This window comes from Phyllobates terribilis, unplaced genomic scaffold (genome assembly GCF_046119375.1).
Source record: "Phyllobates terribilis strain yellow unplaced genomic scaffold, ASM4611937v1 Scaffold_99__1_contigs__length_5935540, whole genome shotgun sequence".
Lineage (NCBI taxonomy): Eukaryota > Metazoa > Chordata > Amphibia > Anura > Dendrobatidae > Phyllobates > Phyllobates terribilis.
The window spans coordinates 2757191-2829279 of NW_027362859.1; the positions used below are offsets into that span (position 1 = coordinate 2757191).

The 72089-nt window shown below is 44.9% G+C and overlaps 1 protein-coding gene across 3 annotated transcripts; it reads left to right on the forward strand.

Moving 5' to 3' along the window:
* Positions 1-4202: 4202 nt before the first annotated feature.
* On the forward strand, positions 4203-50647 carry LOC141198705 (uncharacterized). Of its 3 annotated transcripts, XM_073663121.1 has the most exons (7): positions 4203-4415; positions 4545-4724; positions 4799-4922; positions 5006-5103; positions 5301-5391; positions 8444-9493; positions 49368-50647. In XM_073663121.1, the coding sequence occupies exons 1-7, from the start codon at positions 4323-4325 to the stop codon at positions 50513-50515; spliced, it is 2784 nt and encodes a 927-aa protein (XP_073519222.1). In that variant the 5' UTR covers positions 4203-4322; the 3' UTR covers positions 50516-50647. The 3 variants fall into 3 exon arrangements, with proteins under 3 accessions (XP_073519222.1, XP_073519220.1, XP_073519221.1); XM_073663119.1 differs by lacking the exons at positions 4203-4415; positions 4545-4724; positions 4799-4922; ... (1 more) ...; positions 5301-5391; positions 8444-9493 and adding exons at positions 44515-44711; positions 44836-45015; positions 45099-45222; positions 45306-45403; positions 45604-45694 and having other exon boundaries at positions 48990-50647; XM_073663120.1 differs by lacking the exons at positions 4203-4415; positions 4545-4724; positions 4799-4922; ... (1 more) ...; positions 5301-5391; positions 8444-9493 and adding exons at positions 44547-44642; positions 44836-45015; positions 45099-45222; positions 45306-45403; positions 45604-45694 and having other exon boundaries at positions 48990-50647.
* The last annotated feature ends 21442 nt before the right edge of the window (positions 50648-72089 follow it).

Consider the following 72089-nt stretch of genomic DNA (forward strand, 5'->3'; position numbering starts at 1 on the left):
ATAGAACCTATGCACGATCCGTTCCTGCGTTTTTTCCACTTCCAGATGTCCCCCCAAGACATGTGAATGGGCCATGTCCAACACCTTCCATGTAAAGGGGCCCAGCACTATTAACTGCTCCACACTCTCCTCCCTCACTTTCTTGACCCAGTACAACAACTCCTTACTCATCATAAAATGGGGAAACCTTGTGTCAGCCCCCGACTCCTGTGCAACCCCATTTATAATAGCGACATTATTAAAGGCTTCCTTCAGAGTTAGGTCCCTATGTTGGGCAGACCCAAAATTCTCGCTGGTCACCCCTAACTCTGGAATGGCAGACTCAGGGGGCACTACCTCCTCATCCCCCACAAGGACACAAAAAGGAAACCTGTCTGACCTGGGTGTGGTGATACCTCCTTTAGGGTTAATTTTTTTTCTTATCTGAGCCAGCGAACCCAGAACCCTTCCCCCACAGATCCCAAAACAAACAAAAGCCCCAGCCTATAATAATAGGGTGCAACAAGTCCTGAACGACGCCGACCTCGTGGGACTCTGTACCGTGGGCCTTTTCAATGTCCACTCTGGCCCGTAGGGTAGTCTTTAGCATCACCATGAATGCACTGAACGCCGACTTTTTTCCCCAGGATCATTTGGAGAGGAAGGGTGGCCCTCATAAGGGTCACCAGGCTCCCGGAGTCTAGCAGTGCCGTTACCTCCCATCTGTTCACCTTCACGTGGCATGCTTGTGGCCCCTCGATGGGTGGACAGTTCACACTGCAGGCCGGATAAGCATAATATGAACAACGTTGTCCTATGCTGCAGTCCATCGGCTCAAGGGTCAGGGGACTACGGGCGGCTATATGGCCTGGGCCGTGGCACCTCCAACAAACAACATCACCTGTATTGACCTTGGGCACCACCTCCCTCGTCCATTTGGACCTTGGAAGTCCCACCACCTTTTGGGCCTCCACCCCCTGTTGGGAACTCCAGTATGTAGTGGGCTGCCTTCCCAAGGAACCTTCAACTCCCTGGTATCTCTCGATCAGTCCTACCAGTTCACCCACATACCAGGGATCACCCTGGGCAACCCACGGCTGTATGGGCCTCGGCAGGGAGTGCACAAACCGGTCCATCACCACCCACTCTACCATCTGCGCAGACATTGAGGACTCTGGCTCAGCCACTTCTGGACCAGGTGCAGCAGGTCAAACATTTGGGACGGAGGTGGTTTGTTCCAGTGATACAAACCCGCTGTGCCCTGATAGTCATTGTCAACCCCAAGCGTGCGAGAATCTCAGTTTTTAGCTTGCCATACTCTTTGGCATCCTGCAAATCTAAATCATAGTATGCCTTTTGGGCGTACTATGCAAAGCTAAATAGGGCGTACTATGCAAAGCTAAATCATAGTACGCCTACTACGCGTACTTCTGGGGCTCTCCAAGTCAAGTATTGCGACAGTACCTCTGCCCACTGCTCTTGTGGAAATTTCTCCCTCTCGGTGACCCTTTGAAACACCATCAGGAAAGTCTCATCCCCCAGGGTCATTTTCTGCAAAGCTCGTCATGCTGCCTTCCGGACATGGGAGTCATCAGTCGGACCTGGGGTTGGAGCGCTCATCCTGTCCTGGATGGCGGTTGCCAGAAGCTGCATCTGCTGACGTTGTTTCTGCTAGTGCTGCTGAATCTGCTGTAACTACAGCCTGTTGGTCTCCTGTTCATGCTGCTGCGACTGGACCAGGTGTTTAAGCAGGTCCTCCATTTTGTCTTGCGATACTTGCTGGCTTGCGACAAACTTCACCCAGGGCATGCAGTCCATCCTGTAGCACTCATACGTCTCTGCTGGGAACTCTGCCCGCAAGTCTAAGGGTATGTGCACACGATGCAGAAATGAAGCAGAAAATTTCTGCATCATTTCTGCATCTCCCTGGCAGAAAAAACGCATGCAGATTGTGCATGCGTTTTTCCTGCAGAATACATGCGGATCCACATGCGGATTCACATGCGTTTCCGCATGCAGATTGACAAGCGCTTTCCAGGCGATTTTAGCATCACCTGGAAAGTGCTTGACAACTAGGTCACACTATATAAATCCATGCAAACAGCATGGATTTATATAGTGTGACCCGAGAGAGTGTATATACTTACCTCCGATGGCCCCCGGTGTCCTGCTCACTCCGTTCTCCCGGCTGCAGGCAACTTTGAATTGAAAGACCTGCCGACGTCAGCGTCACGTGACCCGGGAAGCAAGGAGGAGCGCAGCGCGGGCCGACAGATGGTAAGTATATATATATTTTTTATTTTATTCTTGTTTTACAGCTTTTTTAATGGTACCTGGGTGTGGAGGAGAGTCTCATCTTCTCCACACTTGGGTACCATCCGCACATTAGAACGCACCAATTACGCAAGTACAGATGCAGTCTTGCGGAATTGGCGCGTTCTAATGCAAGTCAATGGCGGCGAAAACGCTGCGTTTACGCAAGATTAAATGACATGCTGCAGATTTTTGAGCGCAGCGTTTACGCTGCGGAAAAATCCGCATCATGGGCACAGCACATGCGGATTTCCATTGGGGAACATTGCTTCCCTTCTACCATGCGTTTTTCATGCGTTTCCACGGCGTTTCCGCAACTGCAAAAATGCCGCGGAAACGCATGAAATACGCATCGTGTGAACTCAGCCCAACACTACTTGTGGAGGTTTTACTCACTTGGGTGTGACAGGAGGAAAACAGAAGGCATGTTCCTTTAAAAGTTCATGTGGGTTTATTGCTTCATAAACCCAGAAGCCAAACAGAAAAGAAAATAGCCTTTAGATCAGGCAAACAAAGTAAATGTCCTTAGCAGGTCTCTGCTCAGCTAGGCTTGTGCGGCACACAAGCTGTGGTAGCGTCTAGTGTCCTGGCTTGGTCTGAAGACAAACATACACAGGAGGCCTTCTCCCTCCAAATACACAGACCATGTGCCAAACTACAGCCTCCATTTTATAGGCTGTTAACCACACCGAGAGGTGAGGTATGTGGGTAGCTGGACTCACCCATTCTCTCCTAGCTACCCGTAACCCGGCTCCCAGGTGCACCAAACGATCCTCTTAGTGCTTATCTGCTCTAGAGAAACACTCCGGGTTACATCACAGAGACCAGCCACCTCCGTGACACATACCTCCCATCGACTACGCAACCATTAACCACCTTAGAATACCTTGATACATATCTGGTTTTATGATTACCCCATGGCTGATGAAAGGGAATCTGTCACCCCCTGGGACTTATCTGACCTCTAATATTGGCATACAAGCGATAGAAATGTGAATCTATACATACCTGTATGCCTCATATTAGAGGTCTGTTTGCTGAGAAATGGCTTTTTATTCAGTGAAGATTCTGATGCTTGCTGGCCGTGGGGAGTGGATTCCCTTTAATAAATACTCACTTAGCCCCATTCTTCGTGCAGATACTAATAAATACCGGACCTATGAGATTTTTACCATATGATAGTTGGATAGTTAGGGGTGTATCATCCATAGCAGCAGCCCACAGGGCCACTATGGTGCCGGTGAAAAAACACAGAATTTGAGCTTGGTTTAAGTCGGTATCCATGCAGCACATAAATGCATGTTTACTATGGCCATAAATCAGAAAAAAACTATAAGAAAAAAAATGATCATAAACCCTGCTGTAAATAAATAAATAAAAGCCAAAAGTGCATTTAAATAAAATAGGGTTCTTAGTAACACTGTTTTTGATCAAAAATAGCATCAAAGCTATCCCACCATGGTAAAATGAACCCATTCAGGATAGTCCTACTCTGTTTAATATTAAAAACTTTACCATGTATCAAAGCCTCAAACTTCTGTGTGTGAATCAGGCATGAGATCTAACGTGATAGAAGATTACAGTCCGGGGAAGACGGGAAACATTCATATAGACGGCCGGTGGAGATGTAGTCAGTGAAGAACTCTGGCTAAATATGTTTGTAGAATCGTAGTTGAAGATGAAGATGTCGTCATCCTCCTCATGAAGTAGTTATTTCTCATGTCACGTGTAATGAATATCTCCTGCAGTATTGCTAATGCCGATTGCAGTGTCGGTAAATGAGACGAGAATTAGCTTTATGGAAGATGAGTCTTTGAGAAACGTGTTCAGCTACAGACTCCAAGGAAGAAACTGCTTGTTGTATGTGGCCTAAAATATATAGGTATTATTACTAGATGTAAAGCAGAAAACTAAATACTGTAAAATAATAAATCTCCTCATATGTTTCCCCTTATTATCTCCAGTAATTGTATTATTACACAATATCAGATCCTCTCAGTGAAGATCTTCTATTTAAGAGAATTTTCCTTATGGACCCATCAAAGACTGATATGGATAGAGACAAGATGGCGGAGAGGATATTACACCTCACCCTAGAGATCCTCTTCCATCTTACTGGAGAGGTGAGAGATTCTGATGACGTCACATTACATCATTCTTATCTATGGGAATAACAGATGAACAGAACTGGAGAGGTGAGGACTCTGGAAATGTCTGTAGTGAGATTTATTAATGTGTCTCTCCATAACCAGGATTACACAGTAGTGAAGAAGACCTCTAGTGAGCGCTGTCAGGACCCTGTGTCTGAGGGATGGGGAAGACCCCTGAGCCCAATCACAGGACCTCCATCTCACCCCTTCATACTTGAGGACATCAATGACCAGAAGATTCTAGAACTCGCCTACAAGATGATTGAGCTGCTGACTGGAGAGGTGACACTGCTGGGACATTATACTGTAACGCTATGAAAGGATCGGGGGGATGACTGTATCATTGTGTTTGTCAGGTTCCTATAAGATGTCAGGATGTCGCTGTCTATATCTCCATGGAGGAGTGGGAGTATTTAGAAGGACACAAAGATTTGTACAAAGACGTCATGATGGAGGTTCCCCAGCCCCTCACATCACCAGGTAATAGACAGGGCTAAAACCACACGGCCTATAATTATCTGTATGTAAAGAATGAATTCAGTCCCTGTATGTGTTTCCTCCAGATGTATCCAGTAAGAGGACAACACCAGAGAGATGTCCCCGTCCTTTTCTTCCACAGAACTGTAAACAAGAAGATCCCAATGTTCCTCAGGATCATCAGGTAGATGGAGAGAAGGTGTCATGAGATCTCCCCTATGATGTGTAGACGACTGTGAAGGTCTTGTGTTCAGTCTTGTTTTATCCACCAGTTTTATATGTTTTATATTTGTGTATTGAGAACGGTGGAGATGGCAGGATTAGAGCTGATCATAGATGTGACTTCTCATCTGCTTGTGACTTTTACAATATTTGTTTCAGGGTGAAGATCTCAACCATATTAATACTATAGAGGCATATGTAAGGGGTGATGAGTGGTGTAAAGAGGAGATTCCTACATATGACTACCCAGGTGAGTAGTAACCACTAAATGCAGAGAAGTCACAGATTCTTCTCAGTCACTGGCTGTGGCTGCTTTATCGGTGGTGTAGTCCGGCTGTATCACAATCGTGTGATCACCATTTTGCCTCTAGACCACAACATTCTCTTCCACCCAAAACTGTTCAAATGATTTTGGGCATTGAAACCCTTTTCCATAGAACTTACAACCTGGAGGATCCACCTACCCCCTGGGATTAGAAGACGCTGACCGTTACCTGCCCAGATCTGTAAACTACAAAGCCAGAAAATCACTTGAAAAAAATATTTTGATGGGCCTGTAAGAGAAAGCGGAGGATAATGATGCTGTTCGCTTCCTAGATCCCTGATATCTTATTGGATGAATCTACCTTCTCTCCCTTCTGTGCTGCTGAATGTCCTCATATGGTTCATACAAGACCAGGTCCAGTCTTTCTGGCCAAACTTTACTTTTATGATCTACAACATTAAATGTGCAGTGAGGGCCAAGTGTGAATTTTTGTACAATAACAACAGAGTTTCCCTTTATCCTGACTTTTCAATTTCTTTTAAAACTGACTAACTTCAAACAGGATTGTGATAAACGAAACAATAAAAACATTACACCTGCGCCATGATATATCTCTAAGCTAAATTTAAGACGCCTCAGCTCTGCACTATTATAAAAAGTTCTCTTTGAACGTCTAATATTTCTTCTTGAAATTCATCTGACAGAAAATATTGTCCCTTACGATAGTTTAGATTGCCAAGAGCCACCGAGCCCCATACTCTACCCCAGAGAGGTTTCACCACTAGTTACTCACTACTTACTGATGAAGACTGTTGAGTTTGATCATTTCAGTAGATGTGTTATGGTCTATACTCAGTTTTGACTATAGTAGTTAGTGACCAAAATACTCTGATTTAACCCCTTCTTGCAGCCAGTTTTGTGTTCCTATCTGAGCCCATTTTTCAAATCTGACTTGTGTCACTTTATGTGGTGATAACTTTGGAATTCTTCACAAAGGATAATTGGAAACAAATGGACCTTACAAACTTCCAACTTCTCTTGAATCTGACAATACCCTATATACAGCTGTACACTACTGTCTGGGCACATGGCACGTTAAAAAGGGAAGGAGCGCCATTTAGCTATTTGAATGCAGATTTTGCTGGGATAGTGTGCAGACACAATGTATTGGGGACACTGTTCATTGTCACCTGGCAGCTCAAAAGATGGCTACCACAAACAGGCTTGGCACTATCTACTCCATTTTCCAGATCCCAGGTTTGCCTTGCTCATCATCCTTTAACCCCTCTACATGGATTTGGACTTAGGCAGAGACCCCTAAGCTTGGGCCACAGTGTTACCTAATGTTCTGTGGTGTGAGATGGCAAGAAGAATAGTCAGATAGCCGGGTCAGAACCAGGAGGTCAGAGAAAATATAAAATCACACAAGAGTAGTCCGTAAACGGGCCGAGGTCACAACAGGAAACAAATACACAAGCCGAGAGCTGAGCACAGAGGACTGAACCAGAGGAGAACAAGGCTGGATCTGGCAGCTTCCGGCAATATGCTTCCAGCTTTAGTAGGGTGCGGTGCTTTCTAATTGGCTGAAGTAGGGATCAGATTACTCCAGCTGGACAGCACACACACCCATACTGCCAGACTGGATGGTACTACTGGTCCCAGGAACCCTAATCTTAGTGGCTGGACAGAGCCTGCGCCGCCCAGAGCTTCTGATTCTGACGTCTCCTCCATCACCAGCGCCGCCTGCAGGATGAATAAGGCGGCTCCTGGTGACAGAAACAGACGTCGCAGGAGCAGATCCCAGAGGAGATGGGACCCACCATTTGCAGAAGCACTAATATGATAAAATATCAGAAAACCAGAGCAGTAGAAATCCCCATAAAGTGACTCAATTTTGGATATTATAACCCTCAGTGAAATAATCTATAGGAGTAGTGACTATTTTGTCTACACAGGCACTTTCCGGAAATTAGCACGCAGTGGGTGTTGGAGAGTGAAAATTACAAATATATAATTTCAGTACAAAACACATAGTGCCCAGATTGTGCTCCAGGAGACACACACCGTAAATTAAGTGGGTTCTTCTCACTATAGTAATGCCAAATACATGGAGGCTGAGTGTGGTTTGGGCACACTGCAAGGCTCAGAAGTGAGGGGGAGATTAGACTTTGGGAGAGTGGATATTGCTGGATTGGTTTATGGAAACCATGTTACTTTTCAAGAGCCCTTGAGCCACTAATAATGTGGAAACCTCAGTTTTTCTATTGACAGATGATGGACCTGAGTGGGGACTTGTTTTTTGTGAGATGAGTAGAAGTTATTATTGATATTATTTTCGCCTACATAACATTGGTGGCTTTTTATTCCATATTTGGGAGGCAGAATTAACAAACAGTTGAACACTACGATCCACTGGTTCATCCTATGAGGTTTTCTATTAGACTGTGAACTGTTATTGTCTTGGTGAATAATGACGGCTAACATAGGGCAAAATGAAAAAAAAAAATCACAGAAAAAGATACAGCCTTACTAACACCAAATCATATAACAAATGCACTAGCAGGATGCCACAGACACCCATGATAAAGGGGGGGGGCAGCGCAGGTGCAAAATACTGGTGGAGCAACCACTCATAGTCATACCAATTCATGGAGAGGGTGGTTGCCTAGTATTAAAGATGCACACAGATGAAGCTTGCATAGGACGCCAGTCACACAGGTAGGTGTGATGCACAGTGTCTGGCTTAGGATAGTGATGATGCCCATACTATTACATCAGGAAGGCTGCCCAGCACTATATAAGTGCACCCCACATGGACAGACACCACAGTACACCCAGCCAACACTAAAATGCTAATGCATTTGTTATCTGATTTGGTGTTGGTAAGGCTGATTTTTTTTTGTGATATGTTTTCTTGGTAAATAATGATACTTTTACATAAAGTACATTTTTACGGAGAGTTTAAGTAGAAATATTCAACAATATAAATTTTAAGGATATGTTATTCATAACTAATAATTGGTTTTATTCTTGGCAGATGACTGTACCAGGAGATCAGAGGGACAGCTGTCATCTTCAATTTTTAAATCAGATGATCTTGAGATCCCCCAAGATACAACTGAAATGAATGCCATTACTCCAGATATACCATCATCCCTTCACAGCAAAGATCTGTCATCTGATCATTTGAAACAGGTCCTGTCTTCTGATTCATTACCGACCACTAAGGAAAATCAAAGTCACAAAATAAGCATTAAAAAACGAAGTGCTCCTCAAGCAAAGAAGCCATTTTCATGTTCAGAATATGGAAATAGTTTTTCCCTCGAAAAGTCTTTTCTTAAACATCAAAGCATTCACACAGCGGAGAATAGATTTTTTTGTTTCAACGGTGGGAAATTTTTTAACCAAAAATCAAATCTTGTTAATCACCAGAGAAGTCACACAGAGGAGAAGCTATTTTCTTGTTTAGAAAGTGGAAAATGTTTTACAGAGAAATCAAGTTTTATCAGACATGAGAGAACTCACACAGGGGAGAAGCCTTTTTGCTGTTCAGAATGTGGGAAATGTTTGAGCCGGAAATCAGATTTGGTTATACACCAGAGAACTCACACAGGGGAGAAGCCTTTTTCCTGTTCAGAATGTGGGAAATGTTTTATCCAGAAATCAGTTTTGGTTAAGCACAACAGAACACATACAGGGGAAAAGCCTTTTTCCTGTTCAGAATGTGGGAAATGTTTTATCCAGAAATCAGATTTGGTTAGGCACAAGAGAAATCACACAGGGGAGAAGCCTTTTTCCTGTTCAGAATGTGGGAAATGTTTTATCCAGAAATCAGATTTGGTTATACACCAGAGAAGTCACACAGGGGAGAAACCTTTTTCCTGTTCAGAATGTGGGAAATGTTTTATCCATAAATCAGGTTTGGTTAAGCACAAGAGAAATCACACAGGGGAAAAGCCTTTTTGCTGTTCAGAATGTGGGAAATGTTTTAGCCAGAAATCAGATTTGGATATACACCAGAGAAGTCACACAGGGGAGAAACCTTTTTCCTGTTCAGAATGTGGGAAATGTTTTATCCATAAATCAGGTTTGGTTAAACACAAGAGAAATCACACAGGGGAGAAGCCTTTTTCCTGTTCAGAATGTGGGAAATGTTTTAAAGATAAATCAGATTTGGTTAAGCACCAGAGAACTCACACAGGGGAGAAACCTTTTTCCTGTTCAGAATGTGGGAAATGTTTTGTGAAGAAATCATCACTTCTTAGTCACCAGAGAACTCACACAGATGAGAAGCCATTTTCATGTTCTTAATGCGGGAAATGTTTTACACAGAAATCAACCCTTAACAAACTTCAGAGAAGTCACACATTGTAGAAGCCTTTTTCATTTTTAACCAAAAATTGTATCTTCATAAAGTGGTTGTCCACTACTAGGACAATTCCTTCTCATTCCTCATGTTTGGCCTTGTTAAAATAAAAACACACATACGCACTTCCTATTCTGGCGCCGTTTCCATAAGGTTGTTACATCACACAAGGTTGTTACATCACACAATCCTGCTCTCAATCAACGCCACCTTTAGACGTATTGTACATCTCCAGAAAGGACATGGCCTGGACATAGCACCAAGAGAACGCACACACTTAGAGCACTCTCTTCAGACCGTGCTCCTGGGGGAATTATAAGCTATTTACAGCCTCCAACATGCTGTCTGATATGGGAAAGAAAGAAGAGGAGATCAGAGGTTCATCTGAGGTCCTCCACCTCTGTCAGCATGTCTGGTATGCAGTGTTTCTTATGGAAGGTCTTATCTTCCTGCTCCGGAGCCATTACTGCCTCACCTCAGGGTGGAAAAAGAAGCAGTCTTAACCCTCATGATGCCAGACAGCTCCAGACTGTAAGTCCTGCACCAACTTCTCTTAATGTAGGCCTCACAAGAAAACCGCTCCATAAATCTCCCTGTACTCTCACCAAAGCCCACATACTGAGCAGTGCTTGCTTCACAGGGACATTTACCCCCCAGCCACAGGTTATTCTGATATGGGGAACAACATAACTTATTTGTATATCAGATTGCGTCTATCCCTACTAAAGAAGATATGGAGCAATATATTCAGAGGCTGGAGACCACATACGATACTGAAATACGTCCCCTCACGTCTGTCCTGTCACAGCTTACTGACAAGGTACAGAGATTAGAGGATAATGTCGTCCAAGTTAGAGGCCATCATAATGCTCAGAAACTAACACTGGATCTTCACAGCCAGTAAATAAACCACCTGTTTAATATGGTTGATGATCAAGAAAATCACAATAATATCTGGATAAGGGGTATACCTGAAAGCATCAATGCACAAGTGATTATGCCAACACTGCGATCATTATTCAATAATATCCTTGGTGATCCTATTGATAAGGAGGTGGAGATTTAAAAGGCGCACCGTACAATAAGCAATCATGGCCCAGATCCTGAGTGTCCAAGGGACATTATCTGTCGCATACATTTTTTCAATGTAAAAGAGGCCATTGTGAGGAAAGCAGAGGAGTTGGGTCCTGGTGATTTAAATGGAAAACGCATATAATTGCTCACATAACTATCCTGAATGACACTTGCTAAAAGAAGGGTATTGAAACCACTACTTGATGCCATCCGGGGAAATGGCCTGATGTACTCCTGGGGGTACCCATTCCAGCTGTATATTTTCAAAGATTCAAGCAACATGAGACCTTTCTGTGATGCCCTGGACATTCCATATATCTGACTGGCCACCTGCTCCACCATTGCCACAGAGAGTTCCAGCACGTCACAGAAGTCGTTCAATGGATCAGGAACTTGATGGTGATGCAGCCAGATGGGAAAGGAACCTGCCAATCATATGAGCTCCTCAAATGAATCTGGTCTTCTCTGATGAGAGACAGTTTGCAGATGCTTACTTATTTCTTTAAGCATATAATTAGATATATCTAAATAGAGCATTAGGTGCCACTCTTCCACTATATAGAATGTCTAAGTTCATATAAGATCTTAGACCGGCATATAAGTTGAGTTCACATGATACTACTGTAATATCAGGCTGTATTACATTACTTGCTTTATATTCCATGGTTCCCCCTAATAGGAATCCTAGAACTGAAAGTTTGACTTACGCCTGTAGAGACAACCCCCAGTTAGGGACTTGCATTGGGATCTGCTTGTTTCACAATTTCCTACTGTTTTGATATATTCATAATCTATACTTATTAAACACTGAGAGGTAGACGTTACTATCTACCGTCTATACTTCCTCTTTTCTCTTAATCTTTCTCTCTTCCATTCCTCCTTTTTTTCATATAATATGGCACAACTCAAACCTTGCGCATTGAATGTCAGAGGACTTAATGTTCCAGAGAAAGGAGCTCAAGTGTTTTATCGTAGGCATAAACAGCACGTACATTTTCTCTTTCTTCAGGAGTCACACTTTAGAGGCGATCATATACTGTACCTCAGTTTACTAATAGATATTATTCATCTTGGCGTCCCAGAAAAATGCAGTTTTGAAGTCTAAGGTGCTGAGTATAGGCCGCCACAGATCACTGCTGCATACTATTGTAGAAACACTGTCTGACACGGAGAGGAGGTACGTGTTTGTTAAGATCTCCATCTACTCCAAAATTTTGACTTTTGAAAACTTTTATCTCCCTAATTGTGACCAAATTAAGACATGTCGTCATTACTTAAACTAAAATATTTTGCGGAGGACCTTATGATCTTGTAGGTGACTTTAATTTTGTCTTGGATCCTTCTTTAGACGCGTCCCGGGGCTGGAGTCACCAATCTAAAACACAAACAAAAGCTTTGCTAATTGTGCTTTGGTCTCAACCGGGCGATGTATGGAGAATACTACGGTACATCCAGACATAAAGGATTATACCTATTATACTCCTTTACACAATATGCATAGCCATATAGTCCTTTTCTTAATTAGCCGTCACTTGCCTACATGGCAACCTACATCTCAGGTAGGAACTGCTGTATGGTCAGATCATGCTCCTGTATATTGTAACTAGCTATTGAACCCGTTCTATGCCCGGGTGGCGAGCATTTTTATTGGTATATAGTCTCCCATGCGGGTATGTGCTGCCCCCCTCCTGGTATTTCTGCTGCCCCCACCATCCTATCCCGGTATGCATGGCACCCCTCATCCCCATCCTAGTATGCATGGCACCCCTCATCCCCATCCTGGTATGCATGACACCCCTCATTCCCAATCCTGTTATGCATAGCACCCCTCATTCCCAATCCTGTTATGCATAGCACCCCTCACCCCCAATCCTGGTATGCATGGCACCCCTCATCCCCAATCCTGGTATGCATGGCACCTCTCATCCCCAATCTTGGTATGCATGGCACCTCTCATTCCAAATCTGGTGTACATTGCACCCCTCATCCCAATCCTGATATGTATGGTACCAAATCCCTCATCCTGGTATGCATGGCACCACTCATCCCCCAATCCTGGTATGCATGGCACCCCATCACTCATCCTGGTATGCATGGTACCCCTCATCCTGGTATGAATGGTACCCCTCATCCCTATCCTGGTATGTATGGCACCCCTCATCCCCCAATCCTGGTATGTATGGCCTCCTCATCCCCCAATCCTGGTATGCATGGCACCCCTCATTCCAAATCTGGTATACATTGCACCCCTCATCCCAATCCTGGTATGTATGTTACCAAATCCCTCATCCTGGTATGCATGGCACCACTCATCCCCCAATCCTGGTATGCATGTCACCCCATCCCTCTTCCTGGTATGCATGGCACCCCATCCCTCTTCCTGGTATGCATGGTGCCCCTCATTCCTATCCTGGTATGCATGGTACCCCTCATCCCTATCCTGGTATGTATGGTACCACTCGTCCTGGTATGCATGGCACCCCATCCCTCATTCTGGTATACATGGCACCCCTCATCCCAATTATGGTATGTATGGCCTCCTCATCTCAGAAACCGGGTATGCATGGCACCCAATCGCTCATCCTGCTATGCAATGCATGCCTCATCCCCAATACTGGTATATATGGCACCCAATCCCCTATCCTAGTGCGTATGGCACCCCTCATCCCTATACTGGTATGCATGGTACCCCTCATCCCTATCCTGGTATGCATGGTACCCCGCATTCCTATCCTGGTATGTAGGGTACCCCTCATCCCTATCCTGGTATGCATGACACCCCATCCCTCATCCTGGTATACATGGCACCCCTCATCCCAATTCTGGTATGTATGGCCTCCTCATCCCAGAAACCTGGTATGCATGGCACCCAATTCCTCATCCTGGTATGCAGGGCACGCCTCATCCCCAATCATGGTATATATGGCTCCCTCATCCCTATCCTGGTATGCATGGCGCCCTATCCCCTATCCTGGTATGTATGACACCCCTCATCCCCATACTGGTATGCATGGTACCCCTCATCCTTATTCTGGTATGCATGGTACCCTTCATCCTGGTATGCATGGTACCCCACATTTCTATCCTGGTATGCATGGTATCCCGCATTCCTATCCTGGTATGTAGGGTACCCCTCGTCCCTATCCTGGTATGCATGGTACCCCATCCCTATCCTGGTATGTATGGTACCCCTCATCCCTATTCTGGTATGCATGGCACCCCTCACCCACCAATCCTTGTATGCATGGCACTCCTCATCCCTATACTGGTATGTATGGCACCCCTCACCCCTCCAATCCTGGTATGTGTGGTACCCCTCATCCTGGTATGCATGGTACCCCTCATCCCCCAATCCTGGTATGCTTGGTACCCCTCATCCCCCAATCCTGATATGTGTGGCCCCATCACCCCCCAATCCTGGTATGTATGCCACCCCTCATCCCTTTCACGCTGCACACATACAAAAAAATAAACACTTAATCTTACCTTTCTTCCCCGTGCTCCAGCGCTGAAGTGTTCTGTTCTGCTGGAGGCTGGGGAAGGAGTGCGGCTCCGGAGTACGCACATGCCCATACCGCGCTGTCCGGCGCCATTTTGCTGAAGACACACTGCAAATGTGTCTTCAGTAAAATGGCGCCGGATAGCGCTACGTGCATGTGCTGATTCCGACACCTTCACTCCTGCCCCAGTCTCCGGCGAAGAGAGGCGATGCGGCAATGCTCCTTCCAGTCAGGTAAGTATGGCGCCGGGAGATCGCAGTATGCGTTCAGTGTCTACGCATACGGTGATCTCTGGCGCCATACACACTCCTCTTACCTGTAACGGCACAGTCTATAAAGGCTTCAGACAGAGACATGCATCTCCCGTTATATTATAGATCTGACTATGCCGGACTCCACCAAGGCTTCAGATGTTGGAACCTAAATGATAATCTGCTGAAAGACTCACTCTGTGTCTCAGACCTTCATGAGACTATAGACTCCTTCAAATATATGAGCATGATGAAACTGCCTTACCATTTAAATGGGAAGCACTCACATGCGTCCTCAGAGGGATAATAATAAAACATAGATAAAGGCTAAAAAAAGGAGAGAACAGCTAAAGTCTCCCATTTGCTTGAGCGGATTGATCTACTTGACAAACAACATAAACGATGTGCTTCCCTCCAGGTATATGTAGACCTGCTTAACGCTAGAAGGGAGCTAAAGTAGTTTCATGGATGGGATAAATATTGTGGTATTTCAGGGCACCTACTTATGGAAGGAACCAAGTGGAAGCTTCCATTCTCGGTACTAGATATGGGGCTTCCTCGAGAAAATAACTTAAAATGTCGTACACTAAAGTTAATATATAAAGTGTGGGATAGGAGTAAAAATATTCTGGGGATTGGAAAGTACACAAATTATACTCCTTTATGGCACAACTATAACTTACCAGAGCTACAGAAACTAAAAAATGTTAGTGAGTGGGAGGATAGGGGTACTAGACTAAACGCCATACTGATTGATAGACATCACCCAATAGATACCATTGCTAAAGCAGTGGATACAAAAGGTCTATTAACCTTTATTTATAGGCAGTTACTGGCCCTACATTTGGATAATATTGATAGTTAAGACAAAATGGGAGGAGGATGTGGGTCCATTATCTGAGGAGCAATGGGGGAAATACTGGATTTGACACCGACACTTTCATTGTCAGAGTCACAAAGATTGTCCCGAATTCTTCTCATTCATAGGGTATATAGATCCCCAAGTATTTTATTTAAAATTGAAATACAAACGGATTACACATGTCCTAGATGTGGTCAAAATGACGCCCACCTGATGCATACGATGTGGGAATATTGGCGACTACTGGAAGGGGGTGATCGTTCTTGTACTATCTGTATTTGGGATACTACTTCAGTTGGAACCTAAAATCTGTATCCTAGGACTCCTGGGAGAGGACGTAGACCCAGACTCCCATATGGCAGTAGCTAGCTCAAGAATATTATTCCAAGCCAGAAAGTTGTTGGCACTACATTGGATAGACAATTCTCCCCCAACGATAACAGAACTAAAATCCAGGATAAATAACACTCTATGCTTGGAAAGGGGATCTTATATAAAAAGGAACGCTCTCAAGAAATCCATACACATATGGGAGCAATGGTTAATTACCCCAGGTATTGCTTCAAAGAACCTTCTCAGAAATACTATACTGGATCGTTTGTCCATTTCCTTACAGTAAACCAGGAATTTATATCCTTATACCCAAGGTGTCAGCAAATAATTGTCTCAGTCCACACTATTGCCCCTTCTTAGATATATTCTTTTTCTTTTGATGTCTCAATAGGAAAAAAATAAGCCGTCAGGAAGTATTCAGATATTTATGCACAAATTACTGTTCCAAAACTTTGTACTATAGAGCGATATTGGGATTTATATCATTGTAAACCGGTTCTTGTATTGTTACTGGTTTTTCTTTTTCTTTTTTTTTGTCACAAAGTTTATTTAAAAAAAAGAAAATGTTGGTTTTTCTTTGTTTTGTAAAATAAAAATGATCTGATTGAAAAAAAGAAAGGAGGGAAGGTCTTTACTAGATCAAACGTATACAAAATGACAAGATCACATGTGAAGATACTCCTACGAAGTCGCAAATAAATGTGGTTGCTCATTGACAAGGTTACATCCACACGTGTAAAGGACATACGTATCCAAAATAAAAGGGGCACCCGGGCCAGAAATTCATAACCCCATTGACATAGCGGAAGAATTTAGTTTCTTTTATAGTTCACTATATAATATTCATGGACAATACCACGACATGCCACCTAATATTCTTGAAACTAAAAATGACAAATATATTATGGACACTGCCGTTCCTTCCTTACAGACCCCTGAGCAGGAGATACTAGACAAAGCTTTCACTGAACAAGAGATAGGAGAGGCCAATAAATCATTCCCTATCGGGAAGAGCCTTGGGCCAGATGGATTTAGTAATAGATTTTATGAGATGTTTTCCCCCCAATTATTACCATTTTTAGCCAAAGTGTTCGATAATATCTCAGAAGACTCCCCCTTTTGCCCCCCAATTACTTAAGGCTCATATAATGGTTTTATCAAAGTCTGGAAAAGGACCAAATACCTGCCCTAATATTCATCCAATATCATTAAATAATGTAGACGTCAAAATATTCTCTAAAGTGATTACAACAAGGCTCTCCCACTATCTACCCTCAATTGTCAGGAACGATCAGGTTGGCTTCATTAAGGGCAGAGAAGCTCGTGATAATAAAAATAAAACGTTAATTTCACATGCAAAAAACAGGGGCTCCCAATGTGCCTTGTTTCTGCCTACGCTAAAAAAGCGTTCGACACAGTGCATTGGACTTTCTTGAAGAGCACCCTACCACAAATTAGGTTGGACTCTTTCTTGTTATCTAAATTTCTATCCTTCTACACTGACCCTAAAGCGATAGGGTAAACGGCCTACTATCTGACACATTTTCTATTAAAAAGGGGACGAGACAAGGGTGTCCCTTATCACCTCTCCTATACACATTGGTGATGGAACATTTTGCGGTAGCATTACAAAAAAATCCAGATATTAGTGGAGTTACTATAGGCTCCCATCACTATAAACTAGCTCTATACGCAGATGACTTGTTGCTCTATTTTCAAACCCAATGATCTCATTTCCCTCTATAATAAAGGAATTCGAATAACTCGGCTATGTAAGCAATTTTAAAGTCAACTACTCTAAAACAGAAGCCATGAACATAACTTTTAACCCTGAACTGACACAATAATTTCTAACTTCCCCTTTAAGTGTCAGAAAGACACAATTAAGTACCTGAGTATACAAATTCTGGGGAACTTGGATGATCTGTATCTTTTAAATTATATCCCCCATCCTTGAACAAATGGTTAAAAATCGAATGAATTATAACTTGAAACCCTTGTCCTAGTTTGGTTGTATTAGTCCGATCAAAATGGACATTTTACCAGATCTTCTTTATATATTTCAGACCGTTCCGGTCTGCGTTCCTCAGACCTTTTTCTCCCGTCTCAACAATTCTAACAGCAAGTTTGTATGGGGAACATCGAGGCCTAGGATACGTGTTACAATATTGTGAAGAAACAGGAGGGAGGGTTAGGGAGCTACAACGCTGAATCCAAACAGAGTGAAGATAGTCCACTGAAGGGTGCCGGTCCCGCTGGTGAGCACAGACATATGAAGAAAACGAAAAGGAGAAAATCAGCACTCCAACAGGTAAAATATGAGAAAAATGTATTGGATCATTTAAAAAAAAACAAAAAATGTAAAATTCTTACGCGTTTCTGGCGCTAGGGTTGCGCCCTTAGTTATAGCAGATGAGAAAAGGACAATGGAGTCACATATATATATATATATATATATATATATATATATATATATATATATATATATATATATATATATACAAGCACAATGGAGTCACATGACACGAAATGAGAAATCAATTAGACATGCAAAAGGTGTGAAGAAAATCCCGGACACAGTTCACATTGAAGGCAACGAGATCAAATACAGACAAGGTGATCATTGCAAGCATCACACAACAAGCCAGAAATGCAAAACACCATGATGGTGAAAAATAAGATAGAATTAGACCTCATGCTCTTATTGATGCATATCCGTATCCCCCTCTGTATATAAACTGTTTATTGCAGGACATTTGTGTGAAGACCACCGGTGTTAGCTGCCAGGGGATTATCCCATATAGGAACACAACACCGGGATTAAGTGTACAGGTGTGAGATCACAGGGTCCGAACATCGCAAATGCCATCAACTATAGCAACGGAAGGTGGGAGGATATACTGATTATAGAGGGACAGGAACATGTATGCATGAGATGGATGATAGATTCAGTATAGAGCATCGCAATAACAATGTCCAATAAACAGATAAAAAGCATCAATGTCTAAATTGTGAATAGAAATATTGTTCTTATCGATCTGACACACGTAAAAATATAATATAAAATAATATGCACAATAACCAATATGGAGAAACTATAAACCTATAACAATGAACATATAAAGGGGAAAAAAAATATGCAAATCAAAATTGATTATATAGTAGAAGATTTACAAGGAAATCCACCTGCATCTGATCTGGTGCAAAGTATAATATCCTGGCAAAGGATCATAGAGCCGCAGATATACCGAGCATTATCAGTCATATCAACGGGAGGCAAATAGATGCATCATTGTAAAACAGACGAGAACAAGTACAGAACACTGGTGAGATTACTGTGGAGCATTGTAATGGCGAATCAGATTACTGTGGAGCATTGTAATGGCGAATCAGATTACTGTGGAGCATTGTAATGGCGAATCAGATTAGATGGAGCGTACAAATCCATGATATCCAAGTGCTGGATGTATAACAGATCAATGGCAATGGGAGACGTCTGCATAGAGTCTGATGGAGAACCTGATCATGAGGCTATAGATGGAGCAAGCATTTCTATCTGTATCAACGAAAAACAGGTAATTACATTATAATAAAACTGACAAAAACAAATATCTGATGCAGAACTGAATCGTGAAGCTGTGGATGTAGCGGGAATTTCTATCTATCAACGAAAAACAAATCATTGGATTATATTGCGAAAAAACTGACAAAAATAAATATATGAGAAATGGAAGATAAATAAGCTGCAGAACATTGCAATGGAAATACTCCGTCATTGCTGAAAAATCTATAAGATATTTGCATCATTTATGTGCGTTCTGCGAAGATGAATCAGCGATGATAGCGCAATATACAGAAAGGCAAATAAGTACACCGGCAAATAATAACCAGAAAAACACAAAATAAATTCAGAAAACCTGGAATGTCACCATATAGATGTCTGCTGGGAATAAACCAGTATGAATTTCATCAATAGATGTAAAACAGGTCATTGCGGAAATTCATTACCCGAAGGGTATTTAGTATTTACACGTCAGATCCAGAAGGCTTCACGCATATTAAGGTGTTTCTGTCTGTTTCCACCCCTTACCGGATAATTAACTTTTTCAAGACCAAAGAAAGAACAATGTGTGAGATCATTATTCTGTATGGACACAATGTTTTGATGTCCCGGAGTATGTGCTATTAGAACTGTTGATATATGAAATCTGCTCCGGTGCTCTCTATGAATCCTACCAATTTGTATAAAACAATGCTGTCCACTATTCTGGAGGAAGGCATTTATTTGTCGGGGTTTAATAACAAAATTCAGCGCTGGCAGTTACCCGATTATCCCATTTTTCATGGGCTCCCCAAAACACAAAAGGGTATCTCTCCCCCCCCTTCGCCCTATTATCTAGGGTATGGGTTCATTGAATGAGAATTTAACCAATGGCTGGTGAACATTTGTATCCTCTGGTTATTCAAACACCAGGCCATGTGAAAGATACTACGTCTGTCCTGAGGGTTTTTGACAGGTTCGTGTGGCAGAAAGAATATAGGTTTGTCACCAGCAATGTTGTCAACCTGTATTCCTCCAGCCCTCACGCATTGGCCATCATTGCCGTTCAACACCATTTAAATAAATATAGTGGATATTCTGTGAATTTAAAAAGGTTCATTATAACATAAAATATTTGTTGTCCCACAACAATTTTATGTTTGATTCTAAATATTATTTACAAGTACTTAGAGTCCCCATGGGCTCCAAATTCTCATCATCTTTGGCTATGCTGTACATGTCGTGGTGGGAAGAAATTTACATTTTTTCTGATGATAATCCATTTTTTGAGCACATTTTTTGGTTTGGTAGATATGTTGATGATGTACTTTTGGTATGGTGAGGTGACCCCCAGTTAAGTGTATTTGAATTCTTATTCCTTAAATTTAAAATCCACTGTCAGCGAACCTTTGATTTCCACTCCATTTCTGGATATTTTCCTGACAGGGATAGTAACATCTTATAAAGTGGACACCACACTCTATAGAAAACCTTTGTCAGGCAACACATTACTGTTGTCTTCCAATTCTCAACTTACTCTATACAGCTCGCAGGGACGACTCAGTATAGTTGGAGAGAAGCACTCCGATCCTGTTCAGCGAATGTGACCCGTGCTACACAAAATATGTAACTTCCAACATAAGTGCTGATCTATACTCCGTGGATTCTTTTATGCCTAATGGGAGACCTGCCCACATACCCCCTGTGATGACATCACGGGGGCTAGTCTCTAGCCTTTATATTTTTATTAGATATCTTTTTTTTTGCGATAACTTATCGTGGGTTGATCGCAGAGGCCCAAAAGTGACTCCATATGTTCTGTTGTGATTTTACCTTTCTCCAGAGACCACACACGGTATAGCTGCCGTCTGCTATTTTGTTACTTTTGCGGCACAGCTCCCCAGAGAGGCTTACAGAGACGGGAAAATATCCATATTATTCCTTAGCTGACCCTGCCATCCAAAATATAGGCCCCATTATTATCGGACATATGGAACTTTAGTTATTTCATATTGGCTTGGGCCGTCTGCAGGGCTTTGTTACATTCCCTTTGAAGCACTGGGAATACAACCTTCTCAGTTAGCTGTAAATCTATCACAAGCCTGTGTTAATTGGGTTTGGTAGCACCTTTTGGGCCAGCATTTGCTTACAAGGCCCTTCTCATGTGTGTGTTGATTTGCATAGAGGCCACTGGCCAAAGTGTCAGCTCTTCTCCCATGGACAAGTAATATAGGGGAGGAGGGAAGAGGAGTCTGGGAGAGAGACTTCTTAATATTTATGACAGGGGAGAAGAAAAGATTTTCAATATTTCCATGACAATCTGTTTTTCATTGATACAGATAGAAATGCTTGCTATACCTATAGCCTCACGATCAAGTTTTGCATCAGACTCTATGCAGACGTATCCCATTGCAATTGATCTGTTATACATCCAACTTCTGGATAGCATGGATTTGTATGCTCCATCTAATCTGATTCACCATTGCAATGTTCTACAGTAATCTCACCAGTGTTTTGTACATACTTGTTTTTGTCTGTTTTACAATGATGCATCTATTTGCCTCCCGTTGATATGATTGATAATGCTCGGAATATCTGCGGCTCTATGATCATTTGCCAGGATATTATGCTTTGCACCAGATCAGATGTGGGTGTATTTCCTAACATCGGTGGTTTTCACACAAATTTCCTGCAATAAACAGTTTATATACAGGGTGGGATACAAATATGCATGAACAAAAGTATGAGGTTTAATTCTAGTTCCTTGTATATAGTATTACTTGTATGTAGTAATATGTGGTCTGGTCATGGTGTGGTGGTATTTGTTCCTTGCATGTGGTGTTCGGTTACTATGTGGTGGTAATATGTGGTCCGGCCATGGTGTGATGGTTTTTGTCCCTTTGTATGTGATATTATTTGAAAAAATGTATGTGACACATTCCCTTAAAGAAAAATATACCTAAATAGAGTACTGGATATTTTAAGAAATGTTTAATAGGTTAGAGTAGAGTAGGGCCCTGCCAGAAGAGTCTACCTTGTCGTGGCGGCAGCTTACAAAATCTTGTGTCCAAAACAAAAGCTGCTGCTATGTACAGTGCCTTGTGAAAATATTTGGCCCCCTTGAACTTTTCTACCTTTTGCCACATTTCTGGCTTCAAACATAAAGATATAAAATTCTAATTTTTGGGGGAAGAATCAACAAGTGGGACACAATCGTGAAGTGGAACGAAATTTATTGGATATTTTAAACTTTTTAAAAAAATTAAAAACTGAAAAGTGGGGCGTGCAATATTATTCGGCCCCTTTGAGTTAATACTTTGTAGCTCCACCTTTTGCTGCGATTACAGCTGCAAGTCACTTGGGGTATGTCTCTATCAGTTTTGCACATCGAGAGGCTGAAATTCTTGCCCATTCTTCCTTGCAAATCAGCTCGAGCTCATTGAGGTTGGATGGAGGGCGTTTATGAACAGCAGTTTTCAGCTCTTTCCACAGTTTCTCGATTGGATTGAGGTCTGGACTTTGACTTGGCCATTCTAACACCTAGATATGTTTATTTTTGAACCATTCCATTGTAGATTTTGCTTTATGTTTGGGATCATTGTCTTGTTGGAAGATAAATCTCCGTCCCAGTCTCAGGTCTTTAGCAAACTCCAACAGGTTTTCTTCCAGAATGGTCCTGTATTTGGCTCCGTCCATCTTCCCATCAATTTTAACCATCTTCCCTGTCCCTGCTGAAGAAAAGCAGGCCCAAACCATGATGCTGCCACCACCATGTTTGACAGTGAGGACGGTGTTTTGAAGGTGATGAGCTGTGTTGCTTTTACGCCAAACATATCGTTTTGCATTGTGGCCAAAAAGTTTGATTTTGGTTTCATCTGACCAGAGCACCTTATTCCACATGTTTGGTGTGTCTCCCAGGTGGCTTGTGGCAAACTTCAAATGATACTTTTTATGGATATTTGAGAAATGGCTTTCTTTTTGCCACTCTTCCATAAAGGCCAGATTTGTGCAGTGTACGACTGATTGTTGTCCCATGGACAGACTCTCCCACCTCAGCTGTAGATCTCTGCATTTCATCCAGAGTAATCATGGGCCTTTTGGCTGCATCTCTGATCAGTCTTCTCCTTGTTCGAGATGAAAGTTTAGAGGGACGGCCGGGTCTTGGTAGATTTGCAGTGGTCTGATACTCCATCCATTTCAATATGATCGCTTGCACAGTGTTCCTTGAGATGTTTAAAACTTGGGAAATCTTTTTGTATCCAAATCCGCTTTAAACTTCGCCACAAAAGTATCTCGGACATGCCTGGTGTGTTCCTTGGTCTTCATGATGCTCTCTGCACTTGAAACAGAACCCTGAGACTATCACAGAGCAGGTGCATTTATACGGAGACTTGATTACACAAGGTGGATTCTATTTATCATTACCAGTCATTTAGGACAACATTGGATCATTCAGAGATACTCACTGAACTTCTGGAGTGAGTTTGCTGCACTGAAAGTATAGGGGCCGAATAATATTGCACGCCCCACTTTTTTAATTTTTTAAAAAGTTTAAAATATCCAATAAATTTCGTCCCACTTGTTGTTGGTTCTTCAGAAAAAAATTTGAATTTTATATCTTTACGTTTGAAGCCAGAAATGTGGCAAAAGTTAGAAAAGTTCAAGGGGGCCAAATACTTTCATAAGGCACTGTATGTGATCTGGTGTTCTATGGGAATTGTTAGGGTATGTGCACATGGTCAGGAGCTGCTGTGGGTTTGACACTGCAGCTTATGTAGGAACAAACCTGCAGCGGCCAGGTGTTACAGCATAGTGGATAGGATTTCTAGAAATCCCATGTCCACTATGCGACTCTGTGCACCAATGGATGACCCACGAAAACTGGCATGCATCGCGTCTTTCAGACCCGCATCATGTCAATTTCTTTTGCGGGTTTACATGTGGACTTTCTCCACAGTCTAACTTCTATGAGGAAACTCCACATGTACTAAAAAAAAAAATTGCACCACTCAATTGCATAAAATGAGGGCAGAAGCCGCACGGCTATCCCGCAGCTTCGGGGCCGCAGGCGCCTCCTGAGTGTGGGCACATACCCTTAATGTGTGATTGATAAGGATGTGGTGCAGAAGTGGAGTTTTTCCAAGAGTGGGCAGTGTGACTGTGGAAGGTTCGAGGAGTGGAGGTGGAGCCTGGGCGGAGTCTCCAGGGTGCCTAAAAAGTTTTTGCCAGCATGGGGCCTGAAATTCCTGGTGCCAGCCCTGCACACATATACATACACTCCTATACTAATCTTTTATGATATTGCTGTCTTCTGGAGAGGGCTGCAGAACCCACTGTGGAGGAGGAGGACACAGCAGACAGGACTGATTTCAGCTTCCTGCCCCTGTGTGATGTCAGATGCTGTGGACTCTCCTCCCCAACCCCCTACTCTTAGAGAAAATTCTGCTGGGAAAGGAACAGCAGGAGACAGAAGACCCACTGTAAGACCCTGCAGGAGGACAGACACAGCAGCCAATGAGCACTCTTATCAGTCTGATGGGGAAGCGTTCATTGGCCACCGGCCTCTCTCCTGCATGACATACCCCCTTTTTCAATGGCCGCACTCTGCCCAGGGTATCAAAAATCATCAAGAGCACTACCCTTCTTCCTGCATGGGCCCCCCTTCACCTCTGGGCCGGGGTGCGGCTGCAAAGGCGGTGTGTCCACCCCTGGTTGAAGCCCTCGCTGCGGCTCTGAGCAAATGTAATATTATTTACACACAACCGAGTGGTAAAGAAATCAGTGAGACACCTGTGGGATAAGAACGTAAGAACGCCCATTACACCCTCAGATGACTTCCCTCGTGGGTACAGTGTCCGAAATGGGGTCATTTTAGGGGTTCGTATGTTCATCACACCTCGAGGGCTTTGCTATTGGCCGCTCCGTACACCTTGCACATACATGGCTCCACTCCGTACACACAGTTCCGATCTGTACACCTCGTACACGTGCGGCTCTGCTCCTTACGCCTTGTACACGCGCGGCTCCGTTCCCTACGCCTTATACACGCGCGGCTCCGCTCCCTACGCCTCGTACACGCACGGCTCTGCTCCGTACACACGGATCCGCACCGTACACCTCGTACACACACGGCTCTGCTCCGTACACCTCGTACACGCGCGGCTCCGCTCCCTACGCCTCGTACACGCGCGGCTCTGCTCCGTACACCTCGTACACACACGGCTCTGCTCCGTACACCTCGTACACGCGCGGATCTGCTCCGTACACCTCGTACACACGCGGCTCTGCTCCCTACGCCTCGTACACGCGCGGCTCTGCTCCGCACGCCTCGTACACACGCGGCTCTGCTCCGTACACCTCGTACACACGCGGCTCTGCTCCGTACACCGCGTACACACGCGGCTCTGCTCCGTACACCTCGTACACACGCGGCTCTGCTCCGTACACTTCGTACACACGCGGCTCCGCTCCGTACACCTCGTACACACGCGGCTCTGCTCCGTACACCTCGTACACACGCGGCTCCGCTCCGTACACCTCGTACACACACAGTTCTGCTACATCCACACTGTAAACCCCTCCTGACCCCACACATAAACTTCAGCTCATCCAGCACCATGACAACCAGCACAGCAGAGTCCTGCATCCACTGAGGCCCCTGATCATGTGACCCCTGACTCCTCCCCCCTGTGACCTCATCACAGCTCCTGTGCGCACAGAGCAGCCATATATGTGGTGGCGGCTCTGCAGGTGGAGGTATGTGGAGATCCCCCATTACTGGGCGCAGGGGGCATTAACCCCTTCAGCACCGAGACTCTTTTGGAGTCTTGTGTTGCCCTTTTATAAGAATCATAAGGTTTTTGTTCTGTTTCCTGTAATAGATACATACGACCCAACTATGGAGACAGGAAGGGAGGAAACGTATTGTTCTCATAGTACAGGACCCCTTTACTGGCCCCACAGTGTAATGCCCCCATTATGCCCCTTATGCAGGATGTATGATGCCCCCACAGTGTAATGCCCCCATTATGCCCCTTATGCAGGATGTATGATGCCCCCACATAGTGTAATGCCCCCATTATGCCCCTTATGCAATATGTATGATGCCCCACACAGTATGATGCCCCCATTATGCATCTTATACACACAGTGGCTTGTGAAAGGAATTGCCCCCTTGGCATTGTTCATGTTTTGCTCCCTCACAGCCTAAAATATCACTGTTTTTTTGAGGATTTGTATCAGTTCATGTTAAGAACATGCTGACAACTGTGAACATTTGGTTTTATTTGTTATGAAGCAAACAACAAATAGGACAATGTGATGAGCCGTCCTTGTTCTAAAGACTATCAGACTTTTCCAGCATGGATCACTCGTGCCATCGATCTTGTTGTGTTTTATTAGTGATTTATTTACTTGTCAGTTCAGCCTTAGGAATCAATGCTTCTGTTCAGTGACCTTATCTCAGGGGCCTTAAGCCATTATTTTCTCAGCCACTAGGCTCATTGTGTGGATGGGGAAAGTAGATCCTGGGGAGCCCATGTGATGAGTTCAGCCTGAGGAAAAATACCTCCGCTAATGCACACTTAGCTTTGAGGGGGCTGATCCTAGTGAAGGACAAAAAGAAGCCACATTGTTCAGTGAGGTCTTGTAGCCCAGGGATGGATGGTCTATGGAGTTTTGGAGATCAGTACCGACTGGGCTGGATAAACGTGCTACAGTTGTGGGATCTGTCGTTTGGATTTAAACTTTCTTAATGGACTGTTGCTACTAGATACCTGTGCTTCCTTCGTTTTATCTGTCATCTGGAGGATCATGGAATATGAATACAGACTATACTGGCTGGAGATATTTAAGCTGTAGGCCAACAAAAAGTTGGGAGACAGTGGTTATCGCCTGGTACGAAGGCAATGGAACTACCGTCCCAGGGAAGGGATCTTGTGGACTGAGACAATTGTATTCTGGCCATTTACCTGGAGTTGTTGTAAAAACCTTGATGTAAGGAATAAAATATTGATGAACCGTTAACCTGCCTAGATGAATCTTTACAATGCACAACCTCAGATCTTCACAAGTGGTGGCAACAGTGGGATCACCTATATCTGGACAGGATGCCAGGGAAATTTACTGAATGATGTCTTGGCAGAAGAGATGGCAGACTCAATCTACAAGAGGCTCAGAAAGGAATTGCTGAGAGCCCTTTGCTCTGAGTGAGAGCTAGATTGGTTGCCGGAGGACAGCCGGGTGACCCTTATACAATGCTTGGACGACTGGGACCGGGAACAACCACAGGAGGAGGTCAGTTCAGACGTGGAGGAGGGCATATCTGTGGAGGGACCACAGCCCAGGCCTGTCATCCAGATGGTGGAGGGTTGACTGACTGAGTTGAGGAGGATGCTGGACGTGCTAGGAGAGTGCGCCATGGAGATAGAGTGGGCGGCAGTGCTAAGCAAATATCTGGGTGTTCATTTAGCAGTACTCCCACACTCCCCAGCACAGAGGACAGTGGATAACAGGAGAGAGGGGCCTGCATCTTTAAGGTACAGGGATATACCACAGTTTAGTGAGGACACCTCGGATATTGATGAACATCTCCGGTTATTTAAGAACGTCTGCCTGCTGCATGAGGTGTCAGTTAGTGACTGGCCCAGATTTTTACACATTGAGCGCATTACTAGAGAGGTATATCGTCACACCTGAAAACTACCAGGAGGAAGTTTCAGGAGACTGACAAGCTCGGTGCACACACGCCTCGGGAGTTTGTTAACACACTACATATGGCATGCACTCGGTGGATAGAAGGACTGAGGGCTCGGGAAGCAGAACATGTCTTGGATATATTCATGCTGGAACAATTTGTCTAAACTCCCGGGTGACTTAAAAGAAATAGTGGCGGATTGAAAACCACTCAGCCTGGATGAGGCTGCAAGATTGGCTGATGAATGGCCTGATAATCGACAAGGGCTATGTGGAAGTACAGCCAACGAGACCCATGGATCGGCCAGAGGAGGAACTGTGGGGATTTCGAACTTCACAAAGATGAGGAAGTTTCCCAAGCCCCCAAGTACGGTCTGCGTCAAGGCGAGGGGGACTTAGGCTGCCATAACTGTGGACGTATGGGACACTTTGACAGGGAATGCCGGGAATGTTTTAGCCCACATCACAACCTAGGAGCAGGATTGGTGTGACACTGGCCCAATGTCGTAACCTGAAGCCAAGGACCCGTTCACACTTCATCAGCCGAGAATGAGCAGAGCAATCTCAACATGCAGACTAACCCCCCACCCCAGTGGTGAGTAATACACAAAATGCAATGACTGTTACCATGAAGGAATTTGACCTGGGGGAGGTAAATGACATTAGGGAGGAGGCCCAGAGACTTCGGGAAACTGACTCTCCCATCACCCTGGTCAGCCCACATATTGTCCCCCCAGAACAATATTTACCTGGCCGCCAAGTGACCATCCCCCTAGCTGGTGGTCAGCACTCTGGGGTTGGTTGCAATGGATACAAATTTGGTTCTCATCGGGTACGTGTTGAGTTTCCCAGGACAAACCGGAGATCAAGGGGTGGATATGGAGGACCCTGCGGGAGGAACAGACACTTGCCCCAGCAAACTAAATACAGAATTCTTGTCTCAGGGCTTCCCCCCCATTGGGGAGTTGGCAGGATCAGAAAGATCATTTGAGAGAAGCTGGAGATGTCTAGTATGCTGATGTACACCAGGGTGGAATGGGGATTGTGGAGTTTATTCACAAGGGTGACATGGAATATGCTTTGAGGAAACTGGATGATACAAAGTTTCATTGCCATAAAGGTGAGACCACTTACTTTCGTGTCCGTGCTTAAAATGTGGGGAAGAAGTGTGAGGAACTGGCCTTGTTCTAAACAGGGCTGTGGAGTCGGTAAGCCAAACCTCCAACTCCGACTCCTCAATTTCCATGACACCGACTCCACTACTCTGACTCCCTCATACATGGCTCATGTTTAAGTGATAAATTTACTGTAGCACAGATTAATCTCAGCTAAAAGTCTAGACTATTATATCAGGAATAGGACTGACATTTATAGGACATTTCATAACTTTCCCAAATTCTTATGAAAAAATATTCCCCACAAAGTGCATTGAACTACTGTAACCAATTTATTATATACTTTAGGAGTCGGAGTCAGTCCATTTCATACCTACTCCGACTCCACCATTATGGGCTCCGACTCCACCACTCTGACTCCACAGCCCTGGTTCTAAAGACTATCAGACTTTTTCCAGCACGGAGCACCTGTGCCATTGATCTTATTGTTGTGTTTTATTAGTGATTTTTTTGCTCGTCAGTTCATCCTCAGGAATCAATGCTTTCATTCAGTGACCTTATCTCAGGGGCCTTAATCCATAGTTTTCTCAGCCCCTAGGCCCATTGTGTGGAAGTAGATGCAGTGGAGCAGTCACCACAGGGAGTTTCACATTCAGTCCCACGTGATGAGTTCGGACTGAAAAAAATACCTCCACTAATGCACACTTAGCTTTGACGGGGCTGACTGATCCCAGTGAAGGAGAAAAAGAAGCCACAATGTTTAGTCAGGAGTTTTGTGGAATGTCGTCAAAGGGATAGGATCGAGACTAAGGTCTTGTCTTGTAGCCCAGGGATGGATGGATGTTCTATGCCAGTGGTTGTGAACCTATGGCACATGTACCGTAGGGGGCCCACAGAGCCCTCCCAATGGGCACACGTGCCATTTCCTCAGCAGTGCTGTTAAGGACAGGAGAGTGGTAGCAGTCTACCACTCTCCTGTCCTTAACAGCAATCTTCAAGTCTGACCACAGATTCTCAATTGGATTAAGGTCTTGGCTTTGACTAGAATGCTCCAAAATATATACACGTTTCCCCTTAAACCACTCGAGTGTTGCTTTAGTAGTATGTGTTGGGTCATTGTCTTGTTGGAAGGTGAGCCTCCATCCCAGTCTCAAATCACTGACAGACTGAAACAGGTTTTGCTCAATAAAATCCCTGTATTTTGCACCATCCATGTTCCCTTTGACTCGGACCATTTTCCATGTCCCTGCTGCTGAAAAACATCCCCACAGCATGATGCTGGCATCACCATGTTTCACTGTGGGGATGGTGTTCTTGGGGTGATGAGCTACAGTGAAGGAAATAATTATTTGATCCCTTGCTGTATTTGTAAGTTTGCCCACTGACAGACATGAACAGTCTATAATTTTAAGGGTAGGTTAATTTTAACATTGTATAAATTAGATAAATGTATTTGCATTTTGCAGTAAGAAATAAGTATTTGATTCCCTACAAACCATTGAATTCAGGCTCCTACAGACCAGTTAGACGCTCCTAATCAACTCGTTATCTACATTAAAGACAATTGTCTTACATAGTCACCTGTATAATAGACTCCTGTCCACAGACTCAATTAATCAGTCAGACTCTAACCTCTGCAACATGGGCAAGATCAAAGCGCTTTCTAAGGATGTCAGGGACAAGAACGTAGACCTGCACAAAGCTGGAATGGGCTACAAAACCATAAGTAAGACACTGGGTGAGAAGAAGACAACTGTTGGTGCAATAGTAAGAAAATGGAAGCAATACAAAATGACTGTCAATCGACATTGACCTGGGGCACCATGCAAAATCTCACATCATGTGGTATCCTTGATCATGAGGAAGGAGAGAGATCAGCCTAAAACTACACTGGGGGAACTTGTTAATGATCTCAAGGTAGCTGGGACCACAGTCACCAAGAAAACCATTGGTATCACATTATGCCTTAAAGGTTTAAAATCCTGCAGTGCCCGCAAGGTCCCCCTGCTCAAGAAGGCACATGTGCAGGCCCGTCTGAAGTTTGCCAAAGAACACCTGGATGATTCTGTGAGTTATTGGGAGAAGGTACTGTGGTCAGATGAGACAAAAATTGAGCTCTTTAGCATTAACTAAACTCGCCGTGTTTGGAGGAAGAGAAATGCTGCCTATGACCCAAAGAACACCATCCCCACTGTCAAGCATGGAGGTGGAAGTGTTTTGTTTTGGGAGTGTTTCTCTGCTAAGGGCACAGGACTACTTCACTGCATCAATGGGAGAATGGATGGAGCCATGTACCGTAAAATCCTGAGTGACAACCTCCTTCCCTTCGCCAGGACATTAAAAATTTGTCGTGGCTGGGTCTTCCAACAAGACAATGACCCAAAACATACAGCCAAGGCAACAAAGGAGTGGCTCAAAAAGAAGCACATTAAGGTCATGGAGTGGCCTAGCCAGTCTCCAGACCATAATCCCATAGAAAACTTTATGGAGGGAGTTGAAGCTCCGAGTTGCCAAGCGACAGCCTCAAAATCTGAATGATTTTGAGAAGATCTGCAAAGAGGAGTGGACCAAAATTCCTCCCGACATGTGCGCATCCCTCATCATCAACTACAAAAAACATCTGACTGCTGTGCTTGCCAACAAGGGTTTTGCCACCAATCATTAAGTGTTGTTTGCCAGAGGAATCAAATACTTATTTCTCACTGCAAAATGCAAATAAATTCATCTAATTTATACAATGTGATTTTCTTTCTTTTTTTTTTTTGGGATATTCTATTTTTCAATGTTAAAATTAACCTACCCTTAAAATGCCAGAGCCCTACAAAATGACCTCCAGCAGGCCACAAATGTGCATATGTCTGCACAAACTGTTAGAAACCGACTCCATGAGGGTAGTATGAGGGCCTGACGTCCACAGCTTGGGGTTGTGCAGGATGCTTGGCATTTGCCACAGAACACCAGGATTGGCAAAGTCGCCACTGGCGCACTGTGCTCTTCACAGATGAAAGCAGGTTCACACTGAGCACATGTGACATAGTCGGGAGACGCCGCACAGCCCTCCATGTGCTCGCCAGAGGTAGCCTGACTGCCATTAGGTACCGAAATGAGATCCTGAGACTCCTTGTGAGACCATATGCTGGTGCGGTTGGCCTTGGGTTCCTCCTAATGCAGGACAATGCCAGACCTCATGTGGCTGGAGTGTGTCAGCAGTTCCTGCAAGATGAAGACATTGAAGCTATGGACTGGCCTGCCCGTTCCCCAGACCTGAATCCGATTGAGCACATCTGGGACATCATATCTTGCTCTATCCACCAACGTCACGTTGCACCACAGACTGTCCAGGAGTTGGCGGATGCTTTAGTCCAGGTCTGGGAGGAGATCCCACAGGAGACCATCCACAACCTCATCAGGAGCATGACCAGGCATTGTAGGGAGGTCATACAGGCACGTGGAGGCCACACACAATACTCAGCCTCATCAGGAGCATGCCCAGGCGTTGTAGGGAGGTCATACAGGCACGTGGAGGACACACACAATACTGAGACTCATTTTGATTTGTTTTAAGGGCATTACATCAAAGTTGGATCAGCCTGTAGTGTGTTTTTCCACTTTAATTTTGGGGGTGACTCGAAATCTAGGCTTCCATTGGTTAATAAATTTGATTTCCATTGATGATTTTTGTGTGATTTTGTCGTCAGCACATTCAACGTTGTACAGAACAAAGTATTCAATGAGAATATTTCATTCATTCAGATCTAGGATGTTATTTGAGTGTTCCCTTTATGTTTTTGAGCAGTGTATATATATGTATATGTGTGTGTGTGTGTGTGTGTGTGTGTGTGTGTGTGTGTGTTGTAAGCTGGACAGGTCGTGTCCTCAAGGTGCCAAGCCTCGGTGATGTAGAACTCAGAAAAGCAGGCTCCAGCACACATAGTGCTGAGAGGTTTTTAATAGGCCCGGGTTTTATGAACAGCAGAGAGACCTGGGTGGGATCAGCTGCTCACTTACCTCCAGTCCAGATTTTGGAAGGACTGATTTAAGACAGCTGTGTCTGTCTCAGTCTGTCTGTGTGTTTTGCAAGGTGAGCAGACCTTGCATGTGCTGATCAGACTCTGCTGAAGGCAGAGAAAAGGACTTCATTTAAACGTCTGTGGCCGTTCTGTATGGACTTGTTATTTTTGAGTTTTGTTTTGTTATACCTTGTTTTGTGCGAGGAAAAGGCTATTTTGTGTTTGTGTCCTGAGCGGTTTATGCAAGCAAAATAAACCATCCTGGATTTCTAATGAAAACGCTCCCTGTGCCTACCTCAACCGCAGCTGAGTGAATACTAAACCCTACAATTGGTGCTAGAAGCAAACGCACGAATCCCAAGAGGCAGTGTGACTGCTGCAGGAAACCGTATATGTCCTGGGTGAAGGCCGCCAGCCAACAACAGTTGTCCGGCAGCACGGAGGAGCTGATAACTTCTGGGAGTTGGAGGGTTCTGCGCATGATCTTACTTGTCCCCAGTACTGCTCTTTTCTGGACAGAGTGTTCAGATGTTGCTCCTGGGATCTGTTGTAGCCACTCTTCCAACTTAGGTGATGAAGTGACGAGACCCAGGTGAGGAAAACTGTAGAAGGGGCGTTGCAAAAGATGTCTCCGGGGGATGACGTTTCATGTTCCTGGCTGTGTTTCAGAGAGAGACTACCACCGGAGCAGTGGGCGGAGGTTCTAGCGCCATATCTGACAGGGGAACCACAGAAGGCGTACCACGTTGATTTGGCCCTGCAAGACGCTAAGGAATATAGCAAACTTAAGTCTGAGATCCTGGCGCGGCTGGGCGTAACACTGGCAGTCAGGGCACAGCAAGTCCACCTCTGGGACTTCCACAGGGACAAACCTCCCCGGTCACAAATGTGTGACCTTCTGCACGTGGTTCAGAAGTGGCTACAGCCAGAGACTTGTTCCCCAGCCTAGATAGTCGAGAGAGTGGTCATAGATTGGTTTATCCACTCTCTGCAGAAGTCGATTCAGTCCTGGGTTGCCCAGAGAGATCCCCAAAATACAGATGACCTGGTGGGCCTAGTGGAGAGGTACCGGGCGGTAGAGGGCGCCCTGACTGATCAAGCCGGGGTTAGGTCACCTTTCTGGGGTTCACAAAGGGGGGGATGGCTCCCAAAAGAAGGGGACTAAATCCTCACTGGGTGGGCGTCCAAAGTCCCAGGAGGTTGCTGAATCACAGCTGGGTAATCAGTCCCATACCATCCTCTGTTGGAGGTGTCATATCTTTGACCATATAGCTGCCCGGTGTCCCATGAACTCTGCGCCAATGGACTACAACATAGGCTGGCGTTGCTCCTATTTGGCCTACCCCGCCTGCAGCGCGGTTCCTCAACATGGCGAGGGCCCTCAGGCGTGCTCAGTGTCCGTAAAAGTGGTGCAAGTGTCTGGACTGTTGGACTCAGGAAGTTTGATGACCCTGATAAGGGCCACACTCATTCATCGGTTGGTTCCTGGGAAGGTGGTGGGTGTCCAGTGTATCCATGGGGATGCTAAAAACTACCCTGTAGCTCGGGTGGATGTAAACACGGACTGTGGCACCACAGCTCAGGAAGTGGGGGTCATTAAAGACTTGTTGCACCCGATAATAATCGGACGGGACTTTGCATTATTCTGGGACATGTAGGGGAAAGCGGGGACACCTGGTTGCTCGGACCACCGCCAGATCACTCCTGAAGAAACCTCACCACAGGCCGTAACAGACGAGTTTCCCATGTGTTTGTTTGTTGGCGATGAGGATGAGACTGCGTCCCCTGAAGCCAATATCCCTGAGCTGGAAGTGTCCGAGGGAAACTTCGGAACCCCCCAACTCAGGGGCTTAACTCTGAAAAATGTTACCGTGTTAAATGGAGTGCCTCAGGAGCCGGGGGCCGACAGTCGGTTCCCTCATTTTGCTGTGAATGGGGATTTGCTGTACAGAGTAACCAAGCCAAGGGTTCAGGTAATAGAGCAGTTGTAGGTGCCAGGGCCCTATAGACGCAGTGTGTTAGACATAGCTCATTACCATGTGTTAGGATTTTAGTTTTCAGGTGGAGCATAGGCCTGGGAAACAACATGGGAATGCTGATGCCCTATCAAGGGTCTATTGTATGTTGGCAGAAGGTGCCAAGCCCCCCGGTTTGTGCAGAAGGGGGGTATGTAAGGTTGCAGCCGGACAGGTCGTGGATGGGAGGTATATGTCCCCGAGGTGCCCAACCTCAGGGATGTAGGATTTTGAAAAGCAGGCTCCAGCACACATATTGCTGAGAAGTGTTTAAAGGGCCCGGATTATGGGGCTGGGTTTTAAGAGCAGCTGAAAGAGTTGGGTGAGATCAGCTGCTAACTTACCTCCAATTCAGGTCTTGGAAGGTCTGATGCAAGCAAAATATACCAACCTGGATTTCTAATGAAAACGCGCCTTGTGCCTACCTCAACCGCAGCCGAGTGAGTACTAAACCCCACAGTTTGTATATATACATGCATGCATGCAGTGGGGAAAATAAGTATTTGATACACTGCCGATTTTGCAAGTTTTCCCACCTACAAAGAATAGAGAAGTCTATAATTTGTAATTTTTAACGTAGGTATACTTCAACTGTGAGAGACAGAATCTAAAAATAAAAAAAACAGAAAATCACTTTGTATGATTTTTAAATAATTAAATTGCACTTTATTGCATGAAATAAGTATTTGATCACTTACCCACCAGAAAGAATTCTGTTTCACAGACCTGTTAGTTTTTCTTTAAGAAGCCTCCTACTCTGCACTCCTCACCTGTATTAATTGCACCTGTTTGAACTCGTTATCTGAATAAAAGACACCTGTCCAAACAATCAATTACACTTCAACCTCTGCTCTATGGCAAGACCGAAGAGCTGTCTAAGTACACCAAAGAAAAAATTGTACACCTGCACAAGGCTGGGATAGGCTTGAGAAAGGTCAGAAATCAGCCCAGAACTACATGGGAGGACCTGACCAATGACCTGAAGAAAGCTGGGACCACAGTCTCAAACATTACTGTTAGTAACACACTGTGCCGTCATGGATTAAAATCCTGCAGGGCACGCAAGGTCCCCCTGATAACGCACATGTCCAGGCCCGTTTGAAGTTTACCAATAACCATCTGGATAATCCAGAGGAGGCATGTGAGAAGGTCATGTGGTCAGATGAGACCAATATAGAACTCTTTGGTATCCACTCCATTCGCCATGTTTCGAGGACGATGAAGGATGAGTACAACCCCAAGAACTGTCTGGTCTGTTTTGGACACACATATATCTATTAATCTCTTGATCCCTCAATCATCATATTGCTAACATACTAGATCTGTACAGCAGCCTATGTATACATTTACCTTTGATTGGTGCTATCTTAGATGTGGCCAATACTGATATTGCTATTTGAGCTATGCACATGTACTTTATAAACTGCTTTAGGACTGGATTATCCATATATAGCTATTGTGTACATCTTCTATAGCAGGGGTCTCAAACACGCGGCCCGCGGGCCGCATGCGGCCCCTGAGGCTGCTTTATGCGGCCCGCAGGCACAGACCCCTTGATGATCCCGACCTTGTCCAGGAGGAGCCGCCGACAGCAGCGCTGCATTGCCGCACAGAGACTTTCCCAGCACTGCATTTCCAATGCCAGCCGGCGGCCAATCAGAGGCCAGCAGCTGATATCTGCGTGTCAGCGCAGCGAGTATGACGTCATTGCCATATGCAGATGTCAGCTGCTGGCCTCTGATTGGCCGGCGGCTGACATTGGAAATGCTGTGCTGGGAGACAGTCTCTGTGCGGCAATGCAGCGCTGCTGTCGGCGGCTCCTCCTGGACCAGGTCGGGATCGTCAAGGGGTCTGACTCTGTGGTGCCTGCGGGCCACATCTGCAGGAAGGACGCCGAGGGAACGGAGGATAGGTGAGAATCATCTTTTTTTTCTATTTTATGAGTGTGAAGAACAGCACAGGGAAAACATAGCCACAGGATGGGGACCTGGATGGGGCACATAGCCACAAGAGGGGACCTGGATGGGGCACATAGCCACAGGATGGGGACCTGGATGGGGCACATAGCCACAAGAGGGGACCTGGATGGGGCACATAGCCATAGGATGGGGACCTGGATGGGGCACATAGCCACAGGATGGGGACCTGGATGGGGCACATAGCCACAAGAGGGGACCTGGATGGGGCACATAGCCACAAGAGGGGACCTGGATGGGGCACATAGCCACAAGAGGGGACCTGGATGGGGCACATAGCCACAAGAGGGGACCTGGATGGGGCACATAGCCACAAGAGGGGACCTGGATGGGGCACATAGCCACAAGAGGGGACCTGGATGGGGCACATAGCCACAGGATGGGGACCTGGATGGGGCACATAGCCACAAGAGGGGACCTGGATGGGGCACATAGCCACAGGATGGGGACCTGGATGGGGCACATAGCCACAGGATGGGGACCTGGATGGGGCACATAGCCACAAGAGGGGACCTGGATGGGGCACATAGCCACAAGAGGGGACCTGGATGGGGCACATAGCCACAAGAGGGGACCTGGATGGGGCACATAGCCACAAGAGGGGACCTGGATGGGGCACATAGCCACAGGATGGGGACCTGGATGGGGCACATAGCCACAAGAGGGGACCTGGATGGGGCACATAGCCACAGGATGGGGACCTGGATGGGGCACATAGCCACAGGATGGGGACCTGGATGGGGCACATAGCCACAAGAGGGGACCTGGATGGGGCACATAGCCACAAGAGGGGACCTGGATGGGGCACATAGCCACAAGAGGGGACCTGGATGGGGCACATAGCCACAAGAGGGGACCTGGATGGGGCACATAGCCACAAGAGGGGACCTGGATGGGGCACATAGCCACAAGATGGGGACCTGGATGAGGCACATTAGTACAAGATGGGCGCCAGGATGGGGAACATTGCCAAAAGATGGGGACCTGGATGGAGCACATAGACACAAGATGGGGACCTGGATCGGGAACATTGCCACAGGATGGGGATCTGGATGGGGCAAATAGCCACAGGATGGGGACCTGGATGGGGTACATAGCCACAAGATGGGGACCTGGATGGGGTACATAGCCACAAGATGGGGACCTGGATGGGGTACATAGCCACAAGATGGGGACCTGGATGAGACACATAGCCACAGGATGGGGACCTGGATGGGGCACATAGCCACAGGATGGGGACCTGGATGGGGTACATAGCCACAAGATGGAGACCTGGATGGGGTACATAGCCACAAGATGGGGACCTGGATGGGACACATAGCCACAGGATGGGGACCTGGATGGGGCACATAGCCACAGGATGGGGACCTGGATGGGGTACATAGCCACAAGATGGAGACCTGGATGGGGTACATAGCCACAGGATGGGGACCTGGATGGGGTACATAGCCACAAGATGGAGACCTGGATGGGGTACATAGCCACAAGATGGGGACCTGGATGGGGTACATAGCCACAAGATGGGGACCTGGATGGGACACATAGCCACAGGATGGGGACCTGGATGGGACACATAGCCACAGGATGGGGACCTGGATGGGACACATAGCCACAGGATGGGGACCTGGATGGGGTACATAGCCACAAGATGGAGACCTGGATGGGGTACATAGCCACAAGATGGGGACCTGGATGGGACACATAGCCACAGGATGGGGACCTGGATGGGGCACATAGCCACAGGATGGGGACCTGGATGGGTTACATAGCCACAGGATGGGGACCTGGATGGGGCACATAGCCACAAGATGGAGACCTGGATGGGACACATAGCCACAAGATGGGGACCTGGATGGGACACATAGCCACAGGATGGGGACCTGGATGGGGCACATAGCCACAGGATGGGGACCTGGATGGGGCACATAGCCACAGGATGGGGACCTGGATGGGGCACATAGCCACAAGATGGAGACCTGGATGGGGTACATAGCCACAAGATGGGGACCTGGATGGGACACATAGCCACAGGATGGGGACCTGGATGGGGCACATAGCCACAGGATGGGGACCTGGATGGGGCACATAGCCACAGGATGGGGACCTGGATGGGGCACATTAGTACAAGATGGGGACTTGGATGGGGAACATTACTACAAGATGTTTTCCATTATTACTATATGATGCTAATTGTAAGACAATATTACTGTATGTGGCCAATTGGGGGAAATAAAATTGTAAAAAAAATAAAAAATAAAATAAAGCATGAAAAAATATTGGGCACTAAAAATGCTGTTTTATATGTAAACTAAAGTAAACACAAAAAAGTGCACGTTTATTATCGCCACATCCATAACGACCCAAGCCATAAAAAATAAACACGGCAAAAATGTTCAAAAGGTGTATGCAAAAAAAATGGTATCACTAAAAATGTCACATTGAACAAAGAATGCGGCCCCCCAAATTCAAATTTTTTCCATGTGCGGCCCATATACCCAGCCGAGTTTGAGACCCCTGTTCTATAGCCACCTTGCGAGCATTTCTAGTGTAGGAGCTTGGGTTATATACATTACTGTCTTTATGATGCACTAAGCACGTTACATGTATTGCTGCTTCCCTGATTGATGCATTGGCACTTTATTGTCTTATAGGATCATGTTGTGTACCTATTGTGATCCTTTTGGGTGTACTGTTTGAGGAACCATGTTGCATTTGCATTAGGCTTTGCCTACTTAATATCGATTATTCTTTAGACCCTGGTTCTCCGTCTATGACACACAGTTCCCTGCCTTACTGACGTATACTCCCTGATTTATGTAGTACTTGGTGTCAGCGTCTTCCTCCTTTTATTTTATTCCATTGGAAATTGCCTGTTTTTATACCTTTTCTGTAATAAAATTATAATTTCATCTTGACACGCTCCTGATTCCTTTTCCTTTTTTGGGTTATATGGTTGTTGAAGAGCGCTTACTGAGACCAGTTCCCCCTATCTTTGGTCACTTGGGTGCGTGTTGAGGTATCAGAGGAACTGTTTCTATTTAAATGTCCAGGCTGGTTTATTGGTGCTTCATAAACCATGTCACAAGGAAAGGAAATAAACAGCCGTTCAGTGCAGGCAAAACAAAGTAAACAGTTCCAGCAATGGTACTTTAGAAATAGCCCAGAACACACAGGCTGTATAGCATTCAGTATACCAGCTCAGTCTTGAGACATCACACAGGATGCTCTGCCATATGTGCTGGGGTATAGGACTCCAGCTGCAACCATTTTTGGGCCAGATGCAGCAGATCAAACATGTGGGAGCAAGGGGGTTTGTCTCGGTGGTACGCCCAGCGTTGAACCCGTTGTGGCCTGACAGTCATTGTCGCTCACAGGCTCACCAAAATTTCAGTTTTCAGTTTCACATATTCTTTGGCATCTTGTAAGGCTAAGTCATAGAACGCCTTCTGGGGCTCCCCTGGTAAGTAAGGTGCCAGCATTTCCACCCATTGCTCTCACTGCTTTCTTCCTCTCGGCGACCCTTTCAAAAACTTTCAAAAAGGTATCAATGTCGTCACCCGGGGTCATTTTCTCCAAAACTCTCCTCACAGCCTTACGGATGGAATAATTATCAGCTGACCTTGGAGTTGGAGCTGCCGCCGTACCACAAACCGCCTCTGCGAGCAATTCAAACTGATGCTGCTGTTTTAGGTGCTGCTGTTGCTGGATCTGTTGCATAAGCAGCTTATTTGTCTCCTATTGTGCCAGCTACTGTTGTTGGTGCTACTGCTGCTGGGCTTGCACCAGGTGTTTAATCAGGTCCTCCATGCTGTCTGACATTGCTCTCTGGCTTATGGCTGCCTTCACCCAGGAAATGCAGCACCTCTGTAGCAGTCACACATGTTCCCTGAGAATGCTGCCCGCAATTCTAACACCAAATGTGGTAACACTACTCACTTGGGTGTGTGGTGAGGTATCACAGGAACAGTTTCTATTTAAACATCCAGGCTAGCTTATTCGTGCTTCATAAACCATGCCACAAGGAAAGAAAATAAACAGCCTTTCAATGCAGGCAAAACAAAGTAAACAGTTCCAACAATGGCACTTTAGAAACAGTCCAGGTCACACAGGCTGGATAGCATCCAGTATACCAGCTCAGTCTTGAGACATCACGCAGGAGGCCTTCTTACGTCCACACACAGACCATGTGTGAGAGAAACAGAATACATTTTACAATGTGAACTACACCCAGGGGTAGGGTGTGCGGGCAGCCAGACCCGCACATCTGTTCGGCTGCCCGTAAACCTGACCTGGATGCACAAACAAGCCTCTTACTACTATGTGCACTAGAGCAATGCTTATGGTTTATATCACAGAGAACAACCACCTCAGTGATACATACCTCCCATCAACTATGGGATCTGTGATTTCTATCTACGCCACTGTGTATAGAATGTGTATAGGATAATTGAGTATAATATAGTTATTATGGACGTGAGTTAATTAACATAGGGATAACAGACTCATTGCACAATGTTACGGATATTTCTTGTTGCTAAAACTGATTTTTTTTTCACTTTAAACATTTTTTAAACAACTCTGATTAGTGCAATCATACAGCATACAAGCCTCTGAATATTCAGGTCATGCACTGCACTACTGTAGTGCGGTGTATTGTCACTGCCTGTCAGTGTAATACTAATTGCCCCATACACATGAGATAAGTGTTGGCTGAACCGTCATTTCGCAGTTGGCTATCTCTCCCGACTCCCCCATACACAGAAATATTCCAGCTTTCCTGTTGTCTGTATGAGAGAGTCGCCTCCAGACTCCTCTAGGTGAGGATTATCTACAGGAAGAACAAACGGATTAGCCTCTGAAATTCATGATGCCAGATCCTTCTCTACCTTGATATCATCTGTCAGGAGGCCCCCAAATACTTTATATAGTCGATCAAACCACCCAAAATCAGTGCTTTCATGCCACTTTACTCTTTGTGTGTATAGGGGTGTTAAAACGTAACTTATTGGACGCTTCCTCTTGCCCGACCTAATAGACTTTCATACATTGCAGGCCCAGACACCATTATTAGGTGCCGCTGCACCTGTGCCATCTCTGCGGTGTTCATCGATATTCTGGTGCTCAAGAGTTACCGTATTTTTCAGACTATAAGACGCACCTTTTTCCACCAAAATTTTGGAGGAAAGCGCGTTTTATAGTCTGAACTGTGCCCCGTACTCTATACCTATGGCTGTGGGCTGTGGGGGGAGCGGCAGCGGGGGATGAGCGGAGCACAGGAGGCAGCAGCCGCCTGCTGCAGCCTACGCTGTGCCCGCTGCTAAAGAATATGAATATGCACTGCTCCCCACGCCTATGGGCGTGGAGAGCAATTAATATTAATTTTCCTTAATAGCTTGCACACTGTAGCCGCAGCGCGGCTCCTGCTGCTGTTCTACGGTCTGCTTTTAAAGATCATGAATATTCACTAGAATCCACTCCCATGGGTTGTAGTGCATATTCATGGTCTCTAACATCGGGCACACAGACCGCAGAGTGGCAGCAGGAGCCGCGCTGCGGGTACAGTGTGCATGCTATTAAGGAGAGTGAATGGTAACTGCTCCCCAAGCACACAGTTCTGGCGCGGGGAGCAGTGACTATTCCGGCACAGCATCTCACACTGTGTGACGGCGCATGGCAGTAATGCCATGCACGGCTCACACAGTGAGAGTGTCGGCAACCGAGCAGGACGCAGCGCTGGAGGAGAGAGGAGGTGAGTATAATTGTTTATTTTTGTGTGTGCAGCGTGATGGGAATCAGGGGGTGCCAAGCATACCAGGATGGGGATCAGAGGGTGCCAAGCATACCAGGATGGGGATCAGGGGTGCCATGCATACCAGGATGGGGATCAGAGGGTGCCATGCATACCAGGATGGGGATCAGGGGGTGCCATGCATACCAGGATGGGGATCAGGGGGTGCCATGCATACCAGGATGGGGATCAGGGGGTGCCATGCATACCAGGATGGGGATCAGGGGTGCTATGCATATCAGGAAGAGGGATGAAGGGTACCATACATACTAGGATGAGGGGTGCCATGCATATCATGAAGAGAGATGAGGGGTGCAATGCAGATCAGGAAGAGGGATAAGTGGTACCATGCATACCAGGATGAGGGGTGCCTAGCATACCAGGATGGGGATCAAGGGGTGCCGTGCATACCAGGATGAGGGGGGGCATGAATACAAGGATGAGGGGTGCCATGCATGCCAGGATGGGGATCAAGGGGTGCCATGCATACCAGGATGGGGGATTGGGGTGCCATGCATACCAGGATGGGGTATTTGGGTGCCTAGCATACCAGGATATGGATCAAGGGGTGCCATGCACACCAGGATGGGGGATTGGGGTGCCATGCATATGAGGATGAGGGGTGCCATGCATATCAGGATGGGGATTAGGGGTTCCATTCATATCTGGATGGGAATGAGGGGTGCCATGCAGATGGGGATGGGGGCCACATATAACAGGAAGGAGGGGGCCATATATACCAGGAAGGGGGATATTAACAGAATTGGGGGACATTGCCCCTATAACAGTGTCAGCAGACCCCCTTTCCTTAACAGTGCATCATGACCACATGTTTTGCTTAATTTTTTTTTCTATATTCCTCCTCTAAAACCTAGGTGCGCCTTATTGTCCGAAAAATACAGTATTTTTTAAAAATCAAATGTTTTAACGTGTTAAAAAATAAAATGTGTCTTTTGCTTTTTTCATGTTTTTTTCTTTTTACACAGAATTGTTGGTGCCAATTTTCTTTTGAAACATTTTATTATCTGCTTTTTTCTGGTGTTTTTCTTGTAATATAGGAAAGCCTAAGGCCAGAAATAAACCCCATAAACACTGTACATGGAGACTTTGATATCAAATAATTTCTCTCTGTGGTGTTTGTACAAACAAAAAAGATTTAGAAATGCCTCAAACTTCTGTGTGTGAATCAGACATGAGATCTAATGTGATAGAAGATTACAGTCCGGGGAAGACGGGAAACATTCATATAGACGGGTGGTGATGTAGTCAGTGAAGAACTCTGGCCAAATATGTTTGTAGAGCCGTAGTAGAAGATGATGTCATCCTCTTTATGAAGTAGTTATTTTTCATGTCACGTGTAATGAATATCTCCTGCAGTATAGATAATGCCGATTCCAGTGTCTGTAAATGAGACGAAAATTAGCGTTATGGAAGATGAGTCTATGAGAAACGTATTCAGCTGCCGAGACGAGGAAGAACCTACTTGTTGTGTGTAGCCTAAAATATATAGGTTTTATTAGTAGATGTAAAGAAGAAAACTACTGTAAAATAATAAATCCCCTCATATGTTTCCCCTTATTATCTGCAGTAATTGTATGATGTTACATCGACTCCCCTTCTTCTCATTCAGGTCCCTACAATATCGGATCCTCTCAGTGAAGATTTTCTATAGAAGAGAATCTTCCTGATTGTCCATGTCCATCTTTGATGGGTAAGAGACATGATGGCAGAGAAAATATTACACCTCACCCTAGAGATCCTTTTCCGTCTTACTGGAGAGGTGAGAGATTCTGATGATGTCACATCATTCTTATCTATGGGAATAACAGATGGACAGAACTGGAGAGGTGAGGACTCTGGAAATGTCTGGAGGGAGATATATTAATGTGTCTTTCCATAATCAGGATTACACAGTAGTGAAGAAGACCTCTAGTGAGCGCTGTCAGGCCCCTGTGTCTGAGGGATGGGGAAGACCCCTGAGCCCAATCACAGGGCCTCCACCTCACCCCCTGATACATGACTACATCAATGACCAGAAGATCCTAGAACTCACCTACAAGATGATTGAGCTGCTGACTGGAGAGGTGACACTGCTGGGAATGCTGGGACATTATACATTAATGCTATGATGGGATAGGGGGGATGACAGTATCATTGTATGTGTCAGGTTCCTATAAGGTGTCAGGATGTCGCTGTCTATTTGTCCATGAAGGAGTGGGAGTATTTAGAAGGTCACAAAGATCTGTACAAGGACGTCATGATGGAGGTTCCCCAGCCCCTCACATCACCAGGTAATAGACAGGACTAAATACACACAGCCTATAAATATCTGTATGTAAAGAATGAATTCAGTCCCTGTATGTGTTTCCTGCAGATCTATCCGGTAAGAGGACAACACCAGAGAGATGTCCCCGTCCTCTTCCTCCACAGGACTGTAAACAAGAAGATCCCAATGTTCCTCAGGATCATCAGGTAGATGGAGAGAAGGTGTCATGAGATCTCCCCTATGATGTGTAGACGACTGTGAAGGTCTTGTGTTCAGTCTTGTTTTATCCACCAGTATTATATGTTTTATACTTGTGTAATGAGAACGATGGAGATGGCAGGATTAGAGCTGATCATAGATGGGACTTCTCCATCTGTCTTGTGACTTTTACAATATTTGTTTTCAGAGTGAAGATCTGACCCATATTAATACTACAGAGACATATGTGAGGGATGATGAGCGGTGTACAGAGGAGACTCCTACATATGACTATCCAGGTGAGTAGTAACCACTAAATGCAGAGTAGTCACAGATTCTTCTCAGTCACTGGCTGTGGCTGCTTTATCGGTGGTGTAGTCCAGCCGTATAACAATTATGTGATGACTATTTTGCCACAAGACCACAAAATTGACCTACACCGAAAACTGTTGCAATGGCTTTGAGCATTGAAAGCCCTTTTCTATAGAACTTACAACCTGGGAGATCCACCTACCCCCTGGGATTAGAAGACACTGACCGGTACGTTCCCAGATCTGTAAACTACAAAGCTAAATGACAGCGTTTGTAGAATGTGCTGACAAGTTAGAAAATCAGTTGAAGAAAAATAATGTGATGGGCCAGTAAGAGAAATCGGAGGGTAATGATGCTGTTGGCTTCCTAGAACCCTGATATCTTATTGGCTGGTCTACCTTCTGTCCCTTCTGTGCTGCTGAATGTGCTCATATGGTCCCATATGAGCCACTCTCTTGTTGCCTTGGTTGTACGTTTTGGGTCATTGCCTTGCTGGAAGACTCAGCCACGACCCATCTTCATTGCTCTTACTGAGGGAAGGAGGTTTTTGGTCAAAATCTCGCAATACATGACCATATCCATCTTCCCTTCAGCACGGTGCAGTCGTCATGTCCCCTTTGCAGAAAAGCACCCACGAAGTATAAGGTTTCCCCCAGCATGCTTCACAGTTGGGACGATGTTCTTAGAGTTGTACTCATCCTTCTTCCTCCAAACACGGCGAGTTGAGTTAATTTGTAAGAGCTCAATTTTTGTCTCATCTGACCACAGCACCTTCTCCCAATAACCCACAGAATCATCCAGGTGTTGATTGGCAAACTTCAGATGGGCCTGCACATGTGCCTTCTTGAGCAGGGGGACCTTGCGGGCGCGGCAGGATTTTAAACCTTTAAGGCATAATGTGTTACCAATGGTTTTCTTGGTGACTGTGGTCCCAGCTGACTTGAGATCATTAACAAGTTCCCCCTGTGTAGTTTTAGGCTGATCTCTCACCTTCCTCATGATCAAAGGTACCCCACGAGGCGAGATTTTGCATGGTGCCCCAGATCGATGTTGATTGACAGTCATTTTGTATTTCTTCCATTTTCTTACTATTGCACCAACAGTTGTCTCCTTCTCGCCCAGCGTCTTACTTATGGTTTTGTAGCCCTTTCCAGCTTTGTGCAGGTCTTTGATCTAGTCCCTGACATCCTTAGAAAGCTCTTTGGTCTTGCCCATGTTGTAGAGGTTAGAGTCTGACTGATTAATTGAGTCTGTAGACAGGAGTCTTTTTAAACAGGTGACTATGTACGGCTGCTGTCTTTAATGCAGATAACGAGTTGATTAGGAGCATCTAACTGGTCTGTAGGAGCCAGAACTCATAATGGTTTGTAGGGGATCAAATACTTATTTCTCACTGCAAAATGCCAAAAAAAAATTATCTAATTTATACAATGTGATTTTCTTGTTTTTTTTTTTTTTTGGGGGGGGGGGGGGGGGGTGGATATTCTATCTCTCAATGTTAAAATTAACCTACCCTTAAAATTATAGACTGTTCATGTCTTTGTCAGTGGGCACACTTACAAAAACAGCAAGGGATCAAATACTTATTTCCCCCACTGTATGTCTAAGCTGTGCGTGGTTGATGGCTGTAATATACATTTATTCACGCCTGCAGGAGATGTGTTGGCTCCAGCCCTGGTTTCATGGATTCACGCCACGTCATAAATTCCATTATGTTTTCAATCCTAAAGAATTCAGATTACTGCACAATCTCTCCTGAAATGGGGGCATTAATACTTTCTCTACTCTCCTGGTCAGGACTCATAGTAGCTCCAATGATCCACCATAAACGAGTGCAACTCTGATTTAGTGTTGGAGCTCTTCCCTCATACATATGTTGATATTTGGGGATGTAACGTGTTTTCTTTATTCTATTTGTATGATTTGTGGTGGGATTGGCCTGCCTCACTTATGTGAGTCTGCAATTCCCTGGTAGTCTTTAAAAATAAGGTCTCCATTGCCTTTCCAAAATGTCAGAATCTAAATTTACAGGCTGTTCTGTGGTGTAAGATGGGAAGAAGAATAATCAGGTAGCCGGGTCAGAACCAGGAGAGCAGAGAAAATACAAAATCAGAAGACACAAGAGTAGTCAGTAAACGGGCCGAGGTCACAACAGGAAACAAATACACAAGCCGGGAGCTGAGCACAGAGGACTGACCCAGAGGAGAACAAGGCTGTATCTGGCAGCTGCCGGCAATATGCTTCCAGCTTTAGTAGGGTGCGGTGCTTTCCAGTTGGCTGAAGCAGGGAGCAGATTACTCCAGCTGGACAGCACACACACCCATACTGGCAGACTGGATGGTACTACAGGTCCCAGGCACCCTAATCTTCCTGGTTGGTCAGAGCCTGCGCCACCTACAACTTCTGGTTCTGACGTCTCCTCCATCACCAGCGCCGCCTGCAGGATGAATAAGGCGGCTCCTGGTGACAGAAGCAGATGTCCCAAGAGCAAATCCAGATGAAATGGGACAAACCATTTGCAGAAGCTCTAATATGACAAAATGGCAGAAAACCAGAGCAGTAGAAATCCCCATAAAGTGACTCATTTTGGAAATTATAACCCTCAGTGAAATAATCTATAGGAGTAGTGACTATTTTGACTCCACAGTCGCTTTCCGGAAATTAGCACGCAGTGGATGATGGAGAGTGAAAATTACAAATATACTACTTTAATACCCATCACATTATGCCCAGATTGTGCTCCAGGAGACACACACCGTAAATTAAGTGGGTTCTTCTCACTATAGTAATGCCAAATACATGGAGGCTAAATGTGGTTTGGGCACACTGCAAGGCTCAGAAGTGAGGGGGAGATTTGACTTTGGGAGAGTGGATATTGCTGGATTGGTTTATGGAAGCCATGTTGCTTTTCAAGAGCCTTTGAGCCACTAATAATGTGGAAACCTCTGGTTTTCCATTGACAGATGATGGACCTGAGTGGGGACTTGTTTTTTTGTGAGATGAGTAGAAGTTTTTATTGGTATTATTTTCGCCTACATAACATTGTTTGGTGGCTTTTTATTCCATATTTGGGAGACAGAATGAACAAACAGTTTTACACATCATACTCCACTGGTTCATCCTATGAGGTTTTCTATTAGACTGTGAACTGTCATTGTCTTGGTGAATAATTCAATATTTGACATAACTTGCCATTTCACAGACGTTAAGTAGAAATTTTCAAAAATATAATATTCAAGGATATTTTTATTCATAAATAATAATTGGTTTTATTCTTGGCAGATGACTGTACCAGGAGATCAGAGGGACAGCTGACATCTTCAATTTTTACATCAAATGATCTTGAGATCCCACAGGATACAAATGAAATGAATGCCATTACTCCAAATGTACAATCATCCCTTCACAGCAAAGATCTGTCATCTGATCCTTTGAAACAGGTCCTGTCTTCTGATTCATTACCAACTACTAAGGAAAATCAAAGTCACAAAATAAGCATTAAAAAACAAATTGCTCCTAAAGCAATGAAGCCATTTTCACTTTCAGAATATGGAAATAGTTTTCCCTTCGAAAAGTCTTTTCTTAAATATCAAAACCTTTACCCAGCAGAGAATAGATTTTCTTGTTCCAAATGTGGGGAATGTTTTAACCAGAAAACAGATCTTGTTAGCCACCAGAGAATTCACACAGGGAAGAAGCCATTTTCATGTTCAGAATGTGGGAAATGTTTTGTGAAGAAATCATCTCTTCTTAGTCACCAAAGAACTCACACAGGGGAGAAGCCTTTTTCATGTTCAGAATGTGGGAAATGTTTTAACCGGAAAGCACATCTTGTTATCCACCAAAGAAATCACACAGGGGATAAGTCATTTTCATGTTCAGAATGTGGGAAATGTTTTAGCCATAAATCAGCTCTTGTTAGTCACCAAAGAACTCACACAGGGGAGAAGCCTTTTTTATGTTCAGAATGTGGGAAATGTTTTAACCGGAAGGCACATCTTGTTAGCCACCAGAGAACTCACACAGGGGAGAGGCCTTTTTCATGTTCAGAATGTGGGAAATGTTTTGTAGATAAATCAAATTTAGTTGGGCACCAGAGAATTCACAAAGGGGAGAGGCCTTTTTCCTGTTCAGAATGTGGAAAATGTTTTACCCTGAAATTAACTCTCAATAAACATCAAAGAACTCACACAGGGGAAAAGCCTTTTTCATGTTCAGAATGCGGGAAATGTTTTGTGAAGAAATCATCTCTTTTTAGTCACCAAAGAACTCACACAGGGGAGAAGCCTTTTTCATGTTCAGAATGTGGGAAATGTTTTAACCGGAAAGCACAGCTTGTTATCCACCAAAGAAATCACACAGGGTATAAGTCATTTTCATGTGCAGAATGTGGGAAATTTTTTAACCAGAAATCAGATTTTGTTATGCATCAGAGAACTCACACAGGGGAGAAGCCATTTTCATGTTCAGAATGTGGAAAATGTTTTACCCGGAAAACAAATCTAGTTAGCCACCAGAGAACTCACACAGGGGAGAAGCCTTTTTTCTGCTCAGAATGCGGAAAATATTTTAACCACAAATCAAGCTTTAATAAGCACCAAAGAACCCACACAGGGGAGAAGCCTTTTTCCTGTTCAGTATGTGGAAAATGTTTTACCCTGAAATTAACTCTCAATAAACATCAAAGAACTCACACAGGGGAGAAGCCTTTTTCATGTTCAGAATGTGGGAAATGTTTTGTAGATAAATCAAATTTAGTTAGGCACCAGAGAACTCACACAGGGGAGAAGCCTTTTTCCTGTTCATAATGAGGTATGTTGTGTGAAGGAATAATCTCTTAGTCACCAGAGCAGTCACACAGGGGAGAAGCCTTTTTTATGTTCTTAATGTGGGAAATGTTTTACTTGGAAATCAACTCTTAATAAACATCAGAGAACCCATACACTGGAGAAGCCTTTTTCATATTCGGAATTTTGGAAATGTTTTAACTGAAAATTGCACCATGTTTGGCCTCATTGAAATGAAAACACTCATACTTAGATCCCGTGCCAGCGCCGTTCCAGCGATGTCGGGACTCACGTTCCCGGAGCTCACATGAGGTTGTTACATCACTTGAGCCCTGTGCAAAATCAGTGCCGGTTTCACTGTCCCCGCCTTCGGACGTATTGAACATCAACAGGAAGCCTTTGGTTGTGGCTTCTCTCTGGCTCCTTTGTGATGTTCGATTTGTCTGGAGGTGGGGACTGTGACAACAGCGTTGATTGGGGTATGTTATTGACAAATTGTACAAAAACATATACCAGACAGTCATATAATTAAATGAGAAAGGGAATTACTTCAGAACTTACCATAATTTGTGGACTATAAGACACACTATTAGCAAGAAAAACATCTTGCTAACAAATGAGTGCGTCTTATAGACTGGAGGCAGCTTCCAGTGACAGAGGAAAAAATCAGGCAGTGTCCTTCCTGATCACTGAGAGAACTGCTCTCTCTCTCCTCCAGCACCACACTTCTCTAACCGATTGGTGTAGAGCAGGAGAGGAAGGTACCGGGACCTGCACATCCTGAGTGAGTAGCTTAAGGACCTTCCACCTGACTAGCTCAAGGATCTTTCAGATGTAACACTGTTTTTTACATATTTTCAAAAGTTGTCAGGTTCATTTATGAAATGAGCCATTTCTTAATGATTTTGACCTCGTGAATTCAAATCTGACAATGAATTTTTTTAGTTGTCTCTTGTTTCTATGATATCCGAGAGTTTTCCTTGTACTGCTACATATAATTAATGCATAAAAGTTTCAGGACTTTGAAACATAATTACTTTTGCAAATATAAAGATGCAGAATATTTTGTTATGCCATTTTTCTGATATTTATTTAGAGGAAACTTGGCAACAATTCAAGTAACTAAAATCTGTGTAAACACTATTGTAAATTATAAACAGTTACAGAAATTGCATTACAAAATTTGCTCCTCATTCAGTGACAACTCTTTTGTTTGTCTCTTGTACTTCTGCATCCGATCAACTCTTACAATTGTCCAACTCTAATCTGCAAGCATTGATGGATTCCATTTTCCTTGATATCTTTTCTCTATAGCTGCAATATCTGGGTGAAATCTCTAACCATTCTCGTCCCTCACTGCTCCACAGTTTGATGGAAAAAAGTCTAGAAGCGAATGTAAGAAATTAATCTTTAAAGGACATGTTACAACCCAGATCCTTATAGGTTTTGAGGAGACTTTCCACCAACGCTTCATAGTTATCTGCTTTTGAGTTTCCCAAAAAATTAGTTACCACTAATGCAAATGCTACCCATGCAGCCTTTTCCTTTCTCCGCAACAGAGAAACTCATTATCTTGGAGAAGCATATGAATCAATTAAGACTCTTTCCTTTATCCTTTCTTCGCTCAACTTTGGAAATTTATCAATGAGATACTTGAAAGCTCTTTAGGGAGGAGTAAGCACTGAAATACTCGGATGCTTGTTACTCACTGAGCAATTCCTAATTCTTGGTTGCTCGTCTATGGGAAATTTTAGCCGAAAGAGTTACAATACAAACAATTGTTACCGTCCACCTTTCGTGTCTCCCCTATCTCCTCATAGATAGTAAGCTTGCGAGCAGGTCCATCACTCCTCTTGACATCTGTAGATTTATGTGATTGTTATTCTGTAATGTCTTTTATTGTCTGTACAATTTTCCTCTACAATTAAAAGTGCTGCAAAATACAGTACAGACCAAAAGTTTGGACATACCTTCTCATTTAAAGATTTTTCTGTATTTTCATGACTATGAAAATTGTACATTCACACTGAAGGCATTAAAACTATGAATTAACACATGTGGAATTATATACTTAACAAAAAAGTGTGAAACAACTGAAAATATGTCTTATATTCTAGGTTCTTCAAAAGTAGCCACCTTTTGCTTTGATGACTGCTTTGCACACTCTTGGCATTCTATTGATGAGCTTCAAGAGGTAGTCACCGGAAATGGTTTTCACTTCACAGGTGTGCCCTGTCAGGTTTAATAAGTGGGATTTCTTGCCTTATAAATGGGGTTGGGACCATCAGTTGTGTTGTGCAGAAGTCTGGTGGATACACAGCTGAAAGTCCTTCTGAATAGACTGTTAGCTGCTTTTTTCTTGCCATAATACAAATTATAAGTAAAGAAAAACGAGTGGCCATCATTACTTTAAGAAATGAAGGTCAGTCAGTGCGAAAAATTGGGAAAACTTGGAAAGTGTCCCCAAGTGCAGTTGCAAAAACCATCAAGCGCTACAAAGAAACTGGCTCACATGAGGACCGCCCCAGGAAAGGAAGACCAAGAGTCACCTCTGCTTCTGAGGATAAGTTTATCCGAATCACCAGCCTCAGAAATCTCAGGTTAACAGCAGCTCAGATTAGAGACCAGGTCAATGCCACACAGAGTTCTAGCAGCAGACACATCTCTTCAACAACTGTTAAGAGGAGACTTTGTGCAGCAATCCTTCATGGTAAAAATAGCTGCTAGGAAACCACTGCTAAGAACAGGCAACAAGCAGAAGAGACTTGTTTGGGCTAAAGAACAGAAGGAATGGACATTAGACCAGTAGAAATCTGTGCTTTGGTCTGATAAGTCCAAATTTGAGATCTTTGGTTCCAACCACGGTGTCTTTTTGCGACGCAGAAAAGGTGAACGGATGGACTCTAGATGCCTGTTTCCCACCGTGAAGCATGGAGGAGGTGTGATGGTGTGGGGGTGCTTTGCTGGTGACACTGTTGGGGATTTATTCAAAATTGAAGGTATACTGAACCAGCATGGCTACCACAGCATCTTGCAGCGGCATGCTATTCCATCCAGTTTGCGTTTGGTTGGACCATCATTTATTTTTCAACAGGACAATGACCCCAAACACACCTCCAGGCTGTGTAAGGGATATTTGACCAAGAGTGAGAGTGATGGGGTGCTACGTCAGATGACCTGGCCTCCAGAGTCACCAGACCTGAACCCAATCGATATGGTTTGGGGTGAGCTGGACCGCAGAGTGAAGGCAAAAGGGCCAACAAGTGCTAAGCATCTCTGGGAACTTCTTCAAGATTGCTGGAAGACCATTTCCGGTGACTACCTCTTGAAGCTCATCAAGAGAATGCCAAGAGTGTGCAAAGCAGTCATCAAAGCAAAAGGTGGCTACTTTGAAGAACCTAGAATATAAGACATATTTTCAGTTGTTTCACACTTTTTTGTTAAGTATATAATTCCACATGTGTTAATTCATAGTTTTGATGCTTTCAGTGTGAATGTACAATTTTCACAGTCATGAAAATACAGAAAAATCTTTAAACTTTTGGTCTGTACTGTATGTTGGCGCTATAGAAATAAAATTATTATATTATAAAGGAGGGCCTCATACACATTCTGTTCAAATTGTGATGTCGCGGTACTCCTAGACTCATAAAGGCTATGCCCTAAGTGCAAATCCTGCCCAAAATTACAAGCAGGGTCATCCATACACCCTTGAAGGCACCAATTGTAGTGCCTCATTCAAATATTGTGAACAAAGTGTAGTGGCACTTCTACACTCATAAAGTGCAAAGAAAGGAAAAAACTATAAGCAGGGTCATTCATTGACTCTAGAAGGCAACAACTGGCAGGCCTCATTCAAATATTGAAGATTAAAAATGCTTTATGCGCTGCTGTCATCTGGTGGTGTGGAAAAGTCAGGGCTAATCCAGGCTTTGTTCTTTTTTATCAGAGTGAGCCTGTCAGCCAGGTACTGCTTGATCATCTTTAAAAACCTTTCCCTCCTTGTCATAAATACCCGGTCATCAGGGCATGGACACTGGTAGGGTGTCATGAAATTGGCCCAGGCCTTTGACAGTGTACCCCTGCATCATCTGTACCTGGTGTGTGTGTGTGTGTGTGTGTGTGTGTGTCCCTTGCTTTTCCTCCTTGGTTGGGCAAGGAAGCTTGCCCCCTGCTACTAGCATTGTCTGATGGGAATTTTTTCAACATATTTTCCACAATGGCCTTCTGATAAAGCACCATTTTAGTAGGCCTCTCCACCTCAGGAAGGAGAAATGCAAGGTTCTCCTTGTACCATTTGTCTATCAGGGTGAACACCCAGTTCTCTCTTTTGGCCAAGATGAATGGATGAATGTAACACGAGGGTCACGGTAAAGGCCGAGGTACATAAAGTCTGCCATATGTGCCAAGCTCCCTACAATCAACATTCCCCTGTCTCCACCATGATGACTACTCTCCATTAAAGATGAGCGAATACTTCAATATTCGGTTCCGGTTACGATCACCGATTTTGCAATATTCACCGATTTATTCATCTAATATTCGCCGAACATAGCTGAACACCATTGGATTCAAGGGGAGGCAAAACCAAACGCATACACAACACTTTCAGACGGGCCCAAAAGCTGCCAAAACAGATCAAATTAGGCGCAGACACCAGGAAAGTGGCCTCAATTGACCCACAGTGCAAATTTTATAATGACACAGCAGCAATCAGTCATGGGCCATGCATGAGGTATCAGGGTCTGGGCCAGCATTTACAGCTTTGAATTGAACTTCAAATTCAGACAAGGTGGGTGAGGAATCGGTGTAGGCCTGCTGTGCTGAGAGCCCTGATAACACATGCAACAGCTCAACCTGCTTTTATGCTCAGCCACACTCAGATGGCAGAAATATGAATTTCATAGATTAGTATTGGTACAAAAATTTAAGGAAGGCAGTTGACTGAAAATAAGTGGAAGCCTGCCGGTCTGGAAGGCCTACTGCGAAAGGCAACACACATGAAGGAGACCCAAGCAGAAGTTTCCCCATTTCCAAAAATTAAAGGCTGACACCACCAAAGTGGCATCAATTTCACCAGAGTAAAAATGTTATAATTAGGACCGACACCTCTTACACTTCAGCCAACCCAGCAGATGGAGACCCAATCAGGAGTCTTCAAATTAAAAAAATTAGGGCCTGACACCACCAAAGTGGCATCAATTTCAGTAGAGTAGAACTAGTATAATGGGGACCTACAGCCAACCCAGCAGATGGAGACCCAATAAGGAGTGTTCACATTTCCCTAAATTAGGGGCTGACACCACCAAAGTGGCATCAATTGCAGAAGAGTAGAAATAGTATAACGAGGACCGACACCTCTTCCACTACAGCCAACACAGCAGATGGAGACCCAACCAGGAGTCTCCACATTTCCAAAAATAAAGGCCTGACACCACCAAAGTGGCATCAATTTCAGTAGAGTAGAACTAGTATAATGGGGACCTACAGCCAACCCAGCAGATGGAGACCCAATCAGGAGTGTTCACATTTCCCTAAATTAGAGGCTGACACCACCAAAGTGGCATCAATTTCACCAGAGTAGAAATGGTATAATTAGGATCGACACCTCTTTCACTGCAGCCAGCACAGCAGATGGAGACCCAATCAGGAGTGTTCACATTTCCCTAAATTAGAGGCTGACACCACCAAAGTGGCATCAATTTCACCAGGTTACAAATATAATGGGGAGCGACATCTCTCCCACTACAGCCAACCCAGCAGATGGAGACCCAACCAGGAGTGTTCACATTTCCCTAAATTCAGGCCTGACACCACCGAAGTGGCATCAATTTCAGTAGAGTAGAAATAGTATAATGGGGACCGACACCTCTTCCACTACAGCCAACCCAGCAGATGGAGACCCAATCAGGACTGTTCACATTTCCCTAAATTAGGGGCTGACACCACCAAAGTGGCATCAATTTCAGTAAAGTTGAAATAGTAAAATTGGGACCGACATCTCTTCCATTACAGCCAACCAGCAGATGGAGACACAATCAGGCGTCTTCAAATTTAAAAAAATGAGTGGCAGACGCCACCAAAGTGGCATCAATTTCACTAGAGTAGAAATAGTATAATGGGGACTGACACCTCTTCCACTACAGCCAACACAGCAGATTGGAGACCCAACCAGGAGCCTCCACATTTCCAAAAATTATGGGCTGACACCACCAAAGTTGCATCAATTTCACCAGAGTAGAAATAGTATAAATAGGACCGACAACTCTTTCACTACAGCCAACCCAGCAGATGGAGACCCAATCTGGAGTGTTTACATTTCCCTAAATTAGGGGCTGACACCACCAAAGTGGCATCAATTTCAGTAGAGTGGAAATAGTATAATGGGGACCGACACCTCTTCCACTACAGCCAACCCAGCAGATGGAGACCCAACCAGGAGTGTTCACATTTCCAAAAATTAGTGTTAACATCTGCAGCAGCAACAGCAGGCACAGAAGCCATGCTAAAGATATCACAGACTGCAATTACACGAGATCAATGCAGCACACTAAAAACTAGAACATCGCCTACTCTATACAGTCTGTGATTGGGGTGCAAAAGTCCTTGGAGATCCATGACTTGTTCATCTTGATGAAAGTTAGGCGGTCTACACTTTCATGGGACAGCTGGCTGCGCTTATCCGTCAGGACACCACCAGCAGCTCTGAAGACACGTTCTGAGAGAACTCTGGCTGTTGGGCATAATAAAACCTCCAAGGCGTGACAGGCGAGCTCAGGCCACTCATCCATTTTTGAAGACCAAAATGTAAAAGGGTCCAAACCCTCCCTAATGGTATTGATATTGAGCACTAGATACTCCTGCACCATCCTCTCCAGTAGTTCACCAAGTGTCAGACTTGGACTCTGTTGTGCTGGTACCCGAGCTGGTGAAAAAAATGTGTGAAATGATTCACAGAAATTGCTACTGCTACTTACACTGCTGCTGCTATTGTTTTGGCATTGCTGAATTGACATGCCGGAGGTTGAAAGTCTACAGGTGCGATGCACACAGTACGCCTCACTGCTGTCTTGGGGAAAACCTCTCTTAAGGTTGTGTAAAAGTGTGTTTCGATAATCCAGCATTCATGGGTCCATTTCCAGGGTGGGAAGCATCTGGCAAAATTTACACTTATAGCGTGGATTGAACAACCCAGTAGTCAGCACTATTTTGAATCATAACTATATGGGGATCCTGTTGCAGATAGTGGCACTCATATGTTGGGCTCTTCATTGAGGTCCAAGGCCATGCTGTGTTGGTGGCTGGGTAACACTGATGCTTGTTTCCTCCGTCGCCTCCCGCCAACCACGAACAACAGAGAGGAGATGATTATCCTCTTCATCTCCTGACTGTTACTCGCCCATCACCTCTTCCTCCTCCATTTCTTCCTCGCCTCTTGCACCTTCACTAACATTTTGACTTGTATCACCAGCCCCCCTCGATAGCAGTAATCCATCCACCCTTGGCACCCCCCTGTGTGATGACAGTCTGGATCTTTGAGACATTGTTATACCTTTTGCATCCTCCTCTTCTTCTGGGAAAACCACCTCCTGCCACAAGCTATTCAAAGTCTGCTCCAGCATGTAGATGACCAGAATAGTGATGCTGATGACGGCATCGTCAGCGCTAACCATCTTAGTAGCAATTTCAAAACTGTGCAGAAGGGTGTACAGGTCCTTAATCTGTGCCCACTCCATGAATGTGATATGCCCCACGTCCGTACTTTGTTGGCTCTCGCTATACAACATGAAATACTGCGTCAGGACTCATTGCTGCTGCCACAGTCTTTGCAACATGTGCAGAGTGGAATTTCACCATGTCGGCACATTGTATATCAACCTGTTAACTGGCATGGACAAAGACCTCTGTATCGATGCAAGTCGATGACCTGAGGGGTGCGAACGGCGTAAGTGAGCACACAGCTTCCGTGCTTTCTGCAGCAGCTCATTCTGGCCAGGATAGTAGCGGAGAAATCTGTGTAAAACCAGGTTGAGGATGTGAGGCATGCAAGGCACGTGTGTGAGCTTGCCTCGGCATAGGGCCGCCACCAGGTTCGCACCTTTATCGCACACGGCCTTCCCTGGCTCAAGGTTCAGCGGAGACAGCCATTGCTCAAACTCAGCTCCTTAACTGTATGATGGCGATCTCCAAGGCATATTAATTTTATCTCTGCCTGACTGCAATGAGACCTGGCTGCGCCGTACAGAGGTGGTGTGGATACGCTCTGCACTGTTGGAACGTGTGTCTCATTAAGGCAGAGGTTGAGTGCGCAGGGGGAGGCCTTAGAGGAAGTGGAGGAAGCAGAAGCAGCGGAGGAAGTGGGAAATACAGAGATTTGTTCTGCAAGCCTTGGGGATTCCAAGACTTGCGGAGCAGCCCCTTCCCCGTCTGCCCTCACAGCCACCAGCGTCACCCAGCGCCCAGTCAGCGAGATGTAACGCCCTTGGCTATGCTTACTCGTCCTGGTGTCTATGGTGAAATGCACCCTGGCAGACAGAGATTTAGTCAAGTAACGGGTGATGTTGTCTGCGGCATGCTGGTGTAGTGCAGGCACAGCTTTCTTAGAGAAGTAATGGCGACTGGGCAACTGGTACTGGGGGAGTGCGACGGCCAGCAGCTTTCGGAAACTGTCTGTATCTACCAGGCGGAAAAGCAGTATTTCCGTGGCCAACAGTTTGGAGATGGTAGAGTTCAACCTCTTAGCTTTGTCATGTGTAGGAGGAAACCATCTTTTACGTGACCACAACTGTGGGACAGAGGGCTGGCTGCAGTGCTGAGAGAGAGCAGAGTACGGTGAACCGGACAAACTGCTGGACCGTGAGTGAGGTGCAGGCGGAGATGTTACAGTGGATTGAGAAAGATGTGATGCGCTTGTTCTCTGAGATCTGTCAAAAACAGCAGGCATGTCCACTTCCGTTACAGCTGACGGGCTCTCACTCAGCCTGACTGGAGTGGGTAAAGAACCAGAGGTTATAAAATCCTAAAATGGATAGTTAATGATAAAACTAATTTTGCATCTACCAGCAAGCCCCCTACATATGAGAGCAAGAGTCGTCCACAAAGGGAGAAATACTCTCAGAAATATGCGTCCTAATCGGTCATAGGTAATTCCAATAATATAGTCAGAAATATAAGTCCTCCAGGAATTAAATCTGGAAAAAATAAAAGTAATTCTGAGAAAAAAACTGATTCTTCCAAAACAATGATTCCAACTAATCAGAGAGAAATTTAAAGAATCTAAGACTATCTCGGAGAATCCAAAAATAGCTAAAGACGCAAATGAGAATACAACTAGCAGCAACATTAGGCAACCAATTTTTACTTTTCCAACTTTTGATACAACTGGTTTTATGCAAATGGATGCGACTAATCCTCCAAACAACAAGCGCAAAGAACCAGAATCTTAGAGTATAAAGGGAATAGCTACTTTGTCCGAATCTGATAATTAATCTATCATTAATAATGCTTCTTTCTCTAAGGCTGTGTGCCCACGATGCGTTTAAGCGTTTCTGCAGCGGCAAAAACGCTGCAGAACCACTTAAAAAACGCATGGTAGAAGGCCCGCAATGTTCCCCAATGATAATCCGCATGTGCTGTGCACTTGCTGCGGAAATTTCCGCTGCGGATTATCATTGCGGAAATAAACGCTGGACTACCAATTATTTTGCGGAAGCGCAGCGTTTTCGCCGCCATTGACTTGCATTAGAACGCATGTATTCAGCTTCACTAGATAAGCACATCCAGACCCGGGTACCATAGAAACTGTAAAAAAAAAAAAAGAATAAAAGAAAAAATAAATGTTATATTTACCTTCTGACGGCCCCTGCTGCACTCGTCCTCCCTTGCCGGCAGATCGCGAAAGACTGGAGGACCTGCACTGACGTCATAGTCATGTGACAGGTCACGCGACGCTGACGTCGGCAGGTCCTTCAGTGTACCATTATCTGCCGGCAGCCAGGACGGAGCGAAGCAAGACTGCTGGGGCCATCGGAAGGTAAGTATAGATTTATTTTTTTATTTTTTACCATTCTTTCGGTCACAGTATATAAATCCATGCCGTTTGCATGGATTTATATAGTGTGACCAAGTTGTCAAGCACTTTCCAAGTGATGCTAAAATCGCTTGGAAAGCGCTTTTCAATGCGCATGCGGAAATGCATGTGAAGAACGCTTCACATCCGCTTGTCCCTGGCAGGAAAAACGCATGTAAAATCCGCATGTACAATCCACATGTAAAATCCACATGTACAATCCACATGTAAAATCCGCATGTACAATCCACATGTACAATCCGCATGCATTTTTTTCTGCCAGGGAGATGCAGAAACGCTCAGGAAAAATCCAGAGCATTTCTGCATCGTGGGCACATAGCCTAACAGTCCGGACAAAATACGTCCCAAAATGGACCATTTTATGCCAGATAAATTATCCCAAGTTGTTAGACCAAAAGTATTTACAAAAATAGATAGTATCCAAGCCTCTGAAAGAAATGCATCAGAGTAATATATAAGAGAAATCGTTAATGCATTAAATAATACTTTTGTTTTAGCATTTGAAAGACAAGTCCAACTACTTCAAACCAATATGGAATATATAAGTCAGAGACTTGATAGCAGTGACAAAAAATATTAAGCAGTGGAGAAAAGGAATGTGACTTTAGACAATCAGCAGCAGGACACACAAAAGGAAATTCACTACCTTCATACCAAACTAGCAGATATCGAAGATAGGAATATAAGGAATAACATTAAGCTGAGAGGGATCTCTGAAAAAGTTACTCAGAACAATCTTCCTGACTATGTTAAAAACCTTCTTTCCAAGTCCATCCCATCCCTTACAGAACTTGACTTAACAATTGATAGGATCCATCGCTTGCCTCGCCCATCGTCAATTTTTTCTGAAGTGCCAAAAGACACAATTCTTCGCCTACACTTTTATAATGCTAAAGAAAAAGTGTAAAACTATCTAAAAGAAAAGAGTTTCCTGAGCCATATAATCATATTAAACTTTTTGCGGATTTATCAAAGGACACAATTCAACTCAGAAAGTCCTTTAAAGATATCATCAGTGATTTGCGCCAAAGGGGGATAACTTACAGATGAGGATTCCCTACAAAACTTTTGGTCTCCTATAAAGGGAAAATAGTCCCAATATTTTTGCATGAAGAAGGAAGAAACTTTTTATTATAAATTGGAGACAGAGAACATCCTTCCTCCAGTCGTTATTCTCCAGGCTGACTTAAGAGGGAAAAGATCATCTACATTTTCTTCTTTAGGTTTCCAGTTGTTACCATTACGCATCTTATTGAAGGTTTATTTTTTATTTTTTTTTATTTTCTTCGCAAGACTGTCTCCTTTCACGGAATTCTAACTGTTTTTCTTTTTGGTTTAAAAATATATCTTCTTTTTTTTTTTTTGGAGATGTGACTTGGGAGTTTAATCCCACAAACTTTTTTTCCCAATTAGGAAGGAACTTCCTGAAGAGTAAAGCCCCCGTCTCACATAGCGAGATCGCTAGCGAGATCGCTGCTGTGTCACGGTTTTGGTGATGCAACAGCGACCTCACCAGCGATGTCACTATGTGTGACACTTTGCAGCGATCAGGCCCCTGCTGTGAGGTCGCTGATCGCTGCAGAATGTCCTGGACCATTTTTTGGTCGTTGCCGTCCCGCTAGTCAGCACACATCGCTGTGTGTGACCAGCGGGAGCAGCGATCAGGCTGGTAACCATGATAAACATCGGGTTACTAGGGGCACACGCGCACCTAGTAACCCGTTGTTTATCATGGTTACGAGCCTGCTAAAGTGAGCGGTAACCTCCCCCTCACCGTGGCAGAGTGGTAACCATGATAAACAACGGGTTACTAGGTGCGCGTGTGCCCCTAGTAACCCGCTGTTAATCATGGTTACCAGCCTGCTCCTGCTTCAGCAGGCTGGTAACCAGGAGCAGGTCATCGTGGAAAGATTCTTTCCACGATGTCGCTGCTCCCCGATCGTTGGTGAGCCTGCCTGTTTGACAGCTCACCAGCGACCACATAGCGACGCAGCAACGATCCCTGACAGGTCATATCGTTGTCGGATTCGTTGCAGCGTCGCTAAGTGTGACGGGGCCTTAAGTTTCCTCCTGGAGAACTTTTATGTGTTTATGTATTTTATTTAGGTAGACTTCAATCGTATATTTTACTGCATTTCTTCTATATTTGTGTACTATAAGTGATAGGTAAATATATATAGTATAAGTAAGTTTAATAGTAAATTTATTACAATCTAACCTTTCAAGAATAACTCTTTAACATCCTAACATACTTTTTAATATATTAATCAGTGGTTTAATATTATTCTCTTTCAATATGGACATAAAACTGCTTACATTAAATGTGAAAGGTCTTAACAGTCCTAAGAGACGATTTTTAACCTGGAGGGAAATAAAAGATAGTAAAGTCAACATAATTTGTTTAACACAACTAACCAAGAATACTATACCATATATATAATGGAATATTAATTTATCATAAATACAAAACACACTCAATAAACAATGAATAACCATAAAATTATTTTAAAATATTTATTTAATAGATTTAAAAAAAAAAAAAATACAAATATAAATAAAAATACACATAAATTAGAAAACAGACTCAAGAATATATAATAAATACCCAAATTCATTAACTGTGGGGCATAAATCAATAGGAATCAGATTGAAGTCAAATCCAGACTATGTTTTGAAGTGCATAGTGCAATAAATATGTATAGCAGCAGCTAGAATTATAAATAAGTAAATCTCAGTGGATATATATAAATTAGAGTGCTAAACTAAATACTTAATATGACTAAATAGACACATAGAAGGGAATAAATACCATATAAATAGGCCCCACAACCTATTTATGGTATTTATATGGTATTTATTCCCTTCTTCATATTGTGCCGGCTATGAAGGAGAGTGAAGTCACTGCTCCCCGCGCACACAGACCCGGCGTGGGGAGCAGTGACTTCCGGCAGCTGATCTCTCCTTGTGAGCCGCGCATGGCAGTGACGTCATGTGCGACTCACATGGAGAGATCAGTGCAGGCAGACAGGACGCAGCGCTGGAGGAGAGAGAAGAAAGGGGAGTAGGAGTGTTTATTTTTTTTTTAATGTGCAGCCTGATGGGGATTATGGGGACCATGCATACTAGGACAGGGATTAGGGGTGCCATGCATACCAGGACAGGGATTAGGGGTGCCATGCATAGCAGGACAGGGATTAGGGGTGCCATGCATACCAGGACAGAGATTAGGGGTGCCAAGAATACCAGGACAGGGATGAGGGGTGCCATGCATACCAGGACAGGGATGAAGGGTGTCATGCATACCAGGATAGGGACGATGGGTGCCATGCATACCAGGATAGGGATTAGGGGTGCCTGCATACCAGGACAGAGATGAGGGATGCCATGCATACCAGGACAGGGATTAGGGGTGCCATGCATACCAGGATAGGGATTAGGGGTGCCATGCATACCAGGACAGGGATTAGGGGTGCCATGCATACCAGGATAGGGATGAGGGGTGCCATGCATACCAGGACAGGGATGATGGGTGCCATGAATATCAGGATAGGTATGAGGGGTGCCATGCATACCAGGATAGGTATGAGAGGTGCCATGCATACCAGGATAAGGATAAGGGGTGCCATGCATACCAGGATGGAGGGATGCCAGGCACACCAGGATGGGGATGGGGACCACATATAAAAGGAAGGGGGGCGGCATATATACCAGGATGGGGGATATTGTCAGAATTGGGGGACATTACCCCTATACCAGTGTCAGCAGAAGACCCCCTCCCCCTTAAAAGTGCATCATGACCACATTTTTTGCTTAAATTTTTATTTTTTTATTTTCCTCCTCTAAAACCTAGGTGCGTCTTATGGTCCGGTGCGTCTTACAGTCCGAAAAATACAGTAATTCTTTTCTCCAACATTCCCCTAAATATAAAAAATATATTGAAAACAACATTGAGAATTACTTTAAAGAAAATAACGTAGAAAACATATGCCCATTTATGTTATGGAATGCACATAAGGCAGTTCTGAGGGGAATACTAATACAAATTTCACCCAAAAATAAAAGAGAATAGGGGAAAAAAAAATTCAGTCAAAGCTTTTTGAGAAAGAAAAAATTCAGCAAAATCTCACTACCCCATCCTCAACGATTCATAAGGAAATCCTCAAGATTAGACTAGACCTAAGAAATGCATTATTTTCTCAATATGACAGCTTTACAAAAAGAATAAAAGCAAATTTTTACACTTCTTATAACAAACCTACAAGAATTATGGCACAAAGTGTTAAAACTGCCAGATTCAAACATAGAATCAACAAAATGAAAAAACTAAATGGCTCTACAGCTATTCATCCAAAAGACATTGTTGACTCTCTTGCCGATTACTATGATAATCTATACAATTTAAACTTTGACCCACAGACATTCCAACCTTCCAAAGAAATAATAAGTGCATTCTTATCACAAATTAATCTCCCTTCAGTAACTCAGACACAATTGACTAATCTTAACAATAGTTTCACAGAAGAGGAGATACATGAGGTAATTAATTCACTTAAACCAAAAAAATCCCCTGGACCAAATGGGTATATTAATGAGTACTACAAACTCTTTGCTCCTTTATTAACGCCATATTTACAGTGCATTATGAAAGTATTTGACCCCCTTGAACTTTTCTACCTTTTGCCACATTTCTGGCTTCAAACATAAAGATATAAAATTCTAATTTTTTTACAAGAATCAACAACAAGTGGGGCACAATTGTGAAGTGTAGCGAAATTTATTGGATATTGTAAACTTTTTTTAACAAATTAAAAACTGAAAAGTGGGGCGTGCAATACTATTCGGCCCCTTTACTTTCAGTGCAGCAAACTCACTCCAGAAGTTCAGTGAGTATCTCTGAATGATCCAATGTTGTCCTAAATGACTGGTAATGATAAATAGAATCCACCTGCGTGTAATCAGGTCTCCGTATAAATGCACCTGCTCTGTGATAGTCTCAGGGTTCTGTTCCAAGTGCAGAGAGCATCATGAAGACCAAGGAACACACCAGGCAGGTCCGAGATACTGTTGTGGCGAAGTTTAAAGTGGAAGGCGTATCAGACCACTGCGACACTGATATCGCCGATTCCGATACCGGAAACCAATGCAAGTCAATGGGCACAAATATCGGAATGAAAATAAACCCTTTCTTTCGTTGTAGGTAGTGTTGAGCGATACCTTCCGATATCGGGAAATATCGGATCGGATTGGATCGGACCGATACCGAAAAAGTATCGGATATCGCCGATTCCGATACCGGAAACCAATGCAAGTCAATGGGACATAAATATCGGAATTAAAATAAACCCTTTCTTTCCTTGTAGGTTAATTCTACATGAAGGAAAACAACTAAGAATAATGTAGAATGTATTGGGGGAGGTAGGGGAGACAATAAAGGCATAGAGGTTTAGCCCAATCAAATGGAATAGCAGGAATTACTATTTTTTTAAGATGTTCTGAGTTACGGAAATATTAACTATGTTAAGTATTTTTATATTTTGTCAGATATTTATGTTTCACTACTTCCATGTTCTTCACCTTCTTTTTTACTTCTCCCACACTTTCTCCTTCATCATCCTCAGCATCTTTTTCATCCACTTCTTCTTCACCTTCTTCTTCTTCACCTTCTTCGTATTATTCTTTTTTTTACATTCTTCATATTCTACTTCTTCATCTTCTTCATAATATTCTTATTTGTGACAGGCATTCCTGTAGTTGTTATCTATAAAAGGTTGGACATTACACCTTTTGTTCTGCCCGTCACAAAAGATTCACAACAGGATTTGTCCGCGTTCAGTTTGGCCTGCAGCAGCAGGTCTTTTCCAGGGGCACCACGAGGAGGAACGGACTCACCCCCATACACTGCTTAGTCATATTCTGCTTATAATTTAGATATTATCTTTTGCTCTGAATTTTAATCTTATGCTTAATGTTCTTCCGCTTTTTGTTCTGCAGCTTCTTGTATTTCTGCTTCTTGGTTTTCTGTCTCTTGTTCTTCTGTATCTTGGTACTTGTCTTCTCTTCTTTGTCCTCTTGGTCAACTTCTTCAGGGTCATCTTCTTGGTCTTCTTCAGGGTGGTCGTCTTCCGGGTCCTCGTCTTCGGGGTCCTCGTCTTCTTCGGGTTGGTCTTCTGGGTCCTCGTCTTCGGGGTCCTCGTCTTCTTCGGGGTGGTCTTCAGGGTCCTCGTCTTCTTCGGGGTGGTCTTCAGGGTCCTCGTCTTCTTCGGGGTGGTCTTCAGGGTCCTCGTCTTCAGGGTCCTCGTCTTCTTCGGGGTGGTCTTCAGGGTCCTCGTCTTCAGGGTCGTCGTCTTCGGGGTCCTCGTCTTCTTCGGGTTGGTCTTCAGGGTCCTCGTCTTCAGGGTCCTCGTCAGGGAGATCCAGAGTGATTACCAAGAACCATTTCAAAAGCTTGAACTTGGAAATGTAGCAGAAAGTACAAGAAGGCTGAGGAACTACCGAGGACCAGCTGACGGTACTGGAACCCGGATGGGTAGCAGAAGGTACAAGAGCCAATGGAACTACCGAGGACCAGCTGATGTTACTGGAACTCGGTTACTAAGCAGGAGGTACCTGTGCCAGAAAGCACTACCAAGGACCAGCAGACGTTGGTGGAACTTGGATACCGAGAAGGAGGCACCTAATCCAAAGGCACTGCCGAGAACCAGCTGACGGTACTGGAACCCGGATGGGTAGCAGAAGGTACCCATGTAAAAAAAAGTTCAAGTCCGCGAGCCGGCCGCAGTTACCAAAACCCACAGTCCTACAGGGGGTGCTTGTCCTATTGGCACTATGGAACCAGCCTTCATTGCCAGATCCCGCAGCCCACATAGGAGTCACCTAAACTGCAGGCACCATAGAGTCGGCTAACCCGACCGCATCACGACAGGACAACGCATTGGAGGCAAAGTGACGTTGACACTACCCGGAAACAGCTGGCGTGCTGGAACCAGGCTGGGCAGGAGGGAGTACCCGTGCCAAAGACACTGCCGAGAACCAGCTGACGGTACTGGAACCCGGATGGGTAGCAGAAGATACAAGAGCAAATGGAACTACCGAGGACCAGCTGACGGTACTGGAACCCGGATGGGTAGCAGAAGGTACAAGAGCCAATGGAACTACCGAGGACCAGCTGATGTTACTGGAACTCGGTTACTAAGCAGGAGGTACCTGTGCCAGAAAGCACTACCAAGGACCAGCAGACGTTGGTGGAACTTGGATACCGAGAAGGAGGCACCTAATCCAAAGGCACTGCCGAGAACCAGCTGACGGTACTGGAACCCGGATGGGTAGTAGAAGGTACAAGAGCAAATGGAACTACCGAAGACCAGCTGACTGTTAGAACCTTGCTGTTAGGTTTTTTTTCCTTTGCTGGTCACATGACCTTGTTGGCCTATTTAATCCTGCTCCGCCCTTCTGGCTTTGCTGGACTTCATTGTATATCTACTTTCTAGCTAGCCTGTGCTCTGTGTCTTGCTCTGTTAGTTTGCTTGGTCTACGGACCTCTATGTTCTTTATATTTTGTTTGTTCGTCTGTCTGCTACTATTTCTGTTAGGAGGTGTCCCATATTCCTCCCAGTCCTTAGTACTTGTAGGGATTCCTCCCCCACATCTATAGGTCTTCGTACAGACTAGCTTAGGACTTTAGCAGGTCTGATCGCAGGATCAGGTTCCCTGTTACATCGTAGGGATTCAGCTGAGTCCTATAGTAGGGACAGATCTCCTCTCTTTCCTTAGCTCTGGTAGCAGAACATAACACTGACGGTACTGGAACCCGGATGGGTAGCAGAAGGTACAAGAGCCAATGGAACTACCGAGGACCAGCTGATGTTACTGGAACTCGGTTACTAAGCAGGAGGTACCTGTGCCAGAAAGCACTACCAAGGACCAGCAGACGTTGGTGGAACTTGGATACCGAGAAGGAGGCACCTAATCCAAAGGCACTGCCGAGAACCAGCTGACGGTACTGGAACCCGGATGGGTAGCAGAAGGTACCCATGTAAAAAAAAGTTCAAGTCCGCGAGCCGGCCGCAGTTACCAAAACCCACAGTCCTACAGGGGGTGCTTGTCCTATTGGCACTATGGAACCAGCCTTCATTGCCAGATCCCGCAGCCCACATAGGAGTCACCTAAACTGCAGGCACCATAGAGTCGGCTAACCCGACCGCAACACGACAGGACAACGCATTGGAGGCAAAGTGACGTTGACACTACCCGGAAACAGCTGGCGTGCTGGAACCAGGCTGGGCAGGAGGGAGTACCCGTGCCAAAGACACTGCTGAGAACCAGCTAACGGTACTGGAACCCGGATGGGTAGCAGAAGATACAAGAGCAAATGGAACTACCGAGGACCAGCTGACGGTACTGGAACCCGGATGGGTAGCAGAAGGTACAAGAGCCAATGGAACTACCGAGGACCAGCTGATGTTACTGGAACTCGGTTACTAAGCAGGAGGTACCTGTGCCGGAAAGCACTACCAAGGACCAGCAGACGTTGGTGGAACTTGGATACCGAGAAGGAGGCACCTAATCCAAAGTCACTGCCGAGAACCAGCTGACGGTACTGGAACCCGGATGGGTAGCAGAAGGTACCCATGTAAAAAAAAGTTCAAGTCCGCGAGCCGGCCGCAGTTTCCAAAACCCACAGTCCTACAGGGGGTGCTTGTCCTATTGGCACTATGGAACCAGCCTTCATTGCCAGATCCCGCAGCCCACATAGGAGTCACCTAAACTGCAGGCACCATAGAGTCGGCTAACCCGACCGCAACACGACAGGACAACGCATTGGAGGCAAAGTGACGTTGACACTACCCGGAAACAGCTGGCGTGCTGGAACCAGGCTGGGCAGGAGGGAGTACCCGTGCCAAAGACACTGCCGAGAACCAGCTGGCTGTGCTGGAACCCAGGGTAAATAATAAAAACAGAGTGGAGTCAGAGGCCTAATTGGAGCAAGTTTTAAATAAGTAGCACAGTGAATGTGGACAGAGCAGGAGAAATTGCCGTGAACACAGCAGGGGAACAGCTGACGTTACTGAACCCCAATAACACCGCAGCAAGTGTTGACTGTGCAGACGGCACTTCCGAGCTCCAACTGGCGGTGCTGGAGCTCAGGGATAATACTGAAAACAGAGGAGCCAGAGGTGTAATTGGAGAAACTTTCAAATCTGTAGTAGTGAGAATGTGGACAGAGCAGGAGAAATTGCCGTCCGCACAGCAGGGGAACAGCTGACGTTACTGAACCCCAATAACACGGCAGCAAGTGTTGACTGTGCAGACGGCACTTCCGAGCGCCAACTGGCGGTGTTGGAGCTCAGGGATAATACTGAAAACAGAGGAGCCAGAGGTGTAATTGGAGAAACTTTCAAATCTGTAGTAGTGAGAATGTGGACAGAGCAGGGGAAATTGCCGTCCGCACAGCAGGGGAACAGCTGACGTTACTGAACCCCAATAACACGGCAGCAAGTGTTGACTGTGCAGACGGCACTTCCGAGCGCCAACTGGCGGTGTTAGAGCTCAGGGATTACAGTTCAGGTGGTAGAAACATGAACAGAACAGGAGACCTGGATACTGTTGCCAACCAATTATTTATTCTGGAAGAGGACTGGCAAATTCATGAGAGATCCAGGCCTTGTTCATTTTGAGAAAAGTAAGCCGGTCAACGTTATCGGAGGATAGTCGCATGCGACAGTCTGTTAGTACACCACCTGCGGCACTAAAGACGCGTTCCGATAATACACTAGCAGCAGGGCAAGCTAGCACCTCCAATGCATACTGACTAAGCTCTGGCCATGTATCCAGCTTACAGACCCAAAACTTGAAGGGAGAAGAGCCGTCTGGGAGTACACTAAGAGGGCAAGACATGTAGTCTGTCACCATCTGACGGAAACGTTGCCTCCTGCTGACTGGAGCCGTCTGTGATGGTGTAGACATTTGTGGCGGCGGGGACACAAAACTTTGCCACATTTCGGCCATACTGGTCTTGCCTTGTGCTGAGGCGCTGCTTCTGCTCCCTCTTTGTGCAGAGCTTCCTCCACTGCCTCGACGCACTGAGCTGCTTTGTAAAGCACTAGCAGCACTGCTCTCGGTTGGAATGGAGAACATGATGGAATGCACCAGTGCGTCTTGGTACTCCCGCATTTTACGCTCCCGGTTCAACGGTGTTATGAGGCTTTGTAAGTTGTCCCGGTAGCGAGGATCTAGGAGGGTGGACACCCAATAATCAGCCGTGTTGAGAATGTGGGCGATGCGGCGGTCGTTTCTCAGGCACTGCAGCATGAAATCAACCATGTGCTGCAGACTGCCAACTGGCCAAGAAACGCTGTCCCCTGCTTGAGGCGTGATCTCTGCCTGCTCTGCATCACCCCACCCTCGCTCTAGATACTGACTACTAGAGCATTGTGTACCTCCCTGCTCTGGACAGATGTCTTCCTCATCCATTGACTCCTCCTCATCCTCCTCACAAAGTGTCCCCTGCCTAGGCCTTTGTGAGGAACCACGTTGCGCAGACTGTAGAGAAGCAGATGGCATTTGTGACTCCTCATCCTCCACCACTTCCAAAACCTCGTCCCTTAGTGCTTGCAGTGTTTTTTCAAGCAGGCAGATAAGGGGGATAGTCATGCTGACTAGTGCATCATCTGCACTCGCCATCCGCGTGGAATAATCGAAGGCATGCAAAACGTGGCAAATGTCCTTCATAGAGGCCCACTCAGTGGTGGTGAAGTGTGAACGGCGCGCACTGCGACTTGTTTGCGCCTGCTGCAGCTGGTACTCCTTTACTGCTGCCTGCTGCTCACACAACCTCTCCAACATATGTAACGTTGAATTCCACCTGGTGGGTAGGTCACATATGATGCGATGTTCCGGAAGACGTAATCGGCGCTGCAGAGCTGCAATGCGTGATCTTGCGTTGCTGGAGCCCGCAAGTGAGCGCACTCTATGCGGACCTTGTGAAGCAGTGCATCAAGATCCGGATAGTCCCTCAAAAAACTCTGCACGACCAAGTTGAGCACATGTGCCAGACATGGGATGTGAGTGAGGTTGCCTAGGCCCAGAGCTGCCACCAGATTTCGGCCATTGTCACACACTACCATGCCTGGCTGGAGATTCGCTGGCACAAACCACACGTCGCTCTGCTGCTTGATGGCATTCCAGAGCTCCTGCGCTATGTGGCTTCGATTCCCCAAAGAAATTAATTTTAATACGGCATGTTGACGTTTGGCCACGGCTGTGCTCATATCGGTCATCATAACAGGTAACCGTTCACGGGTCGATGTGGAGGTAGACCGTGACGGCTCCTGCAGCGCTGATTCAGAGGAACTGGAGCATGAGGAGGAGTCAATGTGTACAGACTGGATTCCTGCAATCCTTGGAGTTGGCAGAACACGTACAGCGCCACTCTCAAGATTTGTACCCGGCTCCACAACATTTACCCAATGGGCAGTGAGGGAAAGGTATCGTCCCTGTCCATGCTTA

What these genes read in the sequence shown, in the direction of transcription:
- LOC141198705 (XM_073663121.1), top strand. Translation starts at nt 4,323, where the DNA reads ATGGACCCATCAAAGACTGATATGGATAGAGACAAGATGGCGGAGAGG. An exon ending in TTGAGCTGCTGACTGGAGAG is followed by an intron (nt 4,725 to 4,798) that starts GTGACACTGCTG and finishes TGTGTTTGTCAG; the next exon opens with GTTCCTATAAGATGTCAGGA. An exon ending in CCAGCCCCTCACATCACCAG is followed by an intron (nt 4,923 to 5,005) that starts GTAATAGACAGG and finishes TGTTTCCTCCAG; the next exon opens with ATGTATCCAGTAAGAGGACA.